A 51,207-nucleotide genomic window follows, 5' to 3' on the forward strand; every position below is an offset into this window, starting at 1 on the left:
GCATGCCCTGAAATTTCACAAAGAAAACATGAGACATCCTGTGAACAATGTATGTTCCCCTGTGAATAGAAATAATCACATGCCATACATGTGAAAAATGGACAAATTGATGAAAGAAAATGACGTGAAAATAAAACTACATGCAATACATTTGCAAAATTAACAAGTGCAAATAATCACACGAAAGAAAATCACATGTGAAAATAAATGAATCACGTGAAATATTCACAAAAGAAAACCGAATTGTGGGGAAAAATTTGAAAATGAATGAATCATGTTTAAAAAATGTGAAAATAAATAAATTGCTTCAGTAAAACATATGTGAAATGAATCATGGAAAAAAATCACACCTGAAGAATCATGGAAAAAAAATCATGTGAATCATCACCCTACATGTGAAAATAAACCACATGCCCGACATTTAAAAAATAAATGAATCATGAAAGAAAATCACTTGTGAAATACATGTATTGTGAAAATCACATGAAAGTAAATCACTCACATGGAACAAATAGCATGTAAAAATAAATACATCCACTACATATGAAGAATGTGAAAACCACACATGTAAATTTCACATGTGAAGTTTATGTGACTTTTCTGTAAGGGAATTTTCAGACATGCTTGATGAAGGCCAGTACTGGACAACAGTTTTGATCTTATCCATAAGAAATCCAGCGCCTCATCCTTGCACAATATCATGCCTATGAATTTGCTATGAGATCAAGCCAACTATGATGTAGCCGCAAACAGGGCTACCCAGCACTCATTCTGGAGACCTTGGGGCAAACTTTAATTCCAGCCCGAGTCCAATGTGATCCAACTATTCAAAGTCCTGAAGTGAATCAGAGCTCTAGAACCAGGTGTGCTGGATTAGGATTGTAACGATACCCTTCAGTAGATGTCCAGAAGCAGAGACAGCGATGTACATGATGTAGTGTAGTGTAGATAATGCTTTTCCAGGCACCAGGGGTGTAGCCAGACCTTTTAAAATGGGGTGGCCATATAAGGCCCAGTGATTGTTGATTATTTATTGGGGTGGCAATCTAGGGTAAAATACTAAAAACAGAAAATGACAGTGTGCTATATGGCCTGAGTAGAATCCCCATCAGACATAAAAGGCAAACAGCTAAGCAATTTGTTTGTCATATAGCAAGCTACAAAAAGGTGATTCCTAGCATTCCAAATTTGCATTCCAAATTTGAAGAAATTCAGTCTTAGGCTTCCAAACTATGAATATTGTTAACATAAAAAAAAAGTCTGACCACCTGTTTGTTTGTTTTGGGAGCCAGGAAATAGTTTGCTTCTGTTTTAGCTAGCTAAATTTGCTTGTTCCTGCGTGACATTATGCTCATTGATAATCCTTGAACATTCAAAATTTTCCAGAGATGTTGTAGTGGGAATTCTGTTATTATTCAAACTAGCCTATCACAGCGAGATTTAGCAAGTCATTCAGTTTTGGTTCATATGACATTCGTATTCATGCTATCCTTCACAGGGGCAGTTCTTATTTGGTAGTTTGGTGGCTGAGTAGAGCTCCTCAGATTTTATCTACTGGACATGCTTCTGTGCATTTGTCAGCATTGTGCCTAGAACTGTCAGATTGTGTGTATGAGTGTGTTATACCTGGGTGGATGTACCTATCAGACTCCATATATACTCCTGGATCATGGTCAGGGTAAATCTGGAGCCTATCCTGGAAAAACTCAGCACAAGGTGGAAATGCTGCCTGGATGTGACACCAGTCAATCGTAGGGCATGACAGTTCATTCAAAATGTCCAGTGTGGACCATGTCAAAATGTCTTTTTTGGAAAGACATTCTGTACATGTAGCACAGCACATTAAACTCTTCATTTTACCTCCCCATTCCTTTCCTAAATAATATTTATACTTGGCCACATTAATGAGCATCAACTGACTAGACACATCCTTGGCCGTCCATTATTAAGCCAACCTGACCTTATATATTTCATCATGTCTTTTTTTAATGGTTTGGTAATCCCTGGGAAATACTTGTCTCATGTTTTTCTAATAATAAGGCTGATGTCAGGGCTGAACATTTCAAGCTTAAAAGCTTGTGATAAATGTGCAATCACAGAGAACACTGACCAACACTTGAATTCAGGTCCTTTATTGTTGAGAACTAGAACTCCAAGCATATATTCTGAAGAACCAAAGGCCTTCTCTTATAGTCATCATATAAGTGTTATGTAAACTACACATGGAACATCTTTCCAAATTATTCTTCTGTGTTCACGATACACAGTAACTTGATAGCTATATTTTTTTTGAACCATTTATGGTATATATTGAATCTTAAGCCAACATCCTTCAGAAGTTCAGTCATTCATCTTCAGAAACCTCTTTATCCTGGGCAGGGTTGCAGAGGATCTAAAGCCTGTTCTGGGAATCCTAGGTGTGAAGCAGGAATACAGCTTGGATGGGACGCCAGTCCATTGTAGGACACCTTGCACAATCACACATTCACACCTGGGGAAATTTAGAGTTGCCAATGCAACTACCAGCATGTTTTTGGGAGTTAGTAAACTGGAGGAAGCCCACAAAGACACAGGGAGAACATGAGAAACTCCACACAGGCAGAAACCTGAGCTCAAGATCAAACCAGGCACCCTGGAGCTGGAAGATTTGTCTCATGTATCAAGATATTTCAGTCTACTCATGCCAGATATCATTGTGAATAGATTGTGGTCATTTTGCATGCCCATATCTATGGTATTAGTTAGCATGGGATTCCACTGTTCCAAAGTAAGTAATGTGTCTTGTGTAGATTCAAGCATACTGTGAATATATAGCTAAACTATATAGGTTTGGATGAATATGCCTGTGAATATGTCTGTATATTCCATACATGCCAGCTTGTGCACATATGCATGTGCATGTCTGTGTGTATGCCCACTGCGTATGGTCTCTGCCTCTGACTGACATGTAATAAAACATGCTGCTGCGTTGTTGATCAATCTCAGCAGCCCACCGGCCACACAGCGAGGGCATGTACATGCAAATGAGAATAGTTAAATGCCACTGGGGGTGGGAGAAGGAGGCAATCGCTTCATCTGACAAACCATAGCAAGAAGGAGGGGGATGGAGCAAGAGAGGACGAGAAATAGAGTGATATAAGCAAAGGTGAGTGAAAAGAGAGAAGGACAGGCTGCTAACAAGCACATGTGCTTAATTACAGCCGGGCCTCATGGGATACGTGGGTTAGTAGCGTATTTAGGCTGTAAGATGCAGCGCTCCCTGGGACACTGAGGCCTTTGTGTGCTGCTCTGGAGGCACGGATGAACTCTGCCACACAGGGGCAGCAGAAAGCTTAATCACAAAGGCACGAAGGGAAGCTTCTGGGAATATCCTGAAAGAAAGTGTTTGTTGGTACTACGCATTTCTGTGTCTCTGTGTGTGTGCTTGCTTTGTTTGCCTTTGTGTGCCTCTGTGCATCTCTTTTGCACCACAAGGTCATTGCAGTGACCATAAGGTCACCTAATCTTCTTGCGCACTCAATCCAAAGCGTACACAAACCAGTGAAAGAGAGAAAAGTGTGAGAAAAGTGAGTGAAAAGATGATGGACAGTCATAGACATCATGACATTAGTGCATTCTCTTGAATTCTGGGAACTAAAACAGACCCCCACAACCCTCCCTCAGCAAACCCTTCTTCATTATGAAGAGAGGAGTCTGTCCTGCTGTATCTAGCCAGTCTATTTTCCTTCTCTTTGCATGTCTAAGCGGGTCCATAAGCACTTCATTAAAATACAATGGGATCAATCCTTGGGCTTTCGGAGGCTCATAATCTCGTTTGAACAGCAGCCGTTAGACTCTCGCCACTTTCTCTGCTCTCGCAGTGACTGTTTAGCTAAAGGATGAAACTTTGAGCCTGTTCTTTAGAAGAGACTCAGTACAAAACCCAGCTGAACTGAAGAATGGTGAACAGATGATGCACAGAAGGAGGTGATAGCCAGCTGGCTGAAATTTACTTGTGAAAATGTCAGAGGAAAATGCATGCAGTGTGTTATCACAAGACACACAAGTGACACAAGTAATCCTCTGATCTTAATACTAGGAAAATCAGTACTGCAGTGCAGATCATGCACAAGAATACAGAATGACTGATTTGACCATGAGATAATCACCACAGGTCATTTCACAGGTTATGTCGCAAGTTTCATTGTTTGGCTATAAATAGTGGTTAATTGGGATGGGGGTTTAAACAATGGTGTATTAAACACCCAGCTAAACCAACTTCCAATGAATTTTGTGAACTTTCTTTAACCGACGGCAAGGCAGCTGTTGCATCACCCCTCAAACTCGAGCCCTGGCTGAGAATATTCTGAGAGTGTGTATTTATTGGTGCTGAGATGCAGCGCAGTGAGTAGCTTGCTTGGAAGCTTTATCCTAATGGTCATAGTATTCATAAATGGCAACAAGACAATTTTACCAATGATTTCCTATGATTAATTGGGTTCAGCATATTTAGGAGATCATTTTAGGGGTGGCATGTGTCTTCAACCCAAATTAAATGTTTACCCACAACGGAGTTTAGGTCTTCTTCTGTTGTTTTCACAAAATAGTAATAAAACGGTAAGAGGGGTTTTCAACCAAATGGTCCAATCCATTTCATATGGCATGCACATCATCTATCTTCTCCGTAATATAAGAGGAAAGTAATGAACACACATTCCTTATCTGAACATCTTCCACTCTATTTCCTACAGCTTTCCAGGGCTTGACTTTGGAAAGAGGCTTAAACTCTTTCCGTCGCTGACAACTTATCAGTTCTGCTGAACGCTGACACTTTGACATCCTTGACAGTGAATTATTACTTTTTCATGATGCAACCAGATGCAATTACAGCAACATCCATGCGTCGTATCCATTCCCAACTGTCAAGCCAGGCTCCAAGTGGTACCTCACAGAGGAAAGACATCAAGCCCACCCAGGCGTTAGGAGTCAGACAGGAAGGGGGCATTGAGAGGAATGAGATTTTGGGAGGAGGGATCCGTCTTACCAATGGCAACCCATACTGCCTTATGCATGCCATTCTTTTTTAATATTGAGAGAATAGAAAGTATTTGAGTCCATTTACTGTAGGTCTACATGAAGACAGTGGGTCTTGTTTCTATTATAAATAATGTGCACTGTCCACGTAGAAAAATGGCCTGGATTTCTGTCTTTCTCTCACACACACACAGACCCAAACAAATACACACTGAGTTCTCACAGGAGTCACTGACCCCAAGTCAGCAGCTGGCTCTCTCCATCAGTAAGATGACCTATGCTTGGCATCTGTGCTTCTTTTCTCTGAGCGGTGGTCTAATGGCTATCCTAAGTCCTGCCACCAACACACACACACACACACACACACACGATGCTCCCATCTGGCCCTAGGTGGAAGCATTACCTGACATACAGGCCAAATAGCTGTGTCAAAGACAACTAACACCTTGAGACACATAGAACAAATGTGCACCTGCAAAGAAAAATATCTTTTCCTTGCAGCGGGAGAATTTGAAAACAAGTGGCTGGTCGAAGTCCTGTTGTTAGAAGATCATTAATTCACATATCATCATTGCCATAGCCATATATGGCTAGGGGTCCAAGAGAGCATAATTGGCCCTCCTCTTTGAATTACATTTACATTACATAATTTATTGGGTGGTCTTATGCAGATCAACACTAGCTAATCATAGGTATCTGTTAGCTCATGTATACAGAAGAGGGTAGCTAGCACTCTCCTTCAAGCATGCCATGTGACATTACATAAGTTAAAAAACAGTTTTAAAAGATTTAAATTATGGCATTTAGCTGATGCTGTTGCCCAGAATGACTTATACATGCGCTTGGTCATCTACTTGAAAAATGCATCTTTATGCTAGCACATACTGGCTACCTGGGTGCCAGTACAGGAAAGAGCCTTGGTCTAGAGGTGTTGATCAGGACTGGGATCCTGCAACACCCAACAAAACAGATGTGGGAGTGGGTTTCACTGTCATGCATGTGGGAGCAGGCAGTCAGGTCTGAAGCTTGAGCAAAAATACAGGCCACGTTGATTAACATGGGAGCATACAAACAGTATTGGTCAAGATTGTCCTTGTGTCTTGAATGGAGGTAAATCAAGTTGACCCATACTTGTAGCTCAAAGGACACATGGTAATTTGACCACTGCATAGAGGTACAGTGGTCCATTTTCAGCTTTGATAAGGACCCGATAGGACATGCCAGAAGATCAGCCCAGAGTGGGTTGTGAGATAAACAAGCAACTGTATGGCCTCCTTGGAGAGAAATTCTCAAATGCTTCTGATGTTGTACAGGAGAAACCTGCATGACCAAGTGATGTTCACAACATATTTAAAGAACAATAACTGCTCACCCAATACTATATTGAAGTTTCATGCCTTTTTTAGGAGGAATGATCAGGGAGTTCTCAAAAAAAGACAAATAGATCAAGACATTGGCATTCGTTTCCCTGTAGGCATGCAGTAGCTGGCTTCACGTGTCAAATCCCAGAGGAAGCACCTGTTAGCCTGTGCCATCCCAGATTCGTAACGGTTGTGCAATAGAAAAGAACTAGCTGGTGGGTGAAAGTTGGCAATGACTAAATTGGATGAAAGTGGTGTAAAATTTTTAAAAAGTAAGGGGTGATGTCAGAAGGGCCATGAGCTATTTTACAGAACCGAATGTTATCTGTGCTAATTTCCCACAGTGAATTAGCACAGATTAGAACCTCTTTGTGCACTGATGGAGTAAGGTAGGTATTTCGTTGCATCATTGCTCGACTGGGTAAGCTGTTACGTCACATACATTCATGAAGGCACTTTGTGTGAAATAAATATGCTTAATAGAGCAATTTTCCCATGCTGCTCCATTAGAGACCCAGAGAAAGGATTTCATTCAAGTACAGCACAAGGGAATAAGAGGATGTCTAAATCTCTGAAAGCTTTGTGAGAAGCTCATGTGTTTAAGTTTTTCTCCCTGCAGGTGGATATTGCCTCATGCCTCTGATCGCTGGCTGTCCTCTGACTGGGTGCCATTTCAGATATATGGGGGAGGATTTGAGCAGATGTTATTTGTGGAGAAGGATACTCATATTTGAGCAGTGGAGAGGTGGCTAAGACGGAAAACAAACTCATCATGGACCTCGTGGAACACAAGGTTCATTTAAGGACTCGTCAACTGATCACATCATCGCCTCTTCGTCTCTTTGAATTCCACCCCAGGCCTTTTCCATCTTGCTCTCCAGCCCACATCAAGCGCAGCTGACTTATGTAGCTAATGACACCTCGGTGAGCTGTTGGTTTTTTTGGGCCCCCTGTGTGTGTTTCTCTCTTGCCGCCTCATTCATTCTCACCCTCTTTCTCTCTTGCTCTCTTGCTCTCTGTCCCTCGCCTCTCTCTCTCTGTCAGACACAGATTTATTCTGCCTGTGATGCGTGCAGAGCTGTGCAGTGTGAGCGAGCGGGGAAAGGGTCAGCAGGAGGGAGGTGTGTGTACAATAAGAGATAAGATCATGGCTCCCTGGGGGCTTGTTTGGCCCTGTACCCGATCCATCAAACGCAGGCTCCTGGTGCCAAGGTCAACTCTAATGAGCATTTGCTGGGGTCTTATTCTCGACAGTCCGCGCCCTACACTCTCTCAGTCTCACACACACATGTACACACAGGGGTCTGAATCTGGGAGTCCAGAAATACCTACACAGTTCATATACATTGGGTCATGAGGGAGATCCTGATTATACTCATAGAACCGGCTATTCTGTATGACATCTATGATGAGGGAGCAGACAGTTACAACCTTGAGCCTGAGAAAGAGATATAAAAAAACTAGCTTGTTCATCGTCAATCTTGGTAGGTGAAATGTCTTTCTAGTCCTTTGCTAACTTTGCAAATAAGAAATTTACAATAGTGTTCTCTGTGTTATTCTATGTACCATGCTTTCATATACTATTAGCATTCCAACTGAAAGGCAGTAAACTAGTTAAATGACATTTTTGAGCAGCATCTTCCAAAATAAAGGACTATTTGGGAATCCGCTACTTTTGTGGTACCTTATTTTGGACAAATTAAAAATGGTGGACTAAACTGTTACTCCACACAAGGAGTACTTTACACATGTCTTGTATCTAGACAGCAGTCATATTTATATTCATATTTGAGTTCGTAGATTGCTAAAAAAAATATATAATATATGTCTAACATAACATGGCCACACAGCTCATGTAGCTATTTGATGCGGATAGCTTGCTAGCTGCTAACGCAATAAGGCTAGTTCTGGTTTAGCTGAGTTTAGCACCAAAAAAAATAGTTGTGCTAGCTGCAAATCCATCCTCAAGCAGCCCAATAAACCAGAAAGTGCTAAAAATGGTATGTATGATGATACACACTGCTTGTATAATTTTGTTGCCTCCAAACTGGCCAATTTATCCAAAAGATTGTGCTGAGAAATGTGTACGTATGTGTATATTATGATATTATGTATATTAAAATCATACGTGAATATGCCAGTAAAATAGCAATGTTATGAATTGTAGATCCATAGTGGGCAGAACAGTGGTTGCTGCCTCACAGCTCCAGGGTCCCTGCTTCGATGCTGAGCTCAGGTTACTGTCTGAGTGGGTTTCCGCCAGGTTCTCTGGTTTCTTCCCACCTAACAGAAAAATGCTGGTAGGTGGACTGGCCATACTAAATTGCCCCAAAGGGTGAATGAGTGTATGCATGGTGTCCTGCAATGGACTTACGTCCCATCCAGGGTGTATTCCTGCTAAAGATGGTCCTGAAGATGATGTAAACTCATGGTTAATTTTGTATGTTGGAAGTTATAACACACCTGACATCTGAATTCTTATTCCCACATTCAGTACTTTATCTCTCACATAGTTTTGATAGATGCAACTGGTTCAATTCATTGCTCAATAACACACTCAGATGAAAATATGCAAATTTGTACATCTTTGATTGAAATGTTCTGCAAGTACAATTCATTGTTTATGCAGCCAAAGCTAAGCACCGTAGCACTGAGTGGGTGGAGCTAAAATAAAAAGTTACGTAGTAGCTATGAACTATCAAAATGATTCACATCTGTAAACCCATAATATGGGACATAAAATACAGACTGAATGCACAACTAATAATTTGTAAAAGTGAAATGAAAAGCGTTCACAAAATTTGTGCTATAAATAAGTTAATATTAAAAGTTTTAATAATTGACTATAGATTTGATGTTCAATTTATGTACAGTTACTTCTGTCAGGAAATTAACTCCATATATTATAATGTGTGGGCAGTTTGTATGTGAATGAGTTAATAATAGTGTGTGTGTGTGTGTGTGTATGGCTCTGTTTCCACCCTCATATGCCCACTGATCAGTGTTAGTGATGAGAGGGGGAGTGTGCACTATAGCATGTGGCGTTCACTAATGAAGCAATAAAAGTCACGGCAGGTGGAGGGAGGTTGGGGAGGACACTCTGAGCAGTGACAGTGTGATAATTGAGATATTCTGACCTACACATCAACTTTGTTGGAAAATAAGACGGCTGAGCAGTGTGTTTAGTGTGTTTGATATGTTATATGTTTCTATCATAGAGAGAGAGAGAGAGAGAAAAGATGGATACCATAAAGTTTGCTTTCTATGTATACTGGTAAATATACTGTATTCACACATTAATCAGAGTCTGTGAATATAAATGCATATTGCTCATCAACCGCCTTCCATTTTTTTAGGTCATCTTTCTTGCTCAGGTTGCAAGGTAAACAACTGAATTCGACTGCATGCACCAATTACATAAAAAATATTTAAATAACACATGTAACCAAATTAAATAGTAAAAGTATTAATTTAATTCTTATTTGAACTCATGCTAGATGGTGCTTTCACCCTTGGCATGTTTTCTACAGAAAAAGTGCTAGCTAGAGTGCCTTTTGTGCTGAAATATAAAAAAGAGCAATGCATACACCGTAACCTTAACATACTCTTAGCAGTCCTAGCTAGTATTGGCTAACTATACTGTTTTGAGCTCTAGAAATTAGATTTATTAATATCAGAAATAAAAATTGGTTTCACTGTGGCAATGAGGAGGTTGTAAAAAGCAATACTTCTTAAAACTGGCCACATTCGGTTCATATAAAATGTGCATTGGTTGTTGAGAGGGGAAAAAAAACAACAAATGTGAAAGCATTCTTAAGCATCCAAAAAAACTGATAAACTTTTTTTGTGTGTGTGTGCTGCATAGATTTAGCATGTACATACTCCATCCCAAATGGCGTGTTCTTTTATGTTTTTTCAGTGTTTCATAATGAATTCTTCTAACAAACACTAGAGTGGCCTAGACCACACTAATACAGGTTTAAAAAAAAATCATTTTCTCATATATTTTGCCTTTCTCTCCACAGTAAAACTGTTTTTGACTACCAAAAATGCACAAGTTTGAATCTGCTCTCCAAAGTGGAGAAATCTGAAAATGCATTGTAACACAGTTTTTGTATTGTAGTGTGAATAAGAGAAACATATCCTTTCAAAAACACTGACAAGTATATGATTGACAGCTGTTTACTGTATTAGGTATTTTAATTTCATGTTTGACTGCTTCGTATAGTTTACAAGTGACACCGTGGTTTTCAGGAAAGCATTTTTTTATGTTCATGTTGTCAGAACAAATGAAAATGGCAGATATGACTTAAAAGGTCATGGGTCAGACACCCAGTAAGTATTCCTAGGATGCTGTTTTCTATCCTTTTCGCATTTCATTGTGGACGAACAACTTTTAGGAAACAGATAGGAACACTAGCCTGGAAAAGACATGCTGTTTTCAAATTTACCTGCGTAAATGTGTACTAGTAACTCACTTTCTGCTGTTATGGATGATCCCAAAAGGACACCCTAAAGATTTACACTTCCCAAAAGCAGTTTATGCCCAAGTTTTTTCCTTGCTCAGTGAATAATCTCACCTGGATCTCAGATACTAAAATTGAATAGAATTGAACAAGGCTAAAGTCTGGTTCAAAACATCCAGACTTTATGTACTGTACTATTGCTCACATGGTCATTAGAAAAGACTATCCTTTAGTCTTCTCACCCAATTTTTCTATTTTCTATGTCACCCCTATCTATTCACTGCAGCCACACTGATTCATAACTGCAATGATGCATCGATGTCTGCCACAGCTTGCCAAACCTCTCCCAAATGCCCTGACTGAAGACGAAGAGACAGGGGACAGCCTGACCTTTTGCCCCCGAAAGGCTGAAACATAGGGGCATTTTTGTCTCAGCTTCCGTCCAACAGCTTGTGTGTGTCTCCCAGTGGCAGCTGGGTGGGATCCCCAGCCCAACCGATGCCCAACGACCCCCCATCACTTGGTAATGGCTGTGCCATCAGTTAACATTGAACTCTGACTCTTTAATAAAATACTTCCCTTCACTTTGGTTTCCGTTGGCTTCCCCAGCTGCAGAAAATGAAAAGAAATGGATATTGTGGAAAATATTTACAAAAGGAGTTCGATCATAAAATTGGAAAAAATGCTTTTTTTCCCCCCAAAGCCAGTAAGTCAACTGAGAGCAGCACCTTTCAAATACCTTTCGGTTGCTACTCTTCATTCTGTCAGAGTTTCACACATTTAACTTGATTGCATTTGACACTTGCCTGACGTTTACCTGTCATTACCTGACAAACTTCATATAAAGTAAGAACTTGACAAAAGACGTCAGAAATCATTAGCAGGATTCGATATTTTGCAACAAAAAGGAAGTGATGCCAAAACAGCATTACACATCGAGCATTTCACCCAGGGCAAGCTACAGTATTTCATGGGCTTACCTGCGCACTATTAAACAACTGGAAAATACAAACTCCTTTATAAGAGAGTCTTGAATAGTGTGGTCTCCTGAAAGCTAGTGCTCAAGCAAATCTGATGGCGCTGTAAGAGAAGAGGCTGTAGATGTGCCAGCCTGTGCCTACTGTCCTACTCTTTATGCCAATGAGGTGATGGATGGCTGAAGCGCCTCGTCCCTGCCCTCTCCCCTACCTCTCCGTTGGCCTGTCTCCATAGCCCCTCTCAGCAGATGTCTTCCATGAACTCTGTCAAATATTATAAACCACTGGACCACTCATGCACATGGGCATAAAGGGGCACAAAGGGCGAGAGAGGTCAGAGGTCAGGGGCGAGCTGCTGTTTTCACACCTATAGCTATCCAGGACTGGGGCCCAAAGTGCACTGTTCATGCTGCAATATGAAAATATGTACTGAAGTCTTAAATATGTACTGTTGGAATTACAAGAAGAAACAGCATTGGGATCTGTTGGATCACCATACACACAATATATCCCATTTTCTAATAGCATACTTGGAGTCTTGAATTCTTAATTTTTGAATAGTTCCAAGGTCCGCTAAGCTGCATGGTGTCTTATTTTCATTTTGGGGGGTTCCAAAAGGTGCTCACACGTGCCCTCTGTGAAGCATGTGAAGCCTGTATCCATGCAGACTTAACATCTGTGTATTACAAAAAAAACCCTTAGAACTTTGGATAGGACCAATCAGGGTAGAAGAGCTGTTGATAGTTGAGAGCTGAGAAAAATGCCTTGTGTCTTATTGCTTTAAAGTCATGCCTTCTAATTCAGTTATTTATCTTAAAACATATTATTATGAATTCTCAGTGGGATCTTGTGCAAGTTCTGGTTTTGTTGAAGGGACTGACAAAGTGACTCTGGACTTCATTCATCTCCATATGGAAAATGACAAAAAAATTCACTAGCCTTATCCATTTCCATTATTTTCCCAAGCTTTTCAGTGAGTAATGACATGTCGACTTTGTGATGATACTGCGTCCTAAATACTCACCCTACATTCATGCTTGTGTTGCCGTAGTTTGTCTCTTTGGGCATGTAGCGACCACTAATTTTGTTGCTTGTGGGCAACTGTTGTTTTTATTTCTGATGATAAACTGTAGTAGTTACTGTGTAGCCTACAGACCACTATATGATTTATACATTGTACTTTTGTTTAAAATATATTTAGCTTTAATTTACATGTTAAGTGCTTTGTACTAGATTTGTTGGTAAATTAGCAAAGCAAGGCAACTGTACTAGCTACACAAACTCACCAAAACCACCATCGATCACCAGCGATGTTGCTTTGTCATCACTGAAATCACGGCTCTGTGTCATGAACGTATATACAAAATAAATTTTGCCTGTCACTTGGTCGCTTGATAGTGTGTACGTAGGGTCAGTGTCCCAAAAATTTATGCAGCCGCAAAGAAGATTGTCAACATCATCAAAGTCCAGGCTTGAAAGAGAATGACAAGATGTCATTTGGGATAACACTATTGTCCATGCACATGCTTCACTACCTTTCCTTCCCCTTAGTATTACTTATTTCCTTGAGCAAAACTGATATTCATAGGAAAATGTGCACCAATTAGGTCAAAACCATGATAGCATGAAGGATCTCGTGTGCGGACATGAACCTTATGTGATATCTCTGTTTCAATGCAGAATATTAGGTGTCAAATGAGTTCTCTCAGTTGAGCAGAGACGTACTGGACATGGATTAAACCAATCAAATTGGAGCGTGGGCAGCGCAGAAGCAGCAAAAGCCAGCCATGTCAGCTGTTCCTTTGCCAAAGTCACTGAGGCATCACCATATCGACATCCATGTGTATCTCTCTGTGTGTGTGAGAGAGAGAGAGCTTTGAGAAGAAACACTGATGAGTGGTGAGCCAGCTCCAGTCCTCTAGGGATTAAATCAAACCCAGTATTTTCTGTAACCTCAGCACCATGGGAAGTGACTGACCACACTGTCCAAGGATGTGAGCCCGGCGCTCTGAGGGGTTTTACACGAGGTGATGATTTCCTTCTCAAACGTTCTTTTTAAACACACCCCCACACACACAAACACACACACACACACACAGACAACCATTCCCTGAAGCAATCCACATCTTCCCATCCATCCACTCCAGCCCCACCATGGCTAGGCCTCCAATTAAATCAAAAGTGGTTTGTTTTTATTGGTCTTTTGCGCTGACAAGTGGGCTATCATCCTGACGGTTCTACCTGTCAGCGAGCAACTGAAAATCCTCCGTTGACAATGCCCAATGCTTCCAATTAGGGGAGAATCAGACTCCTGGCGTGCAAGCGATCTTTCCACCCTCCCCCAAGGCCTTCTCTCGACCGCAGACCCCCCTCTACACACACACAGACTAACCCCAAGCACCGCCAGCACCATCAGTACCTGCCATATCTTTCTCTCTCACTCTTGCAGCCAACCTAATTTCTTTCTCCCTCTCCTCTTTTTCATGGTAGGTATGTCTCCGCTGCAAATTACTGACACAAAACGGGGTGGCACGCTGCCGCCGAGTCCTGCCCATCCCGAGCCCCCTGTCAGCTTTAATGAGCCGATGAAGGTTTATTTCTCCACCATGCACGAGCTAAATTCTTTCTTGTGTGACAGCTGACTGGGAAATGTGAGTGTTAACCTTATAAAAGATTCAGCGGTTCTCATTATTTTCTGTCAAGTCTCGTACTTGATGGCTTTCAGGTGCATCATTTGCATCACTGACTGGTCCAGGGTTGCACCCATTTTTTCTTACCACTGTTTGTTGTTGGATTTTTTTTCTTTTCTTAGTTAAGTCATCTTGTTTATTCCCCTCACATATATATATATAGTTTACCAAAATGCATGTTTTACAAAGCATTTCAAAAAGGCAGAGATGCCAGACTTTACCCTAAACGGTGACAGACCCATCCAAAAAATGTATTTAATAAACAAGGAGCAGCATAAATAAACAGAATGCAAAGCATTGTTTTACCCCGTGTGCCATGACATATGCGTAAAATCAGAGTCTTTGAAGCTTTTTGTCAAATTTGTATCCATTTTGTTTTTTCCCTGAAAAGAAAGTCTTTTTAAGACACGTGGATTAGTTACAAATGACAGAAACATATAACACATTTTAATTAATTATCTAATACACAATAGGGCCACACAATGGCTTCATTTATCAATCTTTTAGTAACGTTGTGTGTAAATGTTTTTGTAGGCCAAACCAAACTAAAAATTCCCATCAGATCTTTAACAGTTTCTAAAACTCTAATTTTCTTTGTACTTATGTGTTTGTGGATAAATGCCAATTCCCCTTAAATTACCAAGCACCTTCACCGCACAGCTGATTTACATATCACACCCACAAAGCTCCAGCACTTCTTAAACGTGGCATGTGCTAAATCTTCCAGTAATGCAGCTCAGCCATTGCAGTGCATCGGCTACCATAGACACACACTAACTCTTCCTCCTTTTATAGGATACCGTTACTTTTGTCCTAATTTAATGGATAGTCTTATTTGTCTTAATTTATGTATCTCTTTTGGATTGTTTTATGTCATTAGCAACTTTGTTTCACAACAAAAGCACTAAACTTGTGTGTGCAGTTGATATAAATAACCAATTTAAACTTGTCACTGTAATCTGTATAAAGATTTCCAGTAACACATCACAGTAAAGGTTCACGTTATTGAGATTCCTTATACATAAATTTACTCAAACTCAGGAGCTATAGTAGGATACCTATATTTTTCCAAGCTAACTCGATTTTCATTAACATCAATTTTTTTTTGTGTGTAAATGCTCCCGCTCTTCTGTCATGTCTATAAATGTGTGGTTCTTCATTCATTCTTTCGTTTGGACATTAGCAGCCGCTAAAGATTCTATCCTCATCTCATCTCAATCTTAGTACCGTTGTAGTTTTTGGCTCTTCAGAACAAACTGCTGATTTAGAAACAGCATTGTCTATTTCAGTTCTTAATGTCTTTGTCAGAACTTAAGTGGAGTAGTCAGCTGAATTTTATTTATAGCTAGTAGCTTTCAAACAGAAATGGGAGAAATGCATGAACTCGATTGGTTAATCCTGTATCTCATCATAGTAGCTGATAGCCAATAAAATGTAATTAAACAAACGAAGGGACTTGTTCATATGATTAAAAAAATGCAAATGAGGAATCATAGTGATGACATTATTGTCCTTTTATGAATATCATAATAGTGCAATTACTACACAAATAATGTTATTTGACTCTGTTGATGGGTTTGACATAAAACCTTTAAAGGTTCAAATAAAGTGGCAAAAGTTTAAATTACCCCATTGTGCTCCAAAATATCCCATAAGGATTCAAGGAAGACCTTCATCTTTATTCTGGCGCTCACAGAACCACTACTGAATTCATCTACTATTGTGTACACTCTCAGAATTAAATCTAGAACCCTGAAGAGTTCTTTGGTTTGTCCCACTGGGGGAACCCCAGGTAGAACCCTACAACAGTGTTTTCTTAGAAAGAATAATTATAGTTATTAAATATAGTATAATTTGGGAACATTATGGTAAAGCATAACTATATGGTCATCAAGTCCTGTAACACTAATGCGGTTATCATAAAACATAGTGAGCTCACTGTGGATAGAATAACATTTTTAAAAGTTGGCATCTATACCTAGTTTAAATGCATCTCTTTCTTCAAACAAACATGTCTGGATGTTGAAGAAAGTGTGAAAAAATGGCTTGTCAGAGCATATGACTTTGCATTGCCTATAAGTTAGGGTTTGCTCTTCTGACACTATGTTATAGAAGCAATTTCAAAAACAACAGACTATCCAAATCCCAGAGTTGTGGAGTTCCAGATAAAAACATTTTGTTGGTATTGGGACACAGAAGTGCTGATTCATTTCCATTTGGCTTTCAAGCTATAGTTTTGTGAAATTTTTGTGAAATATTCACTCTTAAATAAAGTACCAAACAGTACTTTTGCTTGTCTCTGGGGTGGTACCATCAGGGGGACATCTTTTGTGCCTTAAGTGTATATCTTTTATCTGGGAAAGTGCTTTTGATGGACATTTTATTAGTTTTTAGAGGAAAGCTTTAGATTGGTAGTCCTTAAGGTCCAATTATGTACCATACATTATTTTAAAGGTGAAAAGTACATGATAAAATGTCCCCTTGATGGTACCATCCCAGCGACAAGGAAAAGTATAGTTTGGTACATTTATTTCTGAGAGTGTTCAAGAGTATCCTTCTATCCCTGTTGGTAATATTCACCAATCTTAACATTGTCTGTCTAGGTCTGGCACATTTTATTCTGACTGGCTGAGTTTTCATGTTTTTACGATTTGCTAACATTTATTTTGAGTCTAATAAATGAAGCTTTAGATTCCTGTTCTTGCCTGGCAGGAGTGGAACCCTACATGGTCGTCTGCTGTTGTATCCCACCCTCCTCAAAAGTTTAGTGTGTTGTGCATTCTGAAATGCTTTTCTGCTCACCACAGTTGTAAAGAGTGGCTATTTGAATTATTGTAGCTTTCCTGTCTGCTTGAACTAGTCTGGCCATTCATCTCTGACCTCTCATGTCTACAAGATATTTCTACCTGTAGAATTGCTGCTCACTGGATGTTTTTAATTGTAAACTCTAGAGACTGTTGTTGGTGAAAATCCCAAATCAGCATTTCTGAAATACTCAAAGTACCCCGTCTGGCACCAACAACCATGCCACAGTCAAAATCACTAAGATCACATTTTTTTCCACAGACTGATGTTTGTTGTGAACATTAACTGAAGCTCCTGATGCGTACCCACATGATTTTTTTGCATTGCTCTGCTGCCACATGATTTGCTGATTGGATAATTGCATGAATGATAAAGGTGTTCCTATTAAGGTGGCTGGTGTAATAACTTGAGTGAAAAGTAAAATCATAAATATTTAATGACAGCATTCACCTGAGCTGGCATGGACTCTACAGGTTTGTGTAAAACCTGATGAACCACGTTAGATTAAATCATCAGTGTGTCAACTGAACACATGCTTCAATGGAAGAGAAAAGACTCCAGGAAAACTGACTTTTTGTACAAAGGAGTTTATATGGTCAATGTCACAAATTTGTTTTAAATTTAAATTACATTTAAATGTTGAGCTAGAAATCGTGCAAATATTGAAAATTCAAGATATTGAACATTTCCTTTCTTTGTTTTACATCTGTGGCCTCAAACTTTTGGACCCCACTGTATATACAGTGGATATAAAAGGTCTATATACCCCTGTCTACCAACTTAGTACATCTTGATTTGGCAATTTTATCCCACTCTTCCTTGCAAAAATGCTCCAGATTTTTCAACTTGTCAGTGGATCTTCTGTGCAAAAACATCTTCAAGTCATTCCACAATTTTTTGATAGGATTTAGATCTGGGCTCTGATTGGGCCAAATGTTGAGCTTCTTCTTCTGAAGCCGTTCTTTTGTTGACTTGGATTTGTGCTTTGGGTTGTTGTCATGCTGGAAGGTGAAATTTTCAGCTGTTTAACCAAGACCTGCAGATTTTGCACCAAAATAGATTGGTATTTGGAGCTATCTACAATTCCCTCTATCTTGACTAGAGCCCCAGTCCCAGCTGAAACGAAGTAGCCCCATAGCATGATGCAGCCACCACCGTGCTTCACCGAGGGTATAGTGTTCTTTGGGTGATAAGCTGTCTTGTTTTTGCGCCAAACATATAATTTAGAATTATGCCCAAAATGTTATACTTCATGTTAATGTTATAAATATTATGTCTCATGACACCATCACACATTTTGCCACATGTTTTGGGGCAATTTAAGTGAGATTGAATGACGTTTTGTGAGAAAGGGCTTCCGTCTAGCCACCCTACTCCATAGCCCATACATGTGAAGAATACAAGAGAATGTTATCACATGCAGAGAGTGACCAGTACTTGCCAGATATTTCTGCAGCTCCTTTGATGTTGCCGTAGTTATCTTGGCAGCCTCCCTGGTAAGGTTTCATCTTGTCCTTTCTTCTGTTTTGGAGGGAAGTCTTGGTAAGGTCACTTTGGTGCCCCATTTTCTTCACATTTGCATGATGATGATGGCCTTCAGATTGTTCCATGGTACATCTAATGTTTTGGAAATTCTTTTGAAACCTTATTCTGATCAATACCTTTCCACAATGAGATCCCGTACATGCTTTAAGATGCCAAGAAGTATGATAATTACTTTTGAACATGAGTTTGAATGTGATTGGTTGATTCTAAACACACTCATATGCCCCATTATAAAAGGGTGTGCACACTTGTGCAACCAGATTATTATAAGTTTTTTTTTCTTTATCCTTTTTTTCCCCTAAAACTTTTCTGTTTCTTTTTCTTGAATGTTGTTGGTTGTAAAACGGTGGAAAAAGAACTGACATGATTTATCTTGTTTTTTTTTTTTTTGTTTGTTTGTTTTTTTACCTCACAGAAACCTGTAATTTTAACAGGGGTGTGTAGACTTTTTATATCCACTGTATATACTTTATTATTTGTCCTATTTCATTTATTGCTGCATTAATCTGTGTTTACTGAATTCTTATTTGATTTCATTAGCACTGGAGAGTTTAATGTATCTCTGCAGGCTTTCATGAAGATCTCAAGTTCTAAAATAAACTCAGTGTGTGTGTGTGTGTGTGTGTGTGTGTGTGTGTATACCCCGCCTCACTGTGACAGCTTGTAGCCGCGCGCGCGGAGCCCCTGGGAGCACAGAGCCAAGTCACCAACCTGCCGCTGCGCGCGAGCCACCGAGCAGCGCCTCCAATCTGCCCTGCGCGCGGGGGGGAACCGGGGGCTCTACACACTGTTATTATTGGGACATGTCGAAAAGTCACCAGGGGCTAAACTGGCTCGGAGAAAGACGTGAAAGGGGGGACGATAGAAGCTCATTCTGAAACTGCACACTAAGGCACTAAATAGTATGTCAAAATAGTGTGCCACCTTAGGTTACCATAGTGACCATCAGGAGCGTACTGTGTAGTGCAGTAGTGTGTGGCATGCGGTTTGGGACGTGTCCAGCAGCGTTATGCGTGGCTGAGAGTTTTAGGTCACGCTGTCGTCCCATTATTGCTCATTAACATTGAATACATTAAAGTTGGGCTCGAGTTAAAGGAGCTTAAACGCCACGGCTGTGAGATAATCAGGTTTTGTTCATTTAAAAAAAATCGAAATAGAAGAAGGGGTTAAATAAAGAGTAGGTGCATAAGATGGACTGGATATTCAGTTGAAAAAGTGCAAAAATATAATAGAACCTAAATATAAATATCTAATTCATAGTGCTAAAATGTCTAAATGCAGCTTAAATATTAGAATATTTAATACAACAGCTATTGCTGCTACTACTACTACTACTACTACTACTACTAAGAAGAAGAAGAAGAATATATATTGTTGTTATAATACAGTTCTTGGGGAATAATTGTTGATGTTAAAATTTTTGCTGTTCAAGCTACTATTATTTAAATCTATCTATCTGTATATGTTTGTTTGGTTGTTTAATTCAATAAAATTCAACATTTTATTATCATACCAAAGTGCTTAATTTGATAAAATAGAATATTATTACAATAATTATGTATGTATGTATGTATGTATTTAAAGTCTATATAGAATAAAAATTCTATATTTTATTGTTGTGCCAGCAAACAAGGTGGTTAAATTGGTAATATAATACAAAAAATAAATATATTCTTTATTAATTTTTTACTTGTTTATTTAAATGAATAAAATCAAACATTATATTGTTGTTTATTGTATATTTATTGTTGTACCAAAAACCAATGTGCCAGCATTGTGTGTGAAAAGAAAAAAATATATATATATATATGTATATATATAAAATCTACTAGAGTAAGTAAAGGCATAAAACACAATGGCAAATCATTTGACTGTTTCTAAATGAAAGAGGAAACATCCGACGTGTTTGGCACGACTTCAGTCTAATTCATTTTGTTTTATTATTCAGTACAGTGTTGTGTTATCATAATGCAGTCTCTGAAAAGAGCAGAATAGAAGCGGAAATATGGCTGGAGTGTGTGAGGAAATGGCTCAGGTTTGGTCTTGAACATGGGCTTGGAGGAGTGCAGAGAGAAAAAGGAGAGGGAAAGAGAGAAAGACCTCCCCGCTCCTCATAATAACCCCATTATAGGCCTCATCAATGATGTAATGAAAGCAAACAGTGTGTGAAAATGGCCTGTAAACAGTTGGATCCGAGTCTCCTAATGAATTCAGTGTCTCTTTCTCATCAAAGTGAGAGTCGTGGGTGTGTGAGAGTGTGAGGGTGGGGTGTGTGTGTGTGTGTGTGTGTGTGTCCGGTCGACACCCCAAAACAGACCCTCAGCCAATAGAATCGCGCCGCTGGGGACTCACGTGCATGGGGCGCCCTTAAAAACTCCTAAAAGCACCTTAGTTTTCCAACAACTTTATTTTAAAAGGCTTTTTTCCACCGTCGTGCGTGTGTGCGCCTTCACTGTTCGATGAGTCTATTTAACCTGCGCTCATTTCGCCAACTGCATCCTTTCTTTCTCTCTCTCTCTCTCTCTCTCTCTCTCTCTCTCAACCCTCCAACGATTTTGCATCGCCCGGTTTTATCAGTTTGAGCAGCGAGGATCGCCACTGCAGCTTCCTCTGTAGGGTGCTGATGAACATTTTCAGCAATATATTCACCTCGTCTGTCTCTCTGACCGCAGCTCGGGGTTTGTGCTCCTGTCCTTGGTGCTGAAACTGCTTCAGCTCAGCTTTTACACTGCAGCACCATATTCTACTTACACTTTGCTGTAGCCTTAACGCAGAAGTGTGTGTTACCGCACAATGATTTAGTTCAAAATGATCTTAATAACAATTTAAAGTCACCGTCGGCGAGTATTCTTCTTCTTCTTCTTCTTCTTCTTCTTCTAATTATTATTATTTTATAGATGGTTTAACAAGATTCAGAAAATCAATTACAAATTGCTGACATATTTAGGCTTTGTTTATTTTTGTAGAATCGAGGTTTAAAAAAAAAAAAATAGACAGAGAGACAGAGAGAGAGAGAGAGAAAGAGAGAAAAGGGGAAGTGGAGATTGTTTCCAATTTCAGTCGTCCTGAAGAAAGAAGAAACTTTCTCAGACATTGGATGAATATCTCCGAAGCTCTGTTGGATGTTCCTACTGGATAGGCTGTGATTGTCGCAGTTTTGTGAGTCGAACTTGGCCGAACCCAAATGAGAGTTTGAAGCTCTGGCCCGGGAGGAAGCGCTCTTTTTTCCCCGATGGAGGCGTCCACCCACGGCTCGTGCTCCGGCTCCGGCTTTGGCATCGACTCTCTGCTGTCCCACAGACCCGGAAGTCCGGTGGTGGTCGTCGCCAAGGGTAACGGCGGCTTGGAAGGAGAATGCCGGTCTCCGCCGGAGTTCAGCGCCGCGTCGGACGCGGAGAGCGTGTGCTCGAGCCCGCCGTCGCCGAGGCGCGAGGAGCGCGAGGAAGACGAGGAGCGCGAGGCGCACGAGCAGAGGCGAGGCCGCGCGCTCGCGCTGCCGTCCCACACGCACCACGGCCCGGTGTCCGCCGCGCCCCAGCCGCGCACCGTCACCTCCTCCTTCCTGATCAGAGACATCCTGGCCGACTGCAAGCCGCTGGCCGCGTGCGCCCCGTATTCCAGCAACGGGCAACCGACGCACGAGGCGAGCCGGTTAGCGTCTAAAGTGGCGGACGAGTTCATCGAGAAAATCCACAGCAACTCCTCTTCAGATGGAGAATACAACAAAGGTAAAGGGAAAATTTTAGCACATATTTAGACCTCTAAGAAAAGTTCTACGAAACTTTCTCTGGTGTCGAATAATCTCCCATGCAACATGCTGATTTTTTAATCTGAGTTTTAAAAAAAATCTAAGTTTCAATTAACTGAAAATAATAATGAAAAAAAAAAGTTGAGGCACCCTGGTTCCTTAGCTGCTTTCCTGACTTTTTAAGACAAAATCATGTTTTTTTTTCCTGTGCTCTCCTCGAGTTTTAAAATCAAACATTTTTCGAGCATCAGTTCATTTTTATCACATGGCCCGTTTTCTCCAGAGCAGCTATAAAAGAGTTTTACTCAGATGACGCTGCAAGTCTGTAAACGAAATCTCATAAATCTCATAAACACCTTTAACATGCAATTTCTTCTGCATTTTATTCTTCTGCAAATAATCTCGAAGAAGAGCTTCAGTTTAGCCCAAATAGTAATTTCTGTAAATTGTACATAAAAGGTTTTATTTAGATAATAATTGCATTTTAAAAATAAAAAGGCGCACTTTACAGTGTTAACCTGAAATGTACACCACAGAATATTAATATCAGTATCAGTGTCCTGACTGTGGATAATAATACATGGTTTACTTATTTTTTTTTATTCATTAGTAGTACATGTGTTGACAAGTGAAAAAAAAAATAGTGAGCTTGTAAGGGATAAAACACACCTGTCTGCTGCCTTGCTGGTATTTGCTATGATATTAGGATTTATCATATATGACTGATAAATCCTAATATCAAAAAAAAAAAAAAAAAAAAAAAAAATCATTCAGCTGTCAGATTTAACATCAAACTTCTAAAATTGTATTTTTAAAAATTTTACTTTTCTATTCCTCCTCCTCCTCATCATCATAGGCGTTGAATATTATTATTATTAGTAGTAGTAGTAGTATTAATATTATTATTGTTTTTGTTGTTGTTGTTATTATTATTAGTAGTAGTAGTATTAGTATTATTTGACTACGCCACTCCTGTGCTATAATAATATAAATACCAACATAATGACCACACACACACACACACACACACACACACCACTCTACACATCACTTCCTATGTTATTACAGACAAACTGAATTTCGACATAGGGTGCAGTGCTCTATGTATCAAAGCCGTGATGCTTGTAAAGTGTGTGTGTATGTGTGTGTGTGTCTGTGTGTGCGTGCGTGCGTGTGCGCGCGCGCTGCTTTGATTTCAGAGCTGATTTTTGGTGTAATTTGTCCCAGTGTTAATCAGATTTGTAACGGTGAGCTCTTTATAGATCTGTGTGAAGTTTCTCTCCGAGTCTCGGCTGAAAGCTCGCCGTCCCCTTGTGGCTCAATTAGCCGGATTATTGTGCTCCTTCAGAGACGCGCTGATCTCTGCACCGTGTCCCTTGCTCTGTATGGGCTTAGAAAGAAGGCTCTCTTATCTCTCTAGGTTAACAGAAAGAGAAAGGTAAAATTAAAATTAAATTAGAACTGATTTTTTTTTCATGCATCTTCAGAAAGTGCTTTATCCTGCTCAGGGTCGCAGTGGATCCGGAGTGTATCACAGAAATCCAGGGAAAATAGGATTTTTTTAAATGCAAAAATAAATAAACCTGTGTCTTGTGGAGAAAAGTTTTACGAGGCCTTCTTTTTGTCAGCAATACATTTTTTGTCAAATTATCCAACAGAGCTCCACCCTGTACAGTCCTTACACTCTTATAAAACCTGCATTATTTATGTTTCTAAAGACAAATAATATTTTATTGTATATGCAGTGAACATGATTTTTTTTTATCATCTTTGAGGCTACACTCTCAAATGCAGGTATAAATTGTACTTTTCCTTGTCGCTGGGGTGACACCATGAAAAGTGCATGTTCTGTAGTTTCAGTATGTAGTGCATCTGGTGTATCTTTTAGAGTAGTTGTATTTAATGTTTAATCACGTGCTTTAAATTATTTTTAAAGGCTTCCAGGTAAAATATACACACAAAAGGCACAAAGCATGCATCCTTACTGCTGCTACAGCAGCAACAAGAATGTTCTGAGAGTGCAGCAACTAGGAAAACAGGCTACGCGTTTTCCAAAAAGCAGTTATACGTGTTTTCGTCAATAATTTGTATTTTCTTTATGCCCTTTTTTCTCGCTCCTTTCTCCACTCACACGCGCTGCTCTCTCCTTCTTTTTTGTCCTCAGTGAAGGAAGAAGGAGACAGGGAGATTTCCAGCAGCAGAGACAGCCCGCAGGTGCGACTGAAGAAGCCGCGGAAAGCGCGCACCGCCTTCACCGACCACCAGCTCGCGCAGCTCGAGCGCAGCTTTGAGCGCCAGAAGTACCTGAGCGTGCAGGACCGCATGGAGCTCGCGGCCTCTCTCAACCTCACCGACACGCAGGTGAAGACCTGGTACCAAAACAGGAGGTGAGGACCTGCTGGGTTACAGGGCCACATCGCACTACACAGGTTCCTATTTCCTGTTTACACCCGTGGCAAAATTCTCTAAAGTTCGTGCACTGGGAAAAATGCTGCTTATTTAAGACATACTGTAACATGAGACTCTCGCAACATATTAGATAGATAGATAGATAGATAGATAGATAGATAGATTTCCGCGTGATTGATTCCAGAAAGTCAGGTGATTAATGATATTTCTAATATTGCAGAAATGGATTGATGACATAAAAATACTCTTCTCTGGTGACTTCAGCACAAATAATGGAGAGATTAACTAGGGGGGAAATGAAAGAAAGAAAGACCTTTAATTGCTCATGGCATTTGTGTTAGTTTGTGTTAAATTGTGCTTTTTAAAAATTTACCTTTCGATTTACGCAGATAGATAGATGGATAGATAGATAGATAGATAGATAGATAGATAGATAGATAGACACTGGCAAATTTAGATTTCCGGTTTCCGTCTAGCTAAATAATAGTCATAATAAATAAAATCAATGCAAAAACACCACACGGTTAAGAATGAATTATAAATTGGTGAATCCATAAATTATTAAGAAATCCAGCTTAATAGTCAGACAATTAGGCTATTATAATTACTAATTATTAATTATTTACTGGCAAATGTGGCTTTTTTTTGTCCTTACAATCGCAAAATAGGTCTACACCAACACATTAACCCCAAACAGTTTTTTATTTCTCTAATTTACATCGTACATTTACATTAGGCGATAGTTAATTTTTAATATTTCTATTTTTTTAATTAATTATTAACTTTCAGTTTACATCCAATGCAGCATATGGAGAGGCGGGGTTCACTTCTGCCTGCCAAGTTCACATTTATACAGATCACTCAGATGTGAAGGGCAAAAATCATAACTGTTTTCTCCTGCTATTCTATCCTATTAATAATAATAGAATTTAATAGAATTAAATTAGTCATTTTAAAAAGAAATTCAGTTGCGTCCTAGGATATGAACATGGACTGGGTGAAAGCACAAGTATGCTTCTGTGTTGCCTGTTACACACTATCACACACTTCCTGTGATTTACAGAAAGAAAAAAAGCCTTAGGTTTGCGTTGTGATACGAGACCAATACGTTTGCTGTCATTTTTTATATAAAATAAACTTTCTAGTGACTGACCCAGCTATTTATAAACTTTTTAAGGATTTTGGCTATTGCTGTTTGTCATTAAAAAAATCCCCCTTTTATCAAGACTTTGATTCACAAATGTTGTTCTCAGATTTACAAAATAAGCTGCATGGTTACTTGCTATTTTTCTTTTCCTTTAATTTCTAAAAGTAGAAATATCTTTGTGAATATGCTTCACGTGCACCTAAAGCCTATTTAATATTATACACAAAATAGCCTTGTGTGTGATTGATAGCCAGAAACTGCACCTTTTGGAGAACATTACCTAACAACTTTGTTCACTGTGTACAATTTGTGTGTTACATGTGTGTCTGAAACATTTATTAGTGATGTCACACATTTTTCTTGGAGGTGGGCCTTTTGTCCTGTACTCTACAGTTACACAGGTTTGACAGCCATGGTCTTGGTTTAGGTGATAATAAAAGCATCTGTTTTTTTTTTCTTCTTCTTCTTTTTTTACATACACAATAGCTTTGCTAAACAGCACAGGCTAGCTTTGGAGCTGAAGACTTCCTGGGGTGAAACTAACAGAAACAGCACATTTATTAGGCTACATTTGTGCCTTGTGCAATGACCATGATCTCTCAAAAATGTACTAAAGTACCAAACTGTTCTTTTCCCTTCGCTGGGGTCGTATCATCCAGGGTGCGTCTTTTATACCTTTAGGATTTTTTATTTTGCGTTTGCAAATCATTTAAAGACCACTTCGAGATCTTTATATGTTTACTTTTGAAGGTACACCACATGCACTTCCTATGTGGTGTAAAAATCCTACAGGTAGAAGATATGTCCCCTTGATGGTTCCACCCCAGTAAAGGCGCAGTTTGGCACTTTAGTAACTAGTCACACTTTTTACTTAAAGTCGGCCTACTAGCTATTTCATTTCTTAATATTCTTCACATGGGTTTACGTGCTGCTTAACCTCTGTTCCATCTCCTGTCTTTCTCTTTTTAAAATGATCATTAAAAAGGACGAAGTGGAAGAGGCAGACGGCGGTGGGACTGGAACTCTTAGCGGAAGCCGGGAACTACTCGGCCCTACAGAGGATGTTTCCGTCGCCGTATTTCTACCCGCAAGGGCTGGTGTCGGGTCTGGACCCCGGAGCGGCCGCGCTGTCCTACCTGTGCCGGGGCGCCGGAGCTCCTCCCCCCGCTGCTCCTGCGGCTCTGCAGCGGCCGCCGCTCGTACCGCGGATTCTCCTGCACGGGCTGCAGGGCGGACACGAGCCTCCGCCGCCTCTCCCCCCGCTGCCCGGGGTGGTACTGCCCAGACCCACCCCACCACGATGAGCTCTCCCGGCTCGGACTTTACTCTTAAGACCATTGACTGGAAACTTGGTCTATACTTATTAAGACACACACATACAAACACACATACACACACACACACACACACCTGGCAGCTCTGGACTTCAACCTTACTGTTGACTAAAGGATCGAGAATATATATTATATCATAAAGCCAATATATATGCTTCTTAAATGAAGAAGCAAACTCTAAGTTGATGATATTGTTACCGCTATTAGTCATAATTTATGTAATTATTTATGCCCTTTTTTGTATTTAACTTATATATTTATATAGGATTATTGTTTGTTATCATTTATGTTCAGAAAAAAAAAGAAATGTTTCAGAAATGTTTCTAAAGGACGCAATAATAACAAAAAAAAAAAAAAAAAGAACAAACCACATGATGGGCTATTATTATTATTATTATTATTATTATTATTATTATTATGGGCAGTGATAGATATAGTTATGATTATAGTAATAGCCCCTGTGTTAAATTTTTAAAAAATCTCTTGATTATCGAGACAAAAAAACACAACAGACGAAAAGCAGTTCTCATTTCTTTTCTTTTTTTTCTTTCAACTGTAAAAAATTAAACGTATAAGATTCGTGTAAATAGGAATATTTGGGTCAACAGCAAATCTAGGTTTTCATATAGGTTTTTATTTTATTTATTCCTTTTTAAGTCTTCTTCCAGGCGAAGATGTTCAAGGACACGTCCATAAAAATGAAAACGCCTTCATGTAATAATTCTCATGGATTTCAGCAGAATCAAAGAATATCCAAGTCCAGTAAAAACACCCCTTTTCTGTTTTTTTTCCCCCAGCGGCTATAAATGTAAAGACAGAATGTACTGAAGTGGATGGAAAAGATGAAATCAGTTGTGAAGAACATTTGTGCTCAGAAACCTTTTAGATATAAAAAAAAAAACAAAAACAAAAAACAGGTCTATTTCAAAAATAATATTTTGCCATATGAAATGGAACTAACTCTGAATTGCTGCCATATTTAAAGCTTAGGGTTGCCAGATTGTAATCACTGTTTACATCCCACTCTTTTAAACTCGTCCCAATTCATTAGCCTATAAATCAACTCAATGTACTCACCAAATGTGACTGAAGTATGCCTCGTCCAGGTTTCCCAGCCCAAAGAAATGAGAAAATACTCCACATTGAGTGGAATGGATTCATCTGGCAACCCTGCTTCAAACCTGTCTGGGATTAAACAATATTCGTGACACGTAAAAGCCCCACAAAATGTCACGTTGCTTACGAGTTGTGATGAATGTCACGTTAAATAATAGGCTGCGATTTTATTTTATTTTTTTCCTTTTTATTTTTTGCCAGTTTTAACCCTAACCTGATGTGTTAGAGCAGATATTGTGCATTAATTCTGTATAGAGCCGTTGTTATTCTTTCTTTGGTGAAGGTGTATATTGAGAATATTGATTTGTGCAGTGATTCTTGTCTTTAGCCCTCCTCCTTTGTGCTTATAGTGGTATGAATTTTTGGGGTTTAAAAAAAAAAAAAAAAACTCTTATAGCTGCTGAATGCACAGGGATGGGGAGGCTTGAGGTAATAAGGAGAATTACTTTTATAAATGTGCAAATAAAGATCTTTCACTAAATTATATGATGTGGAAACGTGGGAAGTGAACAAACCTTTACCTTTACGTGTTCAATTAAATCGTACATTATTTAATTAGCACTCACAATAATGTTTTTTTTTTTTCATTTGGACTTGAAATGCTTTAAGCACTCGTTCAACAGTAGATGTTTGCTGATTTAATTTTCTGAGTTGTTCTGTAGGGTGAATTCAAACTGTAGGACAATCTTACGGTTTAGCCCTGAAATTACCTTTGATCTATCTTAATTAATTGAATGATTTCTTAATTAATTGGATGATCCTACAGTTATGATTACTCTTAATTAATTGGCTGATCTCCCAAGCAGATAAACTTGACAGCTATTCTCAGGGTAACTGATCTTTTATTCCTAATGTCTGCAAAATCTCAGATATTTTAAACATGTTCCAGCTGTCATCGTGTGTTATAGGCATGAAATAATTGACACATTACTTAAAATAAATTCCTAAATAAATAAAATTTAATTTAATTTAAAAAAAATCAAATGTCGGCTCATAAGGTTAATGCATTCTAGTGAAGGAGAAATAGATTAAAAGTGGATGCTATAAAGAAAAGGGGGGAAGCCATGTAAAATAAACAACTTCAACAATTTTACTGGATTTTATCATATTTTATGGATATATGTTTAGCAGCAAGACAACAGAACTGTCAGAAATTTTTATGATTTCTTCCACAACAACAACAAAAACCAAAATTCGCTGCAAGTCATATCACGAAATTACACTTGGGAAAATCTATTAGTGGAAAAAATGTGTTTGAATAAATTTAAATACGACTGTCAGACACTTTGCTCACAGGCTGCACTATTTGGTTAGCATCGTGGATTTAATTTGTCAAACCTCCTCCAAAAAAAGGTTAATAAGAAGGAAACTTTAACCTTTCAGAGACGCCTGCAGAGGCTTTACACATCCAAACTCAAGCGGAGAAACTTAATTCTGCCATAGACCATCTCTTATTAATAGATTATAGCACAAATATCACTTTAATCACACGCCGGGAATAGCACAGTGTGAGCGGGGTATGAAGTGCTGATCCAGATTGCGCCTGTAAAAACGGGAAATGGATTACAAACTGGCATTCACAGTGGGGTAATGGAGTGGACACAAGCGCGCGCACACGCGCACACACACACACACACACACGCGCACACACACACACACACGCACACACACACACACACTGCCTATTGCGACAAAGTCACAGAAAAATCACACTTCACATGTAATCATAAGTTTTTCACACGTGACTCTCTGGGTAATGTGTGATCACGTGACAAACGACCTGCTATTGCACTTGTTGTTGAATCCTCACTTAAACACGTGACATCATGGGAACAATATGGGATCACATATGAAAAATAATTATTCATTATTCATTATTCAAGAAATGTGCAACCACGTGTCCTAAATGTGAAAGTAATGAATGAATAATGTGAAAATAGATCACGTGAAATTAAATAAAATTCAAGTGTAAAGAAAATAAAACATATGAGGGGAAAAATAACGTGAAAATAAATGAATCACGTGAAAATACACTCACACACGCACACACACGCGCGCGCGCCATGCACTACGTGTGAAAAATGTGTTAAACACTGCATATGAATTGTCTTTAAAAAAACACACACACGTGTAAATTCAAGTGAATCATGACATTATTCACCTGTGAAGTTCATGCGACTTTTCTGTAAAGGATTCACGGTAGGCAAATGGAGAGAACACACACACACACACACACACACACACACACACTGACGCACACTCACTCACTCACTCACACACACAGACACACACTCACTCTCTCTCACTCACAGACACACACACACACACAGACACACACACTCACACTCACTCACAAACACTCACACAGAGACACACACACACACTCGCTAACACATGCACTCTCTCTCTATTTCACACATACGCATGCACAACACATACACACATACACTTACTCACACACACACACACACACACACACACACACGCACGTTGTCTATTGTATAGAATTGTGACAAGTATCCAGTTAGTGTGTGTTTTTTGCACCACCGCGCTTCACTGTTTTCATTCAGCGTGTCCATAAACAATATGCGATACGTGAAATATTAATGTTCACCAAAGTGTGTAATTGTTTAAGTGCCCTAAATGATCCCATTTGGAAAATGGATTGTTTCCACCCCCACCTTTCTGTTTTTTCCCTTCAGAGAGTGTGTCGCTTGTCTGCTCCTCTGCCAACCGACTCCAACAGCTGGTCACCGGCCGCCGGGACATCTGCTGAGCGGCGGCCTGGACTCGCTTTAAACCGGGCCAAAGATCACTCGCTCCATGAAGCTCGGGACAGGAGTGTGTTTTTAGGGGGAGTTCACTCTCTGAATGGGACATTAACGATTAGACAAAAGTCTGTAATGGCTTTTAATTGAAAGTCGATAACGGGGTTTGTCTCGTATCGCACATGTCAGAGCGGCTGTAGCAGAAAATCCCACAGTGCTAACTTATGCTGCGTTCAAGTGCGCGGCGTGTTTATCACTTCACAAGTAACCACAAGGAATCATTTGGGTTCACTGCACTTTAGCTAGTAGCTACCCCTTTCTTGTGTCAGATTTTTTCTTTTGCCATTTTATTTTTCTCCTTTGCTTCTGTAAAAATGTAAAATTCAAGATTCAGTTACATTTAATTTTTGCTACAATTCTGCTCTAAACAGACAGTCCTAGTCATGGTATTGGAAATACTGTTATTGCTAATATTGCTATTGCTACATAGCTAATATTAGCAACATTTTCAAATATATTACAATATCCATCCCTTCATTGGTGACCACTAAAAGTAAGATGTAAGATGCTTAGTCAAATAATTTCCTACCCAGGTATCAAACTGACGTTGACCCAGCGTTCATTTTGTGTGGCTATGTTGGCAACAACCGTGCCAAATTTGGGCCAACATTGGCAAGGTGGACTTAAAGGTGGCTGAAAGTCTGTCAGCACTGCTGGCCCAGCGTCAGTTTGAGGTCCATACCAAACCTGAACTTGATACAAAATTATTTAGGAAGAGTTTATGTACAGCTTTTAAGTTGGGAACCCATATTTACGATAATGTATCCCGCACATGAATGTAGCATTAGCATTATTAGACTAGTCTACTGATCGGCTAGCGGTTTGCTAACGTCTGTTTTGGCCAGTTAGCTTGCTGCTGAAAAATATTTTTAGAAGTCTTTGTTTATAAGTAGTTTAATCTATCTGTATGCTGATATTTTTTAGAAACACAGCCCTGGAAGTTAATTGGGCAGTCAGTGATAGTTTTATGATATTTAGTTTATTTTTTAAGTAAGCATCGATCTTAACACATTGCTAATTGTTTTAAGAAACCAATAATATTTTAAAATCTTTACAGTAAGATTCCTGGAGATACTACAAAGAGTTCCAGCAGTAAGACAACCCAAAGGACTCTTAAAAGATCTTTTCATTTTCTTTTCTTTTCAACTTCTTCCATTTTGTTTTTAAAGTAAAATTAAAAGCAGTAGTAAACACCAGTAAACACATCATGTGAAAAATAGGCTATGGGTCACATATGAAAAAATCATTATTCATGTGTGAAAATCTGAAAAATTAAACTACTTTATAAATGATTTGTGCAAAACTCACATCTGATAAAAATAAAAACACATGCACTACATGTGAAACATGAACACGTGTAAAACGCACATGGGAATCACGTGATTATGTGACTTTTCTTTAAGAAAACTCTTAAAGGCTGTATACAGTATATCCCTGTTAGAAAGGGTTTCAAGCTAAAACCCATAGGAAGTTTAAAAAAAACTAAATTACACACAAAGAATGCTTGAAGAACTCTGATTGATGGTTCAGATGTATGTAATGTATGTAGATGTAAATGTAAATTCAACAAAGCAGATATTATACACTAAATGGTAAAAATGTAAAGGTGATCTGAACACGGATTTTTGTCGAATCTGTAAATCTGTAACCTAAAACTGTGTTATCATAAATTAATAACAAACAAGCTGGTTGCTCAGACAGATTTGGAAATAATCACAATCACACGGATTTGTGCTCCCTCCCAAGAAAGGCAAATACCTCTTCAGCATTAATGAAAAGGGGTTATTCTTGCGAAGTGCGCAGCTGATTGCGGAGAAAAGGCGCTCTCTGCTCTTGTTAAAAGGCTCTGAGATTGTTCTTTTGCATGTGAAAGGACGGCAGTAAATCCCCGCGGCTCTCAGGGCGGATTGTGGCCGGCTCAGGGTTAATGAAGTGCGGCCAGAGCGTCGCTAAGCTCCCGGCAAAACACCAAACACGACCACGGAGCATAGAGGCGCAGGATCAGGGGCTCTCATTAAAGCTCATTGACTCAGAATAAATAAAAAAAGACCAACAAAACAGCAGTCGGATGGAATTAAAGAGTCGATCAAAGTCCAATTTGCATTGTTATGGAGGCGTCTGTTTTCTCTCTCCTGAGACTTTTTCCACTAATAAAGTCTCCTCTATAGAAGCAAATAGAAATAGATTTTTTTTTTTTTAAAAAAAAAAAAGGACAGTTCAATGTGCAAAAAAGTTGTAAGGACAATATTATCCGTGCCAAAATATTTACAAGAAACTGTTTTTTTCCAATCTAATTTTTCTTTTAATACAGATGAAGATGTTAGTTTACAGTGAAAGAAAAAAAAACAACATATTTTTAAACAAAAGAATTTTCATTAATAATTGTATATAGTGAAAATAATAATAATAATAATAATAATAATAATCTTATTATGACCTCATTGTGAGATTATTTGAAGCACAGCTCATTGTGACATTATTTTAAACAAGCTTTCTGTTTTCTGTTAATATCCAGACAATTTTGAAAGAGCAAATGTGTATCCAAAGCAGTTGTGGATAACTGGGACAGGGACTGGGCAGCAGAGTCAGGGACGCCCGCTGAAGTGTCATGACCCCTGTGACCCCGGGACAAGGTTGCAGGGACGGCAACAGCATGCCAAGTCCATCGTCCTCTGTCTCTCTGCAACACACATTTACATGAAGAAGAAGAGTTCATTTTGAAATGAAGAGGTAAACAGCCTACACAGGAGACGCTAACACCAGAATCACAAAGAGATGGATGCATTTAGTGAGCAGAGAGGACCGGAACAATGGAAAGAGATGATAAGTAGTTCCCATTGCACAGTTCTAGATCTTAAATCTTGATCCACGCCTGAAGGAAGTGTATAAAACCTCAATGTGAGGTAGGGGAGATAACCTCGGTAATCATAACCACAATAAAAGCCAAAACATCCCAAACTTCAGGAGTAAGGGGCAGAGGGATTGACTTTCCAATCTCAGCAAATAATGAAAACATTCCTCTCTTGGTCCTTAGAGAGGAAAGAGGAAAGAGATAGAGTGAGAGAACAGTGGGAGTATGGACACAAAGCACAAAGCTATATGGCGGACATGAAAGGAATTGGTGTGAAGATTTCCTCCACTCAGCAATATCGGCCATGTCTCTCTCAGCAGGGAGCATGTAAAAGATATGTGTAATAGGTGACAGGGTGATTATCTAATCAATACATGTGGGATGTGGGAGGGCTCAGTGGTTATCCTTAGTCCCTGGTTACCCACTAGTACACACACACACACACACACACACACACACACACAAATACAGACTGCATGCTAGCATGGATAAGTAGAAGACACACTCCTCTGGGAATAGTCACATTTGCAGAGAAGAGCAGACACAGCCAGTGTCAAAGCCTCACAAAACACACACACACACACACACACACACACACACACACATACTGATGACCATCACCTGGGCCGGCACAAGGGATAAAGCATTGTGTATGTGTTGCCCCTCATACTCTGCACTGACCCCCACTGGCTGGGACATGGTGGTGTCTTAATAAATTATTATTATTATTATTATTATTATTATTATTATTATTATTATTATTACACTTTTCTTATGCTATAGCATAATACATGCTCATTTTTTAACTGATAAAAAATGCATTCCCATTGTTATTAATTAAGATATTGACAATTTCACGTGTGTTTTGGTCTAACCTTAACCTCCATCCAGGAGGCTGTGCTGTAATGATCTCAGTGTCCAGTATGTATGTATGTATGTATGTATGTATGTATGTATGTACGGCAGCACACCATGTTTTGGGGGCTCATTTATAGTGAATTAGATTTGAAAAACAGGAACTTTCTAGAGCCTCTCTGAACCCCCCAGGGCCAGCGGCGTGGACCTTGGGAGCCCCAGAGCCTCATAAACATAAAGGAGAGAGTAAGAATGAATAAAGGATGAGGAGAGCTATACATGTATTTTTAACGCTCGCCTGTGTGAAGCGAGGCAAGAGTGTGTGATGGGGTGTGTGAAGGCACAAGGGGCAAAGGGAGGGTATGGACACCAGGTTATTATTTGTTTTCATGCTCCAGTGTGACAGGCCACGCGCTGCATTAGGAGGAGGAAAAAGCAGACATACACACTCCTGGGAGTTTGCAGCAGAATCTGAAGTGTCAACTGCCGTTCTCTGTGGCTGGAGTCCGATTATATATAAGGATATCAGATACAAGAATTGAGCTATACTCAGTGGCATTTTCTTGCCTTACATTTCTAATTCATGTATTTGCTGCACGATAACATCCTAGAAAAAGCAAGAAAGTTACCGTTCCATTTCCCCGGGATGAGCTCTGCTATCATGGATGGTGTGATGAAGATGTTTGGTGTAAAGTTGGTTTATTTCTTCACGCCTTTAGTCGGGCTGCTGCTGGCATTCCTGAGGAAAGCCCATGGGGAAGAGACTCATTGCAACGTGCTGCTTTCGGCATTCTGAGTCAGTGCTTGTGCTGTTCGGATACAGCGCATGTAGATTTTACCACTGAAAACCATGTACAGCATGTACACAGCTCCAGGGAATAAATCTTTTATAAGGTCAAGCAAAGATCCATCATTTGTATTGTACATAAACACTCACACGGAATAAAAGTTACATAAGCTGGAAACCTGATTCTCTTATTAAACTGAACCATTAATTTTTATTTATGTGTGTAAATGTTTTACTTGAACACTTTATTTTGGATGCTTTCATTTTCTCTTTGCATTTGTTAATATAGATGTCTTATAAATATCTATAGATATCTAGATATGTGTGTGAGGCCTCAGTGTGTTTTTTCAGAGTTAAGTAAACAAAATAAAATCATGTATTGCCTGGTCTTATTCAGGTCTTCAGCTGTCCAGTTTTGGTGAGCCTGTGCCCACTTGAGCCTCAGATTCCTGTTCTTGGCTGACGGGGTGGAACCCGATGTGGTCTTCTGCTGTAGTAGCCCATTCGCCTCAGCATTTGACATGTTGTGCCTTTTGAGATGCTTTTCTGCTCACCACATTTGTAAAAAGTGGTTATTTGAGTTTCTATAGCCTTCGTGTCAGCTCAAAACCTGGCCATGTTTCTTCCCACAGAACTGCCACTCACTGGATGTTTTGGTTTTTTTTCCCTAAAGCATTATGTGTAAACTCTAGAGACTGTTGTGCAAAAAAAAAAGCAGAAAAAAAACCCAGAGAGATCAGCAGTTTCTGAAATACCAACACCAGCTCTTGTGTTGGTATTTCAGACGCTCTTGTCCTGTATCTGGTGAAGTATGCTTTGTATATACACACATAAATCAGAATCCTAATGTACACTTGAGTTTCACTTGGCAAGCCAGCACAAGGATGTACAACACATACTGAAGCAATGTATATACTGTACGTTATAGTTATACATACAACATTTTCCCCATTTTTGATACAATTCTGGTGACTTGTGAGTTTCCACTGATCTTCATTATTTATATAATACCAATATCCTCTTAGTAATCTCTTAATACTTCTATTGTCAGGTTCGAATATCAGAGGCTTGACGCTTTAAGCTATTTTGGGCTGTGTTCTCTTTGTGTCCTGTGTTCAGTGTGAGATGTGTGTTGTATCAGTCAACATGGCACACATTCGTTGCACAAAATACATACGTGGAAAAATCACCAATCTTATCGAACATCAGTCGAGTATTTATAAGCCAGCATTGGCTCTCATATCTGTACTTTGACTATTACATCCCGAAGAAAGGTTTGGTGTGTTGTGTGACAGTTACAACTGTGTGACAATTTATATAGCATATTTCTCATACCCAAGATTGCTTTACAATCACACAAAGGCACAAAATAGTGCTAAAACAAATAGACTGTGTAGCAGTATGCATGCAGATATGGAAGTATGTATCTACATAAAAATATATTCAATTAACATTACTGAAGGAATATAGGCTTAAACTGTACAATGTAAAAGAAAACTGTTTTCTGGTAAAATCCCAAAGTGTGGCAAAACTAGCTTGTTCCTAAATTAGCTAAATAATTAGCTGTGACACATAATAATGTTCTCTATATTAAGTAAAATTATCAGGATTATTATGTATGTGCCACTCTAACAGGAAGAGGTGACCAACAGGATATTGCTTTATTGCAGTATTGATTAGTAGAGCCTTTATAGTGTCGAGTGGGAAGGTTGCCTTTTTCTAGGTAGTCTTGGGTGGATTTTAGATTAGGATAGATGTTTGGGAAGAAATTCTCAAGTGGCATGTGGTGCTCTTACTAAGTAGCGTCTCACAATCCCAGATAACGATGTTAATCGTTTTTGTGCTTAGAGCACATCTACAGTTAATGGTACTAAGTTGGGTCAAGCAGCACCTAATTAGCTACAGGTGTGGAAGAAGTGGGCACTCATCATCCAGGGATTTACCTTTAACTTCTTGCCTCTGAGGACCCTTATGGCTGACCAAGCTCTTGTCAGATTGAGCTGTGATACTGGGGCAGGATGAGGAAATGGGGCTAACAAGGGGATGTTGGAGAGTCAGCTGGAGAAGTAAACGAGGCAACAGTGAATGAGAAATGTGGCCCAGTCAAAAAAGAGATAGCAGATGTAGCTAACAGCAACGACGCCCCGTGCTTCTCATTCTGAACCACAAACACAGTGCACAATATCGCACTTGCAATGTGCAGCTTCAGCAGTGCAAAAATAAAAGCTTGAAGCTTTAGCTTGCGATGCAGTAATTCACATTTCTCCATCAGAGTTAAGTGCTAATATAAATATTTCCATACAGCAGAGAGATGTGAGGATTTAGAGAAGACTGTGTGGCAGATCAGAGTGCTGATTTTTTTTTCCAGCTGAGGCGGCATGCGACAGGAGAAGGATGTGCGCTCGCAGCATCCAGGCAGAAGAAGAGCCTTCCTGCATTTGAAGTCTGTTGAGAGTGGCAAGCGGAATAAAGACAGAGAAGCCTGATACCACATAAGGCCTAGAGATTGGGGTGGGGGGGGGAATAGGCTTCAAACAGTTATCAATAAAATTGCCTTTGCCAAGTGCAACAGTTTAACCTCTTTAGCGTGTTAGGCATCTCCTAACAGGGTGTGACGTGTGCTTTGGGCGCAGTCTGCTTCACGCCTGTCTGCACAAAGCACTCGGCAGGTTGATGGGTTCACAGAGTTGCGCTCACACAGGTGAGAGTTCCTTTGGAGTCCCACTGACTCCGGCATAAGACATGACATGAAACAAGAACCCCTCACACACCTCCAGAAGAAAAAAGGCAAAGATGAAAGAGGCAAAGGCTGAGATTCTGACTCCAGACCTGCAAAAGAATCTGTCTCAGAAAGAGCAATACAAACACCAGCATATTCCCAAAGCTGTTTTTACATTAATATAGATATGGTGAATGGCATTAACAAATCAGTATAACACTGTGAAATGCAGGTTTAGAGCATCTCACAAAAAATGTCTTGAAGATAAAAATGCCCTTAGGTACTCTACTATGAAGTAGTTCTTTATTTTCACAAAGTGTTGGGCAATTATGAATTACATTTTCAGTAAAAACACAAACAAAAACAACAAAACAGCAACAGATAGAAGAACAAAAAACACCAGCAACAGAAATAACAAGAGCAACAAAAACAACAAGAACAACAGCCATACCAGCAAGAATAACACCACAAAAACAACAAAGCCAACAACCATAAGCACAACAGTAACCACAACAACCCTAACAACAGCAACAACCAAAAAGAGATCAATAAGACCAAAAATAAAACTGAAGCAACAGCCACAATACAGCAAAAGTTACAGCAACAATACCAACAGAAACAATAATTATGGCAACAAAATAATAACAAAAGACAACAGTAACAATGACAAGAACACCAACAAAAAAATAACAGCAGCAAAAGTACAAAATGTTGCTGTTATGATCAAAACAGCAACATATACTCTACAATAAGCAACAATAACAGCATCATCAACAGAAACAACAAACAAAACACTAAAAAGAATAAGAACACAACACAACAGTAGCACACACAACAACAGAGTTGCTGAGTTCGTGCTTGCACTCTGATCGCAATGTACACCCTTTTGAACCACTGTAGGATAAAAGCATACCTAATAATCTGTTCTCTCTCTCTCTGTCAAGCTGTATGTTCACTCCTGTTGACTGATGTGCCAGATCCTCACACCCTCCGGACCAGCCTGATACTTTTTCTTTTACTCAGAGCTTTCTGCACTTGTGACTCACTTTCTGGTGCTGTGGATGGTTCTACAAGGACACCCTAAAGAGTTACACTTCCGAAAAACAGTTTATACCCAAAACTCACCTTTTCTTCAGAGGAAAAGCTCTTCTGGATACTGTAGATTTGCACCTAATAATTCGTGCGACAATCATTAAGACTGTCCTGTGCTCATCCCAGGATTATTATTCACAATCTGCTCAACACACTTCGTACTATTAGTTTTTAGTCTTCGACACCTGTATAATGATTTATAATCCGTCTACCCGGTGTCACCCGGAAAAGGACAGGTTCCCATTTGAGTCTCTGAAGGCTTCTTCCTCATGTTGTCTCAGGGAGTTTTTCCTTGTCATTGTCTCCTCAACATCGAAATTTCTGTAAAGCTTCTTTGTGATGATTTCTGTTGTTAAAAGCGCTATATTGATACTCATATTGGTTCAGGACTGCCTGTGATTGCACTACCCTTTTCTAAGTGATACTTAATTCCAGTGTAATATATTTTTTAGCAAGCAATATTGCTTACTACTGAAGATTTAAATGTGACATTTAAAGAAGTAATCAAAAATCATGGAATCAGGAAAACACACTGACAAATATATTAGAAATTAACCTGTAAGTTGAAACCAAATAGTGAAAAAAAAATCCCTTTTCATGAAGGTATCATGTGCAAAGCTAATGATGAACCTCTTTTGGAATGAGTGTATGACCTGATAAGAGAGACGTGAGATGAGTGAGAGAGACTTTGGCTCAGTGAAGAGCCTGATAAGAGGCTGTTATTGCACCATTAAGCCACCAAAGAGAATAGCTGGTGGATAATAAAAGAGGAAAGGAGACAGGAAGGTATGTATGGACATATAGTTTTTCTGGAGACAACTGTAAATCACTGAAAAGAAAACTTGACTACAATAAATCACAAACAAATGAACACATATTCACACACACACACACACACACACACACACACACACTTGATTGGGCCCTTAGTAATTGTTGATATTGTGAGACAACAAAGACACAGAAAGGAGAGTAGGGTCCTCTCCAATGTCTCTACTCACAGCTGTCAACCACAACTTTATCTCTCTTCTTTCTTGGGTTACCCACACATCCACTCATCCTGAGTACGTCCAGGAGCATGCGCATGCACGTGCACTTACTCACTGAACACAGTGTGTGTATGCTGCCAGTGTAAGCAGCAGGTGCAAGATCAGTACTGACGCAGACGGTTCTGGTGCCAAGCTTATCATCGTTAACATGACTCTTCATTCTTCCTCAGTATGTAGGAACTCATATTTCTCAAAGTTCTCCTCAATTCTACAGCATAAGTCTTGGTCTTAAGCCATATGTCTATGCAATGGTACAAATCAGTTTATGTAAATAGCAAGCAGAGTCAAACCTCGGGCCTAGAATTAGGTGGAAAGTTAAATTATACCATGGAATAATAGTAATAATAACATCAACAATTATAGTTTTCATTCATTAAAGAATGTCATACTTTTAAGTAAAATTTTTACTTGTAAATAGGGCCTGTGGATGTAGACAGTCCGCCATTAAAAGTCCCTGTGAATTAGCTTTTACTATGGAAACAAGTTAATTAAAATTACAATTTAAATTACAGCCCACACTACTGTCAGAGCTGCTGTCATAGACAATAATGTCAAAGTAGTAGAGATGTCAATGTATATTATTGAAAGAAAAATTCAATTTTGGTCAACAAGTTTTTCATTTTTTGATTTTTCTTCCTGAATTTAGCTGCAGTAACATTCCAATGGGTTTTCTGAGACAGCCACACATCTGTTATTGCAATATATTTACCGATTGCATACTATGTAGTTACCATACTGTAAAACAATGTGCTCCCGTAGAGCATGTAAGGAAATCAGGAGACTCTCTGTATGGAGCCCATAAGCAGAGAGAAGGCCTTGCTGAGCATTTTTCATCACTTTCCACACAGTTAATCTCTTCTCTGAAGTCTAACTCGTTAACTTTAGCCACAAAGTATACCGGTGTGGCACAGTTCCATTTTATACAGAGATCATATTTATTTCTTTTAAAAAGGAAGAACTTATTGTTTTTATATGAAATCTATTCCCTCAGCACGCCGGCAATAATGACTTGATACAGTGACGGCTGTGCTATTTGCTCGCTTTTCCCTCTGTTCTGCTTGCCGGTGATTGAGATGGGCTATTTTCACACATAGAGAGAAGTGCTTAAAACCAGGGAGGCCAACGTCTGTTTGATCAAAGTTTATGTGAAATTTCCCAGGGCCACCAGGGGAGTCGGTGTTTATGAACTGTAATAAAAAGAGTCATTTTGACGCTGTGACCTCGGTGCCGTGGCAGGAGGGGGGATTTGGTTATGTCTCTGTTTGCCAGAGGAGATCAGTTGCCTGACTGTCTCTTACAGGCACTCAGAAAGAGGGAAAGGCTTCGTGTTGACTAGATGTGCCATCTACTAGCTCGTGCACACTTTATTTAATTCTGTCAGAGCTGGATCAGTCAATATTTTGGATTATAGGAAAATTACAAAATGATTTTATGCATGTTTGATTATTATATATTAATTTCTCATGTAAACCAAATATAATGGGAGCTTCTATAGTAGGACACAGTGCAAACTGTGCAAATCTCCAACTTATTGTAAGACATGGAATGCAATCTTACAGCCTGCACTTTTTTTTTACTCTGTAATTGTTAAATGCACATGTGTAAATAATTACTATGAATTACAGTGCATGTTCAAATCCAATCTTTATAAATAACCCCAAAAAATGCCAGCTCTGTTTCAGGTGCAGGAAAAAGAATATGAGCTAATTGGTAAATAATGATTTTCTTTGTGTAAATATGAAAAATAAACTACTATATAAAATATAAATAAACTACAATTATATAATGTTTACCCAACCTTTTTCATTTCAAACCTGAATATAGACAAAGTTCTATGAGCTCGTGAATATGAAGGTCATTTTTCACAGAAACTTGCGTTTCTTTCACAAAGACATGCAGGTTTATGAACATGCACAATTTAAAAAAACTGGACTTGGTTTGAGGCAAATAATAATAGAAAAGATTTCATGAAATAACCTTCCATTATTTACATTAGCCTCATAGCTTTGATTAAAGGAAATTAAGAATTAGATGTAGATAATTGTGTACATTTGATTTTTCTTTGGACCATTCCTTTAAGAAATATGCACACTAAATCATAAGCAATATACATTCACCCTCCATTTTATTAGGAACACCTGTACACCTGCTCATTCATACACAAGCTAACTGAAACTGGACAGTTGAAGATTGGAAATCATCATCTGGTCTTTTTTCAGTCTTCGACTATCTAGCCTGTGCCCACTGTAGGCTCAGATTCCTGTTCTTGGCTTAGACGAGTGGAAACCGATGTAGTCTTCTGCTGTTGTAGTCCAGCTGCCTCAAGGTTCGACCTGTTCTGCATTCTGAGATGCTTTTCTGCTCACCACGGATATAAAGTGTAGTTTGAGTTCCTGTCAGCTAGAAGCAGTCAGGTCATTCTCTTCTGACCTCTCTCATCAACAAGCTGTTTTGGCCTAAACAACTTCTACTCACTGGATGTTTTTGTTTTCCGCACCATGCTGTTATAAACTCTAGGGATTGTTGCGTATGAAAATGCCAGGAGATCAATAGTTTCTGAAATACTCAAATCAGCCCACTTAATACCAGCAACCATGCCACTAAGATCACATATTTTCTCATTCTGAAGTTTGATCTCAACATTAACTGATGCTCTTTGCCTGTATCTGCATTACTTATAATATGCATTCCACTGCTGCAACATGATTGGCTGATTGAATAATCATAAGAGTGAGGTATACAGGTGTTCCTAATAAACTGGATGGCGATTGTATATTTTTTTAACATTACAAATATATGGAATTGGAAAATATTTTAATTATAGTAATAAAATGATAAGCAATTCATAAGCACACTGACATTAGGCTAAGATTGTAAAAAAAAAATAATAATGATAATAAATTGAAAATGAAGAACACAAGAGAACAAGAATGAAGTTTGAAGCACCTCATGTTTGACACACTGCTTCACCCTGCCCATACACACATTTCTATATAAACCATCCCAAGTTATGAAAGCTGCAGAAATCACAGTGTGATCCATCAAGCTTTGGTGTGACAACATTTGTGAAGTTCATCTATTTCCTGTACACACACTGAAAGTGTCAGGAAAATCAATGCAGTCTACTGTACGCTGGCATACGTACAGCTTACCTGAGTGAGTGAGAGACAGTGCAGGTGGGAAGCTGACATGTCTGAGGGAATAATAGGAGGCTACACCATTTCTGCACCAGTCTGACACTGTGGATTGAAAATGTATCTGGTCAATTATTATCACTTCATAATAATCACTATTACTTCAGACATTTTTGTAGACTATAAAAATCCACACAAAGAACTCCACTCAGGAAAAAGAGAAGCATGTGCAGTGATGAACACACACACGTCCTGATGCACGCAAACACCTGCTTGCATGCACACACGCACATGCACACGAACACACGGCAACACACCGGGTGAGAGAGATCTCGATTATTGAGGGAGTATCATACAGGAATAATAAAGAAGGTTCTTAAGATTTTAATAAGAATAAAATGAAACAGTAACCACCAAGAGGCCAGAGGGGTTAATCCTCTCAATATTACTGAAAATAAAATGAATGGGAATAAAGAGGGGGAGGATAGAGATGGAGAGAGAGAGAGTGTTAGAGAGGGAGGGGAAGAGAAAGGAAACAGGTTCCGATAGAAAATGCTACTGGTCGCAAGTGTAATAAAAAGACTGAATTGAACTATTGTGTGGATAAAAATGCAGAAAAGAGACTTGCACAGCCATTTGCATTCATACAAACAAACACACACACACACACATGCACGCACCCTCACACGCACACACACAGTAATTAACGTCTAATTTACATGTCTATATTATATATGAATTTTTACGTGATTCATTGTTTTAACATGTGATTCTTACATGATTCATTTAATTTCATGTGATTTTAATTTAATTCATTTTTTCCCATGTGAATCTTTACACAATTCATCTATTTTCATATGTGATTCTTAATTTTCACTTGTGATATTTACACATGATTAACTTTTCACATGATTTTTGTATTAATTTATGTATTTTTATTCATTATTCTTACATATGATTTTTTTCATGATTTCTATACAATTCTTTGATTTTCATGTGATTTGTTCACATTATTCATTTATTTCACAGGTGATTCTTACACAATTCATCTATTTTCACATGAGATTTTTACATGAGTCATTTATTTTGGCATGTGATTTTAATTTGATTCATGTATTTTCATGTGATTTTACACGATTCATTTATTTCACGTGATATTTATTTACTTATATTTATAACTTATTTACATAGTAATAAATGTAATTCTTACAAGATTTATTTATTTTATTTTATTTATTTGTGTGATTTTATCCACACAATTCATTTATTTCCATGTGTGATTTTAAACGATTCACTTATTTCCACATTTCACATCATTCATTTACATGATTCATTTATTTTACACACAGTTCAGGACATGAGGTTTCATGTAATATTCTCATGATTAATTCTTTTTCACGTGATCCAGTTATATTCACACAGTGTCAGGTGTTTATTTGATTCCAGGGCATAATATGTTAAAATGCACATTTACGTATTTGTCACGTTATCACATATAACTCACACAATCACAAGTGAAATATGCATGATCACATGTAAAATGTATGTGATTTTTTTTCCCATAATGAATACCATGCCTGCTCCTTCTGATCCCTGATTTTCTCAATGTCAAAATCAAGCACATAGGCAGCAGATGGCATGAAACAGTTGGCACAAGTAAGTGAGCATGAGTATCTGTTTACTAATAACCCTTTAATTACTTCAGCTGGTGGAAGGGATCAAAAAAAGGCAGACTCACGCAGGAATAACCCTTTAGGTGGCCAGAGACGCATTCTTTTCGAGGACAGGACATGACAGAAAACCCTGCCATATGCAATCATTCTACTCTCATATGCAATATATGGATAATGTGGTGGAAAGGAGGAAACAACACATCTGTGATTGTGATCTGTGAGTGCATGGACTTGAGTGTGACAGTAATAAGCCATGCTGGAGATTTACTGTACCTTCACTGCAAGTAAATGTCAAGAGAAATCCATTCATCTCGTGGGATAACTTTAACCTTCTCCATTTTGTTAGTCTGAACCCACCCTATGGGCAAATATGTTACAAAGATGTGCTCCATTTCTGATTTTTTTTTTCTTTTCTCTCTCTTCTTCTCTCTCTCTTTCTTTCAATAATGTGAAGCTGCATTCGCCGGCTGCCCTTTGCTTTCGCCGTGCCGCAAAAGCATACATTTTAATGATGAGACCTTTTCTTTTAAATAACTCCACTACAGGAGGAAAATAAATTGCTGTTCAAGAGGAGATATTACTCTGGGCATTGTGGGATTGTAGAGGATTGGGAGGCGGAGGTTGGCTGACCCATACATCACCAGCCAACCTGTATAAATTAAGATATAAATAGCTTTATATGGAGCAATTTTACCTTGGGTGGGTGAGGATGAGTGTAGCAATGGAAGTGTGTTTCACGTTCTCTCTGTGTGTGTGTGTGTGTGTGTGTGTGTGTGTGTGCATGCAGCAGAAAATCCCCTTGGAGTGTTGGGCAAACAGAAAGCAGGCCGTGTAAAGGCTGTGAAGGCCTAGCCTGGTTATTGTATACTCTTCCTCGGGATTTGAGTAAAGACCCACCCACCCCCCACCCCCACCTCCACACACACACACACACACACACACACACGCACACACACACAAAAACACCCAGCCTCTGCACTGCCATCACGGCCACAACACCATCATGGGCAGGGGGCATTATCCAGAACCCTGGCGCAGGCTCCAAAAGGAAATTAAAAGGGGATTATGGCTGCCTGACACTCTGGAGGACTTTGCCACATCCGATTCTTATTTATTTCTCAGCACTGTCTGATGGGTGAGAAATAGGACCACTCCCGTCGCTGAGCGCCAATTCTGATCATATCATTTCAGAGGGCTCACTTCAGGGATCATCTGCTGCATCATATAACATGTGAAAGCGAGAGATTTTATTCAATCAGGTTAACTTCAAGTCCAATTTTTATTTATTTACTTTCATGACTAGCTCTTTCTATAAGCTATATCTTCTGTACTTCTGTACTCACTAATTTTCTGCAAAGAAAACATATTCTGCTTGATTAAAGGTTTCTAAACTTTATGTTCCCAAAACATTGCGGCAGCAATTTGTTTTTGTCATAGAAACATTAACATTTCTATATTCTAAGTGTTTGTCTAACTGTGAATATCATGCATGAATGTTATAGTCTAAGTAAAGAATAAATCACATTGGAGCTGTGCTGTTATAGGAAAATAATCAGTGACAGAGTCGTGTGATGCGACACAAAGCAAGCACAGTTACTTTTACCTTCCTGAAGTTAATTAGTTTCCAATAACAGCACATCCCAAAGCTTTATTCCTTTTTATTTTTATTATTCTTCTATACCACAGCAAAGAATTAAACATGTTAATGTACTATTTTATCAATTCATAGGCACATTTAATGTTGCAGAAAGCCCACAAAAGTTTATCCTGTTATCACTTATGCTATAGCAGCTAATTCCCATAACATCTAAACATATAAACAGTAATTTCCTCTCTTTTTTATCTCTTGAAATTAATTTTTTAAAAGGCGAAAAATGCAGCTTGTCGTGTTTATGAGAAACCACAAGCACAAAGTTCTCTGTCCTGAAGACTTTCCTTAAAGTTATAGCTTTACCTCTGACTGTTACATAGCACTGACACTGGAGACTCCTTTCAAAAATGTTAAATAAAAGTTTCCCCCTGAAAACTTCACCATATCAACAATTACACACTTTCTTGTCATCTATTTTTGGAGTGTCTGCCATACAAGTCCTTGTGTAAGTTGTCACTAAAGAAATGATAATGTATTAACAAATTAGCACTTTAAAATAAACCTGGGTTTTGATCTGCAGCTGGAACTACTGTCAAAGCTGCTGTTATAAAAAATGAATTGACATCTCCTGACTAATCTGAATCAAGCAATCAGCAGAGCTGTAGTGTAATCTGTAACATGTCTTATAACCTGTCGCATACTTACTGAATGTTTTAATAATGGTCTTTGTTAGCTGGGATGTTGACAGAGAGTCAGTAATCTGTCACAGTAACTGCAAATCTGGGGTCGGATGTAACAGTTTGCATGATTTGGACATTATGTCCTAAAGATTGTGCATATCTAAGATCAACCTGAGGTACAGTCTCCACACCGGTTACATGAGTCTATAAATAATCAGGAGTGTTTTTATATAAGTACAATAAAGCATTTGCTTATATCCCAATCTACTGTTCTGTCCCTTGTGCATTTGGTAAGTTTCTGTGTGTCTGTGTGCACACACACAGTGGTGTTGTTATCAATTATCCAGAGTGCAGTCTCACTCCGGTGCGGTGTTAAATTAAGTTGTCAGCGCTGTCTCTGCGATTTCCCCCTTCACAGAGGCAGGAGCTGATGAAGCCTGACGGCCGCTCGCTGGCTCTGCTCGCCGGCTGCCTCTGCGCATCGCGCCTGCAATTCATCAGCACAAACCCAGCACCCACAGCCCGGTCCATTGGCCAGACTTCCAGCTCCAGCGCCAGCCAACGGGCAGCAGCGCCAGCCCGGCCTTTCCGAGATAGCTTTCTGGCCTGGATGGCAGGAAAACGAGCTGGATCACCTTCCAAAAAATACACTGGAGGAGAGCAGCATATCTTTTACAGAAAAGTCACACAAACTTTGCATGTGAATACTCACATTCAATTTGTGATCAGCATATTTTTCACATTGGGCCATATTCAGAGTCGAAGTCCAAAGGTTACGTCAATATTCATGCAGGGAAAGTTATGTGTATTCAGAATCGGTTTATGCACGTGCTTAAATCAATTTTCTGGGTGCACCACCACTGACTTTAAATACAAGCACTTGCCTTTCAGCCTGAGAACATCAGGGACAGAAGATGTGGACTGAAGGAAAATCTAAGCAGGTGATTAGGTTATCTCTGAATATGCACAAATTTCCCAATGTAAATATTTAAGTAACTTTTGGACTTAAATCACTGAATTAAGTGGCCAACTCTGAATATGGCCCATCATGATTTACTTGAGTTCACATATGAAATTTTAGGGCATGACATAGTGATATGCACCTTTGCATGTCATCCACATATTACTCATGTAATAACAAGTGGAAAATATATAATGACATGAAATTTATGTTATAAAAGCAAAAGAGGCAGTAACAGGTTCTGCCAGATGCTAGAGTCAGTCCTTTCACCAATATACTTCTCTCTCTCTCTCTCTCTCTCTCTGTCACTTTCCATATCTATCTATATCTAACCTGCTGAGCTGAAGAAGCAGAGTTAAAGCTTTATGTAAAATGCCAGCCACCAAAATAATGGTGTAAGACGGCAGCCCGCTAAGCTTTTCAAGCTTAAGTATTTATTTGTGATGAATAATAATGATCGCACACTTACAAAGCATTTGTTTAATACAGAATGGCATTAGAGATGGGCATCACCAGGGTCCTTAGTGTAGAGAGCATCGGAGAGCGCAGGAGATACAGTACGCCTCCCACAGCCCTCCACGACACATTCTGTCCCTATATAAGCATCCCATCCCTGCGCTGACGCTGAATAAAACATTATACACCGTTTTCACATATTAACCTACTTAATTAAAAAAAAACCCTCAATGATTCATTTTGCTTTTTGGCTTCCACAGCTACCCAGCTGTCGAGGACTGGCGCTAACCTAAATAATCAAATGATGTTCTTTTCATTTTCTGGGACTTGATTGGATGCATGTGTTAAAAGAGACGTTTTGGTAACTTCATTTCAAAGAGAGAGGATAGATTTATTAATCCAGGCCCCTAGCACAAGTGCCACTAACGGCCGTTTGGGAGAGATGTTAAGTTGCTCTTAAAAGAAGAAAAAATGACACTTATTCAGCTAAAAGTACAATAAAGTTAGGTAAACACTCTCTTCTCTTGCCTGAAAGATGATAAAATGTTGCGCTCTCTGTTAAAGGGATCACAGATGAAAGAGTTTTTGGCGGAAGCTGTGGGCCAGTCAAACAGAAATGATCTTCTTGCTCTGTAGGGAAGCCCTCAGTGGATCTGAAGATCTCCATTAAAAGTTTATTCTACTTTATATGTCCCATTTATTTGGCCCACCAGAGTACAATCAAACAAGTGGTTGCAGTGGTGTAAATTATTTAAATAATTGTGCCTACTTACTACACTTAAATATCTTTTTTAGTGGATTTGAATTTAACCTGGGTATAACTGAAAATTAACACTTGTACTCAAACTCAATTGAATGTGTTCAATCTGGGATGCTAAAGAGTTGACTAATTGTTTCTCTAGGGGAGCCATTAAAGGTTACATGTAGAACCCTTTTTGCCAAGCTGTACATTTATACTGTATTTATTAACTATATTTAAAAGATGGGCAATGTGTGCTTTTGTAGGTTTTCTCTGGTTTCTCTAATTTATTCCCATCTCCAAATACATGCTGGTTGTTGGACATTTGACTCTAAATTTTCTGTACATGTGAATAAGTGTGTGAATGAGTGTGTGCATGGTGCCCTGTGATGGACTGGTGTCCCATCCAGTGTGTAATCCCACCTCACGATCAGTGTTTCTGGGATTGGCACCAGATCCACTGTAACCCTGACCAGGTTACTGAAGATCAAAGAATCAATGAATCAATGAATAATAAATTAATATATTAATTACTAGTGTGTATATGTACATACAGGAAGGTGACGAATTAAACCAATATAAAGTGCCTCATCCTCATAAAACTGTTCAGTGATCCCTCGAGCCCTGTAAATGGGGGCGGGAATGGAAGAGACCGCTCCTGTCAGGATAAAGGTTTCACCATAGGATAAAGGTGATCAGTCAGAAGAACTTTGTATTGATTTTTCTGGGACCTTTCCCTCTAAGAGGACACATGGACACATACCATGCAAGCTTTTTCATTTAATTTGTCACTGATCTCTACAGGTTGTTCACTGTAGATCTGGATAGTAAATCGTGTCCAAAGAACTGCATAAAAGCAGATAAAAAGATATTTCTCCCAAAAAAATCCCCCCAAATGGTCAGAAAGACTATGTGCTTGAAAGAAAGCTGAGTCTCAGGTACACAGCATCCCTCTCACCTAATTCCACACCTCTCCAGGAGAGGACAAAAGACCCAATGCTTAATGGCCCACTCACTCAGATTCTCCTGGGCGATGCTTTAAGAGTTGCCACCCGGGCAAGGGGAAGAGACAGAGCACAGCAAACACAGAGACACATGGAGAGTAGAGAGGAAAAGGAGTACAGGGTTTAATGCCTCTGTTTGCCAGTGTATCTCTTCCTCTCCCTCACTTGCCGCGTGTC

At 39.1% G+C, this 51,207-nt stretch overlaps 1 protein-coding gene across 1 annotated transcript; it reads left to right on the plus strand.

Annotated features, from left to right (window-relative positions):
• Positions 1-21,242: 21,242 nt before the first annotated feature.
• Positions 21,243-29,164, plus strand: barhl1b (BarH-like homeobox 1b). Its single transcript, XM_026928691.3, has 3 exons — positions 21,243-22,585; positions 24,770-24,992; positions 27,147-29,164. Exons 1-3 carry the CDS (start codon positions 22,090-22,092, stop codon positions 27,463-27,465), a joined length of 1,038 nt encoding a protein of 345 aa, XP_026784492.1. The 5' UTR covers positions 21,243-22,089; the 3' UTR covers positions 27,466-29,164.
• The last annotated feature ends 22,043 nt before the right edge of the window (positions 29,165-51,207 follow it).

Source organism: Pangasianodon hypophthalmus, chromosome 15 (assembly GCF_027358585.1).
Source record: "Pangasianodon hypophthalmus isolate fPanHyp1 chromosome 15, fPanHyp1.pri, whole genome shotgun sequence".
NCBI classification, from domain to species: Eukaryota; Metazoa; Chordata; class Actinopteri; order Siluriformes; family Pangasiidae; genus Pangasianodon; species Pangasianodon hypophthalmus.

Bases quoted from the DNA above. Each gene is read 5' to 3' on its own strand.
- barhl1b (XM_026928691.3), top strand. From the start codon at position 22,090: ATGGAGGCGTCCACCCACGGCTCGTGCTCCGGCTCCGGCTTTGGCATC. The intron at 22,586-24,769 runs GTAAAGGGAAAA...TTTTGTCCTCAG, and splicing joins AGATGGAGAATACAACAAAG to TGAAGGAAGAAGGAGACAGG. The intron at 24,993-27,146 runs GTGAGGACCTGC...ATCATTAAAAAG, and splicing joins ACCTGGTACCAAAACAGGAG to GACGAAGTGGAAGAGGCAGA.